Here is a 60,948-nt window from a genome sequence, read left to right as displayed (position 1 = left end):
GTTTTATATTTGAATTCAATGATAAATCATTGCATACGAAAAACGATTTTAAACAAAAACAATTTGTCTGCCTATAATATCACTAAATATATATTAATTTTAGTGGCATACATCCCAGCATACTCGTATAGGTAAATAATACAATTTAAGAGTTAAAAACGAAATTAATAAAAATTGAAAATATCTCATATACCTAGCTGTAGCTAGAGTAAATTTCCAGTGGACTATTTTTTTTTCTTAATATAGGTAGAAAACCTTCATCGGAATTTTCTATAGAAATGTCTAATGTAAAGCTACGAAAAGAAAAACTTTTATGAATTTCTTACAGGGATATATAATTTACAAAATTTGAAAATTATTCATAGCTACAAATAACTTAAAAGAGTCAATATATTTTTTAATTGTTACCATATACGGAAAATTATAATATTAATATTTAGTGAACATTTCATTTGTTTAAAGTTATGAGTCTTAGGGTTTATACCAAAAAAAAATGAAATCCCACAATTGGGTTTTCGTAAAATTATCATTTTTTTAAATTATGTTTTTATTAAGGTTCAAAAATTAATAGGAATTTTGACTTCTTGAAAGTACCAACTAAATTCACTTTTATATCAGAAAATAAAAGATGGTGATGTCAAGAATCAGAGTATTTTTACCATCCCAAATGTTGATGACAAACAGAAAAAAATACACATCATATATTGTAACACTCAAAATCTTAAACATGGTAACAATATTATATTTATTGATTTTTCAAAATGTAAATGTATCTATCGTATCTTTTCGAAAAATATTGAATGAACCTTTTATCTCATATCTTATTAAATCTACATTCTATATAGGTACTTTTTTCAAGTATCTTGTTCTTGCATGTATCATGTTTATTATTGTATTAATAACTATTTACGTATTTATAATTTATTTGTTTTTTTTTTTAAGGCTGAACCCTTTGCAACATTGTTCATTGGGCGTGAGGTGGTACGGTAGGGGTTATTTTTGTATATTATTGTTGGTAGGTTTTTAAGTTTATAGAATTATAACACGCGTTTGTGTTGCAAGAATATGTTACTAAAAATCTGATGAACCCATCCAGGAGCTAGTAACTACGGCCGGTACCTACGCTCAGTACGTTTCCGCAGATTGAGCGTATGACCGAGCCTCACCAAATTACTATTTGTAATTTAAATGTTTATTAAAATTATAGCCTTAAACATGTAGTCACTTAAAATGTTTGTAAAATTATTAATTGTGGTTATATATGGTTTATTTTATAAAATATACTTAATTACATATTTGTTTTGGATTGTATTGTTGAATAATTTTACAGAAGAATGTAATTTGAATTTAGAAGAAAACGTTTTAAAAATTAAATTATTATAAGTATAGGTATATTGTATAGTACACAGCTATTTCTCATTAATTATTATATAAACTAAAATTTGTTTTGTTTTCGCCATGATGTAGTTATTTGTTAACATAAATAACTATGATATTTTTATGCATGTAGCTTTCTCTAAATATGATTACATGTCAAGCTTAAAACAAGCATCACTAACTCAAACAATGAAGTGTTTGAAAATAAAATATTTAAATAAATATAAAAGTTTTTATTGAATTTCTTCTAAACGAAATAATTTTTAAGTTTATTATAATTATTATTTGGTAAATCCGTCTAATCATATTCGTATAAATGATAACTAAAAATCTTAAATCCTTAATAAAACGTTGAATATCAGTCTTAAAGAAAATGTATACTGTAACGGATGTTTAAATTCTGGTCCCCTGTTATAAACCATACTCATGCACACCTATATAATAAGTGGAAGGATTTATGAGTTAATTTAAAACGGGAATAATATTATATTTAAGTCCTGTAGTAATAAACTCATTTGAGATATGGCTGTGTGAGCATTATATTATAATGTCAGCGTTATTTATTTATTTTTTTTTAATGTTGGCTTAACCACATCCGCATTATTATAGAAATTATTCAAATAGGTCATCAGTTTACCCTAAACAAAAAAAAAACAACAACAATAATAATAATCATAAGAACAATAAACATATGTTCATTTAGGATTACTTTTATCGTTTGGTTACCATTTAAAAAAAAAAGATATATCCGTTTCTTTATAACAACCCTTTATACTTTGTAGGCATACCAACCACTGATATATTTACCTAAAACAATATAGACTTAATTTTAAAATGCAATAAACCATTGTTACCACTAGAAATATCAAGGAGGTTATGCTTTATAGTATATTGTATAATTTTAGTTGTTATTCACTCTCGTGTAATCGTGTGTTATGTTTGAAGATTATTGATTTTCAGTAATCTGGGATGTGTGAAAAATTATTTTGACTTTTATTGTTATATTTATATTTGTCCTAATAAGTTTAAATAATAATATATTAATATCGTATCACTATAAACAATATATCTATTATTTAAATATTATATATGTAGCGTATCGTACAAGAGTATAATTGAACACGGTATTTAACAATTATTAACGTCCTGTTCACATTATGTAGGTATTTACGAAATTGAGGAGTAGTATTGTTCACACAGAACCATTGGTTTAAGCAGGAAAAAAAGGTACTTACGAAATAGATATAAAAATAAGTTTTTCATTGTTTGCCTATAGAAAAATTTAAAAGAGTAGTGTTAAACGATTAGAATATACTTGTATATATAGGTAGTATTTTAGATGTTTCGGATCAAAAGAAACGTATAAGTTACTTAGTAATCTATAAGTAATATATAGATATGTGTATAATTGTATAATTAGTATAGTTAATATACTATAATATATATTTAAGTTTTACGCTGATATTTTAATGATTTATCATATTTTTTTTATTTACCTATTTATAACTGTATTTTATATTAGTTAAAAAGTTTACTTCAGTTGGATATTTTTTATTCATAATAATATTATTTATAAATATTCAAATCAAGGATTTTAATCTTGCAGTATACATTTTGATGTTGACGAAAAAAAAACAATATATATTTTAATTTATAATGGTAGATTTTCCCAGCTTCGCCGTTCACACCTGGGACCAGTCATTAAACGAATATTTTTCAAAGAATTATTTTATTGATATGTAATATGTATGTATTTTAATTATTTTAAAAAGATTTTACAAATATAAAAATGAGCAATCACTGCAGTACCTACTCGTAGATATAATGTACTAATAGTTTTCCGCCCGTCATCATTATATCTTTAGAAATTCTTGTTTACTATTTAGACACTAACGAAACTATAAGACCTTGTTCTCATATTTTTCGAGTTTTATGCAACATCATTTTGATATCATTTATTATTTTACCAAATGTTGTTTTAGTAATTTATCAACACAAGCAAGTAGCAACACACACAAAGTAATAATAATATTATATTATTATTAATTGTGTAAATAATAGGATGGCATTGACTTAAATGGTTTCCAAAATTGAAAATATACAGAAACTTTAATGTCCAACTCTCTACTACGCTTTTGTCACTTGTTTTAATCGCATACAATGATGAATAATATAAAATCACGTCTATTAAAAATTTATACGACCACACGTACGAACTATAAAAATTCATTTTCCGTATCTCGTCAATGTACTGACTGTCGTACAATGCCATTTACAACATATTATACGCATTAAACATTTTTGTTTTTTATTTTATATTCAATCCGTAGATTGGTTTACAGTGAAATGATCCCTTCAAAATTCACTTTTGTATATTGTATGCCCTTATTCTCAAGTTGTCTGTTGTACGAGTCCTTTCTAGCACCTCTGATTATTTCACTTATATAACATGATCTTCACCTCATTTTCCACGTGTTTCTTTTCTATCATGGTATCATACCTTTTAGTTAAGAGCTGCTCGTTGCGCCTATGCGTATGGCCTATAGGCTATAATATACAATCACTTTGATATTATATTATATTATTTAGCAAAGTTAATGTTTCTATAAGTAAAACCAATACTTCTTATTGTTTCTCTTAATTTCTGTCATTTTTTCAGTATCAATACAGTTCCAGCATTTATACTTTATAGTTTAAAGTCTCTAGCATATTTTCTCCATTTTTGTTTAATGTTCATGTTTCACTACCATGTCACTATTTTTTTGTTCTGATATTTATTATAATTTTAATTTTCCAAACTTAAATTTTTTTTTTTTGGTTATTATTATTATGATTATTCAATTAACAGTTAACACTGTTAAGTTACACTATATTTATTCTTTATTTCGTGTTTTCCAAAGTAAATTTTACAATATAAAATAATATTATAAGCTTGTTGTCACCAATTAAATTAATTAAAAATTGAACATATCTATGTAAAAAAAAATTACTTGCCTGTTAAAATAATAATAAATAAATATTATATGTCATATTATTAAGTGTATATTCGAATCGATTAATGACCACCCGAGTGACCAAAGAACCGCACACATTATACTACGTATATCCGATTAAATGAGCGCTGATGAATTAATGGTGTACGATGTAATACATATACCTAATCGGTACCTATAATCTATAATATTAAAAATTATAAATTATACTATCATAATATTATTTGATATACGTACTATGATTGTAAACTCTGTCAAACTCAGATAGGTTGGCGACAATAATTATTCTTAATAGAATTATCTCAATTATCGTTAAGTTCACTCATATATTTAAAATTATATTTCTTTATTTTTATTTTTCGTATCCAGTTCATTGGAATCGCACGCTAATTAGATGCGTAGTTTTGTCGAGCCTTCGTATAATGTAAAATGTTGTTACTGGTAGAAATTCTGCTGGCCGTGGTTGTATTAATGACCGTTGGAACGATTACCATAACGCAGGCCAGGTAAATACACGTAATTTCCCACGATCTAAAATTATGTTAATAAAAAAAAAAATAATATCGTTTATAATACTCCCATATGGCGTATACCTTTTATATGATTCTTGAGTTCGTCACCGCAACAATTGCTAACGATTTCCCCAATAGTTCTAGTGGTGTTGTGCTGGGGAGAGGGAACGATTATCATAATATAGCTATCGTGTGATACCTTTGATTATATGATTGAATATTATAATCTAACCTAACAGATAATCTACTGTATGTAGGACTGGTATTAAAATATAACATAATACTGTAAGTATAGATGTACTGGCAGGAACGATTAATTAATAATGTGACAAGTGTTTTCCATTCGGGTTCCACTGTAGTACACAAATGTGCAAAAATATTATACAAACAATACTCGAAAATTATCATTATGTGATAAAAACAAATTTATAACGGATATTAATATCACAGATTATAATAGTAGTTGTATTTGTGATTTTAAATATTTATAAATATTTAAATACAAATTAAAATATAATATTTAAACACCAACTAATTTGCTACTTGCTGTGGTATCGTAAAAAATAATTTCCAACACCATATATATATTCGTCACATACAACGTATGTATCTGGTATACAATATTTACGTAACTGAAAATTTATATTAATTATTAAATGCCCTAGTAAAACTATAAAATTGTTATTTGTTGGTCTGCCTAAAAGCTAGTGCCTCCGAAAAAGACTTAAATGTTTCCTCTGCAATGTTGATTATACGTGACAATATAGGTGATAAACATTATATAATATAAATATTTATAAACATAGAAATACAATAGGTTTTATGTGCAGGTGTTTGCTCGTCTTCGTGGTAGTTTTAGGAGTATGTGTATATCCCATGGCAGTCTGGGTTGCAACTCGTAGACCTTTTCGTTGTGTATTTTCTATTGGCTATACTTCATACGTCATGAGTCACGGAGGGAGCCTTTAAGCTCATCCATAGGAATTTCAGAATTTGTTATGATGGTTTGAAGTTTTAATTTTTGCGTGAGAGGCTAACTAGGCAGGCGTTTAAAGCCACGACGATTAATAATTGGATTAACATATATTTTTCATGCAGGTACATTTTTGACAAGAATTAAAATAATTTATAAATGTATTATACATAAAGGTCTCTACACGATAAATCGTATTAATAAATATAAAAATGCTTTTAATACTTTTAATTTACTGAATACACCTTAAATATAATTAATACATGGTCAATAATTTTATATTGACACATTAAAATTGATCGTAATTTTGGCTTTTTGAAGTTTAAACTCGATCGTTATTTTTTGATTATTTATCCACACTTTTTGTTTATTATTTTATTTTTTCGCTTGTGCGTAAAACCTAACCTAACTGAATACATATATCACCGAAAAAATTGACCTAGGTTATTTATCTTAGTACACAATTCTGAAATACTTACTGCAGAGGCTATATCTATTATTATATTGAGATCACTCTAGTCTCTGAGGCTTATGCGTTATCATCAGAGTCGAGCCAAAGAGGGATGTGGTCAAATGAAGCTAGTAATCTTAGGTAGTAAAAGTTATGACATTTTAAAGGGCGGTAAATGCTTAAATATGTATGATTAATATAGGGACGCCAATGAAAGTTAGCACGGCACTAATAATCATTATTCATTATAGTACCTATGTATTACGTTTATAATAACATGTTTGTATGTTCGTTTAGTTATATTGGTATAGCTGGAAACGCACATGAGATGAGTAAATATCAACAATTAATGTCACATTCCCGATTTAAAAAAAATAATAATCGTACCTAATATAATCGACCGACGCAGTGTTCGTCATTCATGGCAATGAAAGTTACATCGGACTGACACGACGCGCAATATCTGGATATCATTATTATGATAGAAAACTACCATATTAAGGGAATGTATGATAATCTTAATATTGAATTATAAATTCAAATTCAAAATAAAATGAATTTGTGAGACATTTGTTGGATATTAAATTATATCCGGGGGATTTATTTGTTGATGTGATTTATTATCCTTAACTTATAACAGTTATGTTGTTATAGCCTATATAAGTAGTTATAGACTATAACTAAACTATAACTTATAGTAATATTTCGGGTTTCCCGTTGTAGATACCTTACAAGTTACAACTACGATAGGTACCTAAGTACTTTGCCACTTTGGCCAATTCGCCGTAAGAATGTTCGGTCGGATTCAAACCACACCATGCGTCGTATCGTTTTCCTTTGGTAACAAAATATTGGTAACAAGTTTCTTCCAATTTTAATATATACCTACATATTACACTCAACACTACACAGTGTAGGTACCTATTCGGAGTGTAGCGAGAGCCCAGATTTTAAATGGTAAGGTGTTTCGTGTACATATATATAATATATTAAGCCTTAGTATAATACGTATATGGTCGTGGTACACGTGCGCTGTAGATATAGTTAAATAATAATTAATAATACGCGAACGAGTTTCGGGATGTAAAATACATCACACGTCATACGACTCGTCTCGAGTCTTGTTTATGAACGTATATATATTATATATTTACACGTGTGGAAATGTTATTAAATATTGTATCCATCGTGAGCGGCGACGACGCATATAATATAGTATAATCATTGTATGGTGTTATATTGTGTTATCGATTTTAACCAACCTCGTTTGACTCGGTTTTATTTGCATTGAAACACAATATACCTATACAATACTATATACCGTATTGAAATGACCTCACGTCCTCACCGCCCAAGCTAAGACCGTGAATTGTTTTGTTTTTCGCTGCTGCTGAACTGTTTGTGTGTCAGAAATTCTCTCGTGTGTGTGTGTTATTGTAACATAATATAAAATAATAATAATAATGCTATTTTAGTGTTGTGGCCGGCGAAGACAACCATATTATAGTGTGCGACGTTTATTAAAAATACTTTGTATTTCGGACGCAACAAAAAAACAAGCTAACCTGCAGGTTGTGTGTAGTGTAGAGTTGAATATTATGTTCAATTTGTAGGTAAAGTATAATTATTACCTATGCGTTAACCATATGGAACGGTACAAAGTGTTAAGTTTCAATTTTTTAATATTGTTGGTGCCAAAATGTTAGCAGGCCATTTTAAAATAATTACCAAGCCACAATATATACTATCGATATTGACAAATAATTTTATAGTTAATTATGTATACAAGTATAAACTTATAGTTGTAGCTTAAGTAGGCGATAAGATTTAAAATGTTAACTATGTACTACAGAAGAATTTTTCAGGTTTTCTTTTTATATTTTGATGGTAAATTATAATTTTTTGTGTTACCATTTTATCACGATTCAATGCGTTTGTATATAGGATCCTTTAGTTCGTTTCTGTACAGTTTTCGCAGTCAGTAAAAACGAAAATGGGCAATAATTTTTTTTCTCATATCATTATTCTATTTATTCTTTGCAATAAAGTATATCACTTATTATTCACAGATCACTGTTATCAATTTTCTCTTATAGTTATTGGGAAATTGCAGCTGGACCACAGCAAAAATGTATTTAAAAAAATGAATACATAGTATTGACTCAATATCAGATTTAAAACACACGCCTATCGGTGATTATATTTTAGTTTTGGTAGGCTAAAGAAGATGTTATGTCGAAATTCACACCGTCTGCAGTCCCTCAAATGACACGACTGATGAACTGTGAACCAAGCCATAGTAATAACACTAAATAATATCGCCTGGTTAATACCACACCGTGCTACCTATGCTGTGTTCCTTTTAGTATATTTACCTAATACATATTAGGTAATAAAATGTTGGTAACACGTTAGTTAACTACAGGTTGAATATACTCAACTCTATACGACACGTATTACTACGTGTCCTGCCGTCTCATTCGGGCATTCGGCATTCGGAAAATTCGGCGCGTGGTGGCCCCAAGTTCACTGTTATATATTTGTTGCGTGTGATACCATGTCGTACATGCGCGTGCGTTTTGAAAGAGTAAATGCGCACCGTATGAATACCGAGTAACATGTGCCGTGTGATGGTTTTCCTCGATGACGTCCGCACACCGATAATATAATAATATTACGATAATATTCACGCAAACGAATTGTGCGTAATTAAAACGAATAATAATTACGTCGCCATCGACAGTCATTCGGGTATACGTTTATAATTGATATTATGTAAATCGCCTTTATTATAATACAAGAAAAGTAATAATAATTTATAAAAAAAAAAAACAAAGTACAATCGAATGTTGGAACGTTGTATGGACATTATTATACTATAATATCTATAATATAGTTTAATATATATATGATGGATTTAATTAATTTTTCCTTCGTAATGTATATAGTGTATGCGATGTAGGTACTTATTATAAACTCTTTTCATTTTTTTTCTTGACATACATATTAATTATCATAATAGCACGTATCATAACTGTGGTGAATTCGTTTAAATCCCTAGTTTTTTGCACACCATGCACTTCATTGTTTATATTTGCATATCGTATATATTTTGAACTGTGATGATTATTTCGAAATATTAATAATATTAACATAATTATATATTATATATCTGTATAACCTAGCTGTACTCTGATGGTTTCGATTTACTTGAAATTCAATTCCACCAATTGACAAACATCGTATTCAAGGATTTAGTGTGTAGTTAATAGTTATACATTTATAAACGTGTGAAATTATAACCATATTATTTATATTTGATAATATGCATCGTTATAATCAGTCCGCTATTCGAGTATCATTAAGATGCCAATAAAACATTTTTTGAGAACATAATAATGTACTATTATATATATATATATATATATATATATATATATATATATATATATATATATATACAGTGATAGATCTTTCTAGTGACTTTTCTCAAATATAGCTATAGTAAAGTAAATAAAAAAATACAATTTATGGCTGTAGACTTAGGTACGTAAAAAATCGAGATATCCATTACAATATTACAAATAGCAGTATAATTCTAAAATTGTAATAATAATAATAGAAATAGAAATAAACTAGCGCCGTTGTATACATTATAATGATAATAATTAAATAATGTAATTTAGGTCATTTGTAAGTAAACAAAAACATAAATTTAGTTCTTATAATTATCATACCTATAGTTAAATTAGTCATCTTCAAAAAGAAACGTAAAACTTAATTATTATTGCGTAGGTGTATAAACCTCTAATATAAAGCAGTATAAGTATCAAAAGTTTTTATAATAATTATGTTAGTGTCTTTTGTATAAATATTATGTATAGAATTTTCACAAAATTGAATACACCTCTACACATAATTACACGCGTAAAAAACAATTTTTTTTTGTCATAAATAGGTTTTAATTTTTTACCAAATTTTGAATTAAGTTTTAACATTTTCTATACATGGCATACAGTTATTTAACAGTGAATACAGAAAAATTAATTAAATTTAAATTTACATAAATTAAAAAAAAATATCTGGAACTTTATTTTTCTATTTATTCTTAAATTGTTGTCAAAAAAAGTAGTAGTTCTACTATGTTTTATGTGTTATTTATATTATTGTACTAGGTAACGTATATAATATGTTTTTCAAATAAACAAGCCGGTTCTAGGTGGTAGCTTTTGTCTGTGAAATAAAAAAATATATTGGTACACGTGAGTTGGGAATTATGCGTCCAAAGTCATCGTATAATATTAAGGTGATAAACGAATTATTTTATTTTTAAAGTTGAAAATAAATTCCAATGATAATAAAATATACATCTGATTGTCAAACTTTCAAAAATATTATACTCCATCATTTTTGTAATAGGTTTTTCTTATTTTACTCTTAAGATTACTAAAAATTATAAAAACGATATTATGTTTACGACGAGTTTAATACTTTTATCTATGTCGCGCATGGGTCTGAGAGAGAAAACAAATTTCGCACTGATATCCTCTAAGTAAAACGAGAGAATTTTAAGATCCATTTATTTTTATTAATGATTCTTAAATTTTTCAAGCTGAAACTGTTTTAATTTGTCTAGTTAAGACTTTAGTGTATTTTTGTATCTTTATTGCAGACCTATCATTTTGATCACAAACCTAGCAATTTGAATATTATATTCTAACTATTTTTCTGATTTGGGTCGAACTAACTGACATTTTTTTTTTTGGAACATTTAAAACTTAATTTTTTAATTTTTCAACAAAATTATACTTCGATCATTTTTTAGTTTACATACAATCCATTAATATTATCCAGAATCCAGATTATAAATTTATAAATCTATAGGTACCTATACTCTATAGTCTATACAGTGATAAATACATAAATATTTATATTAAAAACAAAACTACAATAATGTCTAATAATAATTATTAAATAAAAATATATATAATATATAAAAATGAAATTTTATTTTTGATAAATTTACGAATATCATCAGTTCACTTTGTTTTTTTTTTTATCATGCTCAAAATCTGCATGGTACAGCAGTGTTTCACCATCTTAAGTTACATAAAGTTTAAACATTGATAAGGATTTAGCTAATGAAATATACATAGAAAAAATATTAAACACATTTTCTGATATAGATGCAGAAAGTTTTGCTTTACAATCCGTATATATACGTATGAATACGTTTGAGAATCTAAAAGGTTAACAGCCTGGGAAACTACAGAACCAATTGACATCAAATTTTGCACATGTGCCTTACCTCATTCCTTAAGACCTGGGGAATATTTATAGTTAAATTTTTCAACCGCGATTGCTATAGGGCAGGGATAGACAACCGCGTACCTTTTTTATCTAGCCCGCGCTACATTTTCAAATTACTTCATATAAAACCTCATCCTCAAGAATCACATTAAATAATAATCGTAAATATAAATAAATAAAGATAAAAAATAAATGTTAGTAAATTTGAAGGACTTTTTTTTTTGCTTTCTCCTATGCACTGCGGCCCGCTAGATTTTAAAGTACTTAAAAGTGGCCCGCTAGTTACTTTGAGTTGTCCATCCCTGCTATAGGGTAACAAAGTTCACTTAAATCGAATAATTATTATTAATAATATATGGGGTTGCCACTGGTTGTAGGACCCATATATTTAAAACTTATTATATATAGACTCAACAACTCAAAAGATCGATTCTTATGAAAATGTTATGTTCTCATAGCGGCATCAGGAAAATCTAAAACATTGCTTAAACCATGCTAAAAAATATACCGAGTGCTATATATACTGCAATCCGACAAGTGGATTGTCTATCTTGGTCGAATTAATTTGCAAAACGACACAGATTTTCACGTAACTGAGGTACATTAAACCCTAGATACATCGATTTAGCGCCGTACAGTGCCGTAACTAGTTTTATGTGCGCCCTTGGCAACCAATTTTATACATTTATAATGAATTTTTGGTATTTAAATGATATAAAAATTGCGCCCCTAGTGCGATCATTTTAAACTGCACCCTTGGCCACCACCCATCTTGCCAATGCCTAGATACGGCACTGGCACCGTATCTATGTCGGTATTTTGTACGATAATTCTACAATTTTTATAAGTGATGAGTTATGACTTATGAGCATTTTTTAATTACGTGATTTAATATACACAAAATTCGCTAAAAAATTGAATTATAGCAAAAAATCGACATACGAACACAGATAATATTCAGAATATTCTTATACTATTAAGTTTCATAATATAGTTTCATAATTTGCTTTAAATCTTGCTTTACTAGTTTACTACCATAGATTGTTTATTTTCTTAATAAAAAATAATACTTAAACTAACGAAGTTAAACGTGTACTAACGTAAATTTGCTACGTTGGCAACCTCCTCTTAAGGAATAAAAATAATTCTTAAATTATTAGGTGCATTATAATAAATATAAATATTTAACAATCTAAAAAGATTGAACTTCTTATAGCTATAAATAGGGTTGGGACTTCTTGCATATAGGTACTTGGTTTTTTTTAGAGCAAAATGTTCGTATAACATCATAATTTTGTCTATATGTAAGCTATCGTTTTGTAAAATTGTGAAAATAAATATAAAATTGATTTTGTATATTTCGTTATATTTTATAACAAATGTATTTGCATTTAAGTATATTTTTTGCATCTCATAATTTCTATAAATATAATATATGTTGTCAGTCAATGAATGTATGAATATGTTTATGATGTATAAATATTTCCCAAATCGAAATAATCGACTTTTTGTTATTTTTAAATTTTAACAGGCAGCAATATGGATGATTAATTGATTAATATTGTTATACTGCCATGTTATTTCAGTCGTTTTTTATTGAATTAACAAATTTTAGGAAAAGTCTATGGATACTCAATGCTTAGCGGTGATAAGTAAAAATGTATAGCAATATGTCTTCTTTTCTTATGATCACCTTTAATGTATAATGAAGTGTATCGTATATTCGTATGCGACTGCAGTATGAACAAATTCGTCATTTCCACGAGTGCCGCACAATCAAAAATTACTGATAATAGGATTAAGATATTGCTAGATTTTTGACTACGAATCCAATTACAATATCGAAACATTGATGTAGTCTAATTTCAATCTCTATTTAGCTCTATTGGTCGTTCAAGCATCTCGTAGTTGGTACGTTATGTTCAGTATTGGCCCTCTAACCTGTCTTTGGCCTCTAGGATTCTTTCGTCCTCCTCCTCCTTGAGGTACAGTTTATCTTGTACAAGAGTCGTCAAGAGAGACTATAGATAATAAGAGAGGGGCCAACTGAGTAAATAGCAGCCACGATTCATCAAAAATGCTCGCATTTTTTAAAATCTGATAATCATAGATAAGTTATTAATATAACATAGGTAATAACCAATTTATAAAATATAAAATATATATACTTATTGTATACTAACAACTACTAAAAGAATGAATTATTCTATACCTAATATTTAATGACATAGGTATGGGTTTAATATCACCTGGTTAGGTAACTTATAGTATTTAACTGTAGATATTTAAGTTATTTATTATTTATATTTAATATATATATATTTTATTTTATTTTATTTATATTTAAGTTATTTATTATTTTATTTTTATTTATTTTTACAGTATTTAACTGTATATTTAACTATATTGACTGTATGAATACGGGGATTATATAATTTTACTACAAAACCATGGAAATAATAAATAATAATCTATAGGTCATAAATTAATTTTAATAGTTACGTTAATTTTCGTGTAAAAACAATTCGCAATTAATGTATTTTATATTGATAAATATTTGATCTTTCATGCAAATATATGATGCAGCATCAGCCAGCTACAGTCAGTGACGTACATGGGTGCATTAACATTTTTTTATGCAATACCTAGACATGGGATTTTTTTTCAAATTACAATGGGTTTTTTGATTTTCAAGTTAGTTAGTTTTGATTTTCTAAGTATTTAGGTAATTTTGATTGCAGGATTTTTATGCAGTAACTCCCGAACTCTATAGCTATATTTATATATATATAAATAAATGAAAACATTTTTCAAAATAGGGCTTGATTATATTTTATATGAGGTAAGAGACTCGAGTCTACTAATCTACATTATAATGTATTAATAAACAACCAATTATAAGCAAATTTGAAGTGAGTTAAAAGCTCCTATGCTGTCATTTTATTTTAATTTATGCTACGTTTTAGTGAAAAAAAAATAAAACAATAAACAGTAAATAAAGCTTGGCTTAGGTTTAGGGCTAGTTTTAGTATACAATTAATTACTCTGACAATATATCTATACTAAAATATTTTATTTATAAAATGTCAAAAACTACTCTGTATCCCTAAGTTTAGATGATTATAGTCAGGAAAACTTTAAATAAATAATAAAAAAAATAAAAAAAAAATAAAAAATTGTAAATAAGGAAGATAATATTATTGTTACGGACGATTCGAATGAACTGTATATGAATTAAGTCAAGTTATTTTTAATTTATGAGAATTTGATAATTTGTAATTTTTGTTCTTAACTTTAATTTTACATTTCAAATTGACGATGTCGGGAAACTAGTTTCCTAATATTTCCCTGGTATTTCTGTATCTACATCTATACCTATTACCTAAGCTATATGGCAATGGAATTATGACAATAGTTATATGCAGTATGTAGCGAATACATAATAGATAATAGTTTTTATATTATTTTAAATAATTTTTATATTTGAAGTTGTTATAGTAATTTATAAATTTGATTGGATTTTTAATTATTATAATAATTATAACTAAAATAATTATAGATGAGAAATTTCTGAGTTATTTTCGTACTATTATTTTTATTTTATAGGTCTTCACATATTTCAAAAAAACCTTTAATTAATTATGTAAGGTTATAATTGAACTTTGTTTTTTATTATTGATTATTAAGACGTATATAAAAGAACTTGAGCAAGATTAATTATAAATATAATTTTAGTTTGATATTTCTTCGTCTTAAAGTAAAAACAATAAACAGGTAGATATATTGGGTTCGTTTTAACTTACCAGTTATATTGGCGACTAACATGAATATATTTTTCTAATTAGGTACACAAAAATTTGCATGGAATTTTGTTATAACCCAAGGTTAATTAATTTTTCGCTGATAGTAAAGATATATTAACTTGTTATTAATTTATAAATATTTAGCCAATTTACAAACATAATTAAATTAACCTTAATTAGATATTTGTTGAGCTAAATTATTTTTAGCTAATCAAGAAAAAAATAAATCATAAATAAAACCACAATCCATACAACTTAAATATTCTTCCTGTTAACAAAATTAACAAGACAATCAATAATAGGTAGGTACATTTTATAAATTATAATCGTGAATTTTACTATGACTAAATTTTTTGGATTTTGTTCGCCGTTTCCAATAATTTGTCTTTTATTAAATTCTAAAAGTACCTACATCATATTCAGTAATTCGTGAAATGTTTAATTGTTGAAGTAGGTACAATTATAATTTCCATAAACCATAATTACATAGGTATTACAATATTACTAGAAACAAAACTATTAGTTCAAAAATCATTAGGTGCCTATATTATTATATTTATTTTGTACTGTAGCTCGTTATTAAATCGCATAATATCCTTATTCCATTTTATTTTACATAATTATTCTATCTTATTACGTCCATAAATCTAAATTATAAAAATGATTTACAGTATTGGCTATATTATATGAACGGTATTAAAGTATTTCTTGATCATTTGCGTTAAATTTAACGCAATATTGAGCATAATATCAAGCATGAAGTGTATTGATCCTTTTTCTTAATCAGGGAGCAATAAATTTCGCAAAATGTTTGGAATTCATTTTCAACCCCTTTAATATTCGAATATTCGTAGCTTGCTTGCTTCATTTTTGTATTGAACATCAGTATAACACAGTGAACATGGAATACGTAGGATCACCCTATTAAATATTTCTTTCTGATGCAATATTATAATGTCATTTTCATAATTTTGTTGTTCATTAATGGAAGTTTAAGAATATCAAGTAATCATTTAAATATTATTACCTGAATAAATTATATAATATTTCTTTGTTAAATTTTAAAATTTAGATAACATATTTTTTAGTCTAGAATAATTTCAAACGATGTACATTTATTAATTATATTTTGAATAAATAAGTGTGCTGATGAAGTTTAATAATTTGTTTTACCAATTTAACAGACATTATTAAATTATTTAGGTTATATAATCGTCAGGAATAAGGAATACAATTTTTTAGTTAATTTTATTGCAAAAATAGTATTCATAAATATATATTTTATTTTAAAATATGATTGAAAAAATGTATGATATTTAATAAGTCCAAGGTTGGGTATCTACATAATACAGCCTTGTTCTTAGTTTTGTTTCAAAACATAAAAAAAAATTTATATGACTTAAATTTGTTCGATGACTAATTATAAATGAATACAATGGAAACATAGAGAATCGTCCAAATGTATTTCTTAAATATTTAAAGTAGGTAAATTTGCGAATAATATAGGTATAATGGGTACAATTTGAAATGGTTGAGTATAAGTCCATAAGTCCATTACTTCAGATGTAAAAAATTTGGTAAAACATACAACATACGTTTCGTTAGGTTTTGAGTGTATCAAAATCTCTACGCTTTAAACGGGTTACCCATATGACTCATATGAGGCGCCGAACTTTTGCTTCGATGCACAGAATAACGAATAATGTAGTAGAACGGATGAAAATAATGGAAAATTAAAAATGTGCTACTTTAGAAAAAAAAAAGTTATTATTTACAGTGATCTCCGAGAAGGAAGTGACCAATCGGCGGAGGTGACGTACCGTTGTCTAAAAAGTCATTCCCTACGTATAAAACCAAAATAATATTTATGACAGTAAAAAAATGATATCGAAACAATATTCGATATCGTTTTTAACGTTATAATTTATGCCTAATGTAGATAACGATAAAATTAATATATTTTTTGAGATTTATTATTGGGAGGTATAACAACGCGTATAATGTTACGTATAAAAATATGGTCTCGAAACCAGATCGGTTTTTTTTTACTTTCCTGTAATATTATTTTATATATTTATTATATTCCACTGCGAAACGTCGAAAACCGTTTTCCCCTTCGCCGCCGATGATTTGTCCTACCCACCAACGACCATCGTTGATGCCGGTGTGTGTGTGCACCGCGACCGCGCGCACGATCGACTTGGGACCGTTCGGTGGCGGTGGCGGTGAACTTGGTGAAATTTCCGGTTGCCCGTCGTCGTCGCCGCTGCCGTATACACGACAGGCACCGCCGCTACCACTACCATTCACCATTCACCATCGCCACCGCCGCAGCCCGCCTCCGACAAGAGAATCCAAACGTTATCGGCCGCCACGAGCTACGATAAAAACGGCGACAAAAAATTACCGACATCGTTTGCCGTTTGAATATCGAGTACGGTTTTGTTTTTAACGACAGCGTTCGAACACTATAGGTACGACGGAGCTTACGGTGACGATTATTTTTCGGATTTTAGCCTTTAGCGTACCGCCGTGAATACCGCGACACAATAATATTTATTGTTATGTAATAACATTATAATCACCTATTGAGATCATCGCATCACATCACAGACCAAAATGATATTTGCGCGTAATATCATCATCCCGCATACGATAATATTATACTTTGCCGTACGGTCGCCGCTGATGGGTGGTAACACTGCTTGACGTATATATGTATATATATATGTGTTGATCATCGTCGCGGCGGCGGCGACTGCGGCATGGTCCGTCCGTTTCCTAACTGAAAACAATGGCGGCAGTCGTATGACGCGTCTCAATCCGGTATACCGTATGTTGCTCCGCCATCCGCTTTGCGTACAAGCGATTTGTTGATATTCATCGCGAATTGTATCGAATACACGTCCTGCGATTTGTATTTATTTGAATTTTTATCGCTTTGCGTAAACCAACTGTGTTGACGACACGATTTTTGCGTAATAATCGTAATATAACAATAATAATGACAGTTTATCGGTGGCGATATCGACGACAACCTGTAAAGAGACCTTAGATCGACTAAATTCGATCTCTGTAATAATAGTTTAGGTGTGAGTGTGTGTTTGGCACTCTGTGATTGTTTTTTGACAAATCATTGCGACCATCGAACCATCCAAGACCGATCAAAATGTACGTTGACCTGACGTGAACACGGACGCAATAATCAACGACCGTCCGCTGGATCACTTAATGTTGTCAAGTGCGTACCACTATTTTGATTATTTTTAACGGTCATTCTAAATATTTTTTCCGGCTATTAACTCCAATAAATTGTTCGTTAGATTATTGCTCAAATTTTGAAATATTTAGACTGGCGTTAGTTGTCCAGCCATTAATGAGTTGATGGTATATTGTTATCAGTTATTGTTTATGGTGGTCATCTTTCTAGATCTCGATAGAGCGTTCTAATAACATTTTTTGTTTCATTACTGTTTATTATTTGGTATAGATACCTGTTGAATAGTCTAAAATCTTCCTCAACTTCTTCAACAAATTATTATTCATAAAAGATAATCACTAGGTATCAATATTTATTTACCAGTTTCTTATCACTATGAGGTATTTAAAATTTCAAAAATGCATCTTAATATTAAATAATTAAGTAATAGAAATGTAGCAAGTGAGTTATGTTTTTCCAAAAGTTTTTTTAAATGAAAAGTTTAAGGTATTACTAAATACAATTCTTCATAATATATTGTAGTTTTATAAAAATTTATGAATTACCTATTGATTAGTTTACTATTTTGGTTTTGTTGGTTGTAGTGCAAATGTAAGTAGCTGATCAAATTCATTCTACTAAACTGGCGAGCTACCATTTGAATTGCGGTCCTGAAGGATTGGACCAAGGTGCATTGTTAGGGGGCGGCTGTGGTGTGTTGCAGCAACAATCCGCCGCCCCCGGCATGGCCGATGTCGTTGTCCATAAGCGACAAGCGGTTATTGATAGACTAAAAAGACGAATGGAAGGGTACAGGAGGCATAACCAAGACTGCGTTCCACGCTATAGCAACGCATTTGCAGAACAGCAAAATGTACAAGAAACATTAATGCTCAAACAAAAGTACATGGAAACAAAGACCAAAAGGAACGTTAAAAAGAATGACAAAAAACCTATGGAAAATGGAAGTACTTTGCCGGTAAGTTTATACATATTCTCTAAAATATTTTTAATTAAGTATAGGTTAACTTCATTATCCTATTTCTTAAATTTAAAAATAATTTAATTTTCATTTTATATATATTTGCTTAGCACAGTACTAATCTTGGTACCGAGGTACATACTTCATTTTGTTCTTGCTTCTTTATAATTATTTTCCATCGAAGTTTTCAAATAAATTGGTAGGTACTTAATAAATAATTATTATTTCCTGGACACAGAAATGTTCATCAGGTTTTTAAATGTTTCATAATCAAATATTTCAAGTTTGAAAATTGTTAGTGATGGTAAATTCTAGGGATTTGATGATTGATGTTGTGCTAAAAGTATTGATAAAATTCTTACCTTAAAAAATGGTGTTTCTATATTTTTTACCATAACATAGAATCAAATAATAATCATTTTATCATTATAGTATCATAATATACATACTATTATTTTAGTATTAAAATCAAATAGTTAACATTTAATTTAAACCTAAAGTGCACCATAGTATCAATTTTTAATAATAATTATTAAGCTATGATAATACATATCTGCATATGAAAAATAACATAAGAATCATGTGGGTTTCTAATACCTTGGAAATTAAAATTTAGATTTATATATAAGTGAAGAATATTTGCCCCAGTATAACTAAATATCGAGCTAAATATTTTTATTTTTGGCTGAAAAATAGTATTAATTTGTATTTTTAATTAGTTGAATTGGTATTTTGAGGTTAATTACCCTAGTACTCAGACAAAAAATAAAAGTGAATTATTGATAGTCAATGAAGAATTAAAAAGAAAAATGTGACCATTAAAATTTTATTTTGAAAAAATTATATGGTGTTTATTCACTTTATTCATGTACCTATGCTTTTTATGCGAAATCAATCATAAGTTTTGTCTTCAAGTGTTGCATTTTATTTGTGTTCTGTATATATTTAATAATAAAATTAATTTTGTGTATGAATATAAATGTAATGTTTATGGTTGGTTATTTCTATTTTCTTTGAGTTTTTTTTTTGGTTTAATGCTTTGTATATAGGTAGATGCATCCAGTGAGAATTGAAGAAAAAAATTGTACATTTAGTGATTTTAATAAGTAGAACAAAACGTATGAAGTATTTGTTGAAGCACTAACATTTTTTTTCGTCAGAAAGAAACTACTTTAATTTTTTATTATGTAATCATCGATGAACTGTATAATTTCATGGCCAGTTTCCTGAATTCCTAATTTGAAATTGCGAAAATTTCATTTTGCAAACACAGTTACGTTACATTCTTAGTTTCTCCGTGATTAAATTGATTTAATATTCATATTACAACCGTTGTAAAAACCAATATTTACTGAAAAAATGAACTCCCTAGGTTTTTTTAGTATACATATATAATTTTTAAATTATATCTTAATGTAGTGTTATACACTTTGGCTACCAATTTAATGTCATTGAACGTTCGTATAGTGTCCTGTAAATGTTAAACAAATTATATTAAAAAAGAAAAACAAGCAGTAAAGTATTTCACGTGGAGATGGCCCAGTTAGGATAACAATGCTCCCGTAACTGAGCCCCGTACAGTTACTTATCGGTGAAAGGAAATTATGAGCTCGGACGAAATCAGTCTTTAGAGTAAAACAAATGGACATGCGCGCGTTGTTGCATCGTGTGTAATATTCGTTCGAATGGAAATTTGTATTTTATTTTTATCATCTAATGCTTTACAATCTCTTTTTTAAATAACATACAATATATACCTATGTATTTGATATTAAATTGCTCGTCAGTACATTTTTCACAATAGCTTATCTGCAAACAAAATAATTATAATTCTCGATGTCGTCGTCGCGCACTGTTTGCGCAATTTGAATATTTTTTTTTAGATAACAATTTACGACAAAAAAAAACCAAGAAATGAATACCAAGATAGGTATGACTTATATTATGTGAATATGTGATACATATTAAATATTTATACCCGAGTACAATATTTTGCTGTAATTGTTTAACGGTACGGAATCGTAGTGGTGACTTATTACGTACACTATAATTTTAATAATAAGTATGTGTAGCATACGTGAATTTCAGCTTATCTATAGTCTTTAGATTTTGCCCTTGAACGGCTAATAGTAAAACATTAACTGTGGTTTTTTTGTTATATTTATGAAAAGTGTTTTGAGAAAATAATAATGGTAATAAATAAACATTAGAAACATTCTAAAACTCCGACGTGAATGTGTTCGTGAATTTGGTGTTGTTGTTTACGCGATGTGAGAGAAAGATTGCGGGCGTCAAATACACTTGCGATTCGGACTTAAACATCCAGATGGCGTATTGTTCGATAATTTCGTGTTTTATTAATAAATTATTCTCTAATCGAGAAACCCCATAAACCCAAAAAACGACACTAACGTCTATCCTTTTATTTTTTGGATTTGAATTTGGTTTATCTGGTCGCTAACGATAATTGTATTAAATGTTTTACATATTTTTGAAAATTATAATGTAATTATTACAATACGGTTAAGACTAAAAAAAAATGTTCGCTCGTTTAGTAAAAATCTTTGCATTTGTAGGTTACGTGCACAGCGACGTCGTTTTGATTAACGGCAGTCCTTCGATTCTGATATTATTTTATAGCGATAAGACCGTCTATCCGCTAGTCTATTGTTATCGACGGAAACACGCAATAATATCATCCTTGCAGGTGGCTCGTAAACACATTTTTGCCAACACATATTTTATAACAATCTATACTTAAATTTAATATCAGATAATTTCGTTATCGGCTGTAATTATTTTGTCACCGTGTGGTCAACGAACAAATTTTTATCGAGGGTTATTTTTGTTTCTGGGAAACGTTTGTGGTGTACATAGTATTATATACAATCATATAATTATTATTATAGTTTCGATCTTCCGATGTAGTGCTAAAAACAAAACCTATGCGTCGGTAGGGCTTGCCAGAGTACAGGAGAATAAAAATTTACGATTCGAGAAAAAAATTGGCCAAGTCAAAAGTCCAAGGCCGGGCGGCGCGCGAAACGTATTTTGTATAGTATAATTGTGCGCGACGATCGCGCGAGGTAACCGGTTAACAGCAGCGGCGAATGGGCGAAATGGCCGAAATGCATTGCGTCTTGCGTGCGAGCGATCCCGTTGCTCGTGATTGACATGTGCCCCCTCCTTCCCACCGCGAACGGCCAACCGTAACCACCGCCGTTACTTCGCCCGCAACCGCAGCACTAGTAATGCGGCGGCGGTGGTGTAATAATCGGTTCGTAATAAAACCGACGGCACACGACGACTATTTCGCACGCACACACTAGTGCACCGCGAGCGATGGGGGAACGCGCTCGACGCTCGTAACTCGCAAGTGGCTGTCAGCAGCGTGCGCGCCCACGCGCCGCAGGTCACTCGCGCGGGCGACTTGACGAAGACGTGTATACACGAATATGTGATGGTACTGGAATGAGAGCAACGTGTTTATCGAGACCCTCTCCACCATTTTTGTACTTGTCTTGAGGATTTTCGGTTTTTTACGATCTCAAGTCATCATTGTGAGGACTTTGTATCGCACTAGAGTTTGGCAACAAGTTGCGACCCCAACGACGCCGCCCCATTTCCCCACCCCCGCGACACTGTTCTGCACGTATTTAATTTTTTTTAATTATCCGCGTTCAGACTGATTCTTTAACTTGCAACTCTCTCAATTTATCATATTTAATCATTTGTCGGCAATTTTATTATTTTAGGAAATAATATCGGTTAAATATTCTTGTTATTATTAGTTAATACTGTTATTTTTGCCCTCCCACTGGTCGATGGTGGTCTATGCCTCTCGATGCGCTGTTATTCGATTTTTATCTTAACATCGTTACATAACGTTAGAGAAAATTGCGTTTTCCGTCGGTTTGCCTACTCAATAATTAAAGGCTGATATTCGATAATTGACTATTATATTGTTATTGTACTTGTGCTCGTTTCTGAAACGCCATTGTATAACTAGTTACCTTGAGAGCTAAGACGGTTGAAGAGTAGAGTTGACGCCATGATATAATCTGTGCGTTTATTTATCGAATGATGTGTTGGTGTTGGCCGTTATATTCCGTGTGAAAGTCTAAATCGGAAGACGAATAACAATTTAAATAACGAAATTGTCAATAATATTACTATTATTCCTTTTAAATTGATACCGTCCTACACGAAATTGAAATCCTTAGAAATAAACTCCTCATCAATCACCTACAAGTTTTTCCTATTTACCGTGTGCTTTCTGTATACACGTGTTCCTCTTAGCACACTTTAATGACCCCCCACGATGCTATTATTGCCATATACATTATTAATTTTCTTTCGCCTTTTATTTGGGTTTTAAATTTTAAATCGTTATTATTTGGCAGTATTTCTTAGATTTCTTACCCGTGCACGCCCATTTGGAAACGCCGAACGTATTTCCGAACGGACTATTTAAGGCGAGTGTATAAGTGTGAAAAATCCTTAATAACTTAGGGTTGGAATAAATATATCTATAACCGTACTGGTTTTGTCCAAACAAAACCCTTAAATATAAAAATAATCGTGTTATGAGAATTTGTATGATATTATTGAGACTTTAACAAACACTGACGCGAAATCGTCGTATGGTAATAGGGTGGCAGGAGGTGAGCCTGCGAATGTTAAAGCGCTGGGTTGATATTGTTTTTGGGGTGTCGAAAAAGCTTAGATAATAATGAATACTTTTTCAATTTTAGAACTATATCATGTGATGCATATGTTAGAATAATGTGGTTATAAGTTATAACCGACTAGGCTACGAATATTTTCCAGCGAGGTCAAAGAGTAAACGTAAAGCAATGGCTATTTTAAAAAATATAATTTTTACGAAATACGTGCATTACATAACGATTATTTAGAACAATTGGTTAAGAGCAATATCGCGTATATCATATTACGGTTCCGGTGTTAATCGATTGTTTAAAAAAATATTATGCCTCTACTAGAAAGTTAAGTGGTCTTCGGGAGACAGCGATACTGCACTTAATCTGGAGCGGATGGTTGCCTATGTGGGCGCCAGTCCTCGGAGCACGATCGCCGTGTTAAATGACTTACATTAAGTATTATGAACAATTATAATTCAACAAAAAAAAAATAACTTTTTGAAAAAATCGCTCTGCCTTGTATTATGTACGTGTGCGTATTTGTCATCCCGGCAGCGTTGGTGGTGGTTATTTGTTTGTTTCAAGGGTGTTTAACCCTCTGGATTATTCGTTCGGCGGCGCGGTGGCGATGGTGGTCTCAGCCAAAGGTGAGGAAGTGGCGGGTCGACGCGGTGGTGAGGGAGGTGATGCCAGCGAATCGATACCGATCTCTCATTCTCTCTCTCCTACACCCGTTCAGCGTCACCCCTACCACCACCGTAGCGTGTTGTTCCGCTCATGTAATATCGGTGGCCGGCGCGCGCGGGTGGCCGCCGCTTCCCCCGTACGGCCATACTCCCCGCCACCACCGTGATTTTGACGTACGTATACGCCACCGTCGCGCGCACGCTGTGTCCGCGATGTCGCCGCCAATACCATGGCGCTCACCCTTCACGCTACTCTATACCGCTCTCCTACGACGCGCCACTGCGGCACTTAAAATGTGTGTGGGTGTTTGTTGTAAGTTATACATAATATAACAACATAATATATAGGTATTTAAATCCCTCTAAAATGAGTAAACCTATAATAGTAATCAATTGGCGGAATAATTCGATAACGTTGTTGCGTCGCATCAGTAACGCAAGACTGCGATAACGGTATCTATATACCGTCCGCCGCGACTCGTAGGCCATCATCGCTGAGGTGCGTAAACCTCGGTTTGATAACGTTTAACCAAACTAAAATATCTTAACCGTAAATCGACGCAGTGCAATGAGAAAAAAATTATAGCTAAAGCAATATAGTTAGTCGCGCCGTGCACAGGTGTTCCGCATTATACGTTTGTAGGTCGATATTATTACGCCTTGCGTAAAATGACGTTATCAGTAGACTGTAAACATTTTTAAATTTCAACTTTGTTTTCTCGACCATTTAATACGCATATATATTTATATATAATATATATATTGTATGGGACTTGTATTTATCGATATTTCGAAATGTACTTAGCGGTCGAGGTTTGGTGTCTACAAAAATCGATAAATAAACTGGTACTTGTCTGCTGCTGAGATTTCGATAACCGTGTGAACCACACGATTACAAAGTTCACAAATACTCAGTCTATACACGTCTTGTACTTTTGGCATTGACGTCGACTTCAGATGGATTTTAACGTGTTGTGTATAAAAATATAATCATCGTAGTGAAAATGTTATTTAAGCAATAAGCTTAGGGACTGTTTCGTTTCTTCCCCCTTTTATTTAATAAATTAATCGATTTTTGTTTTGGTATACTATACAGCCGTAAGTAAGCATGGTGTTGTATTTAGTGTGTGCGGCGCGTTAGCATGTGTGTGTGTGTGCAATGTGCATGTTGGAGGACCGGCGGCCGAGGCAAGGGACAGATGGGATCGCGTTCGGTCACCATCGTTTCTCTTAACAGCCGCCGTCGTCGTCACCGACGTATGTCTCCCCTAAAAAGACTGAAAATGTTTCGTCGATTACGACTACTTTCCACTGGTGTTTCGACAACCTATCGGATCTCGTTGGCGTCGAATGCGTGTGTCATACGCATACAGTGAGGGCGTAGAGACACAATACAGTCTGAAAATTATATTTGGTATTATTTCTTGTCTGAAAACATCTTTGACGAGTATTATCATTATTATATTATTCAGATGGTTTCTAAAACACCTTTTGGCATTGTAATACGTATAATTTTTATATGTATATATTTATATGCATATGTTATATGGCCGTGCTTAAGGGGAACGGTCGATTTCCGGTGCACCGGTTACCTCAGCCACATTATATTCACGTTGACATGAAACTATACGCTTAGGTGTTTACTGTATATCGTACATCATATCGCTTATGTCTGCGTCTCCCTCTCTGTGTGTTTTATGGCAATCCGACGTTGTTACGCACTCATCGGTATACCGTGTCTCCTCGCTTAGTGATGTTTGTAGATTTTTTTTTGTGTGTAGACAAGATAATAAAATGTGTGTGTGCTCAAGACCTTGAACTTGTGTTCACCCCAAAACTGTAGCATGCATAATCAAACAGGTATACTGCAGTGTGTCCGGTTATTTTTATTTTGTTCGTTTGTTTTCTTCTAAATATAATATATTCCACCGGCGATGTGTCGTATATGACTATATTATGTTGAAGTTGATGTCATTTGTCATTCGGAGACGCGTTTTCACCGTTGAGTTTAGACAAGTTGATTTGGAGCTATTCGCTAGTTTTTGAATTCGTCAATTCACTCTACCTCCCTTCATGGTTATTAAAATGTGGAGTATTCAAAAACAAACTTTGATACACTTAGAAAATAATAAAAATATTTCAAAGATTCATAGTTTTTCCAATCTTTGTTATAGAATATTTCAGAATATTAGTATTACTCACTATATAAATAAATAAATCAACGTTGAAAATACTAAATAGTAACTATTCGTCTGCCGTGAAGTCTCCAAGAATAGCGCACGTACGGCGATAAACTGATAAATGAGTAAGCTGTATATAATATTATTATTACATATAAATTTCTGTTATCTTATTGAAGGTCGTTATCGATAATCCGGACAAGGTTAAAAGTCGCACGCGCTACAAAAGAGTGTATACAGTTAAAATGTGTACTGTGTCACTATAAGTGCATATAATACAATATTTATTTACGAAGTGATCTTTGATCCGGACGTGAGGAATAAAAATTGAAAAGAAAAACGACTATGGTTTCGATTTGTGTTGTGCCCGTGTAGTAAGTCTAGAGAAGAGAGATGGATCTGTGGTACATGCGGTGATTGTGTTTGATTAATGATAGTCAATATGAACATTAATTTTAAACAATTCGCCAAAGAAGATAAGGGATTTTCGATAAATCATTGATATGTTTGAAAATACTTAGTAGAAGATCGGCCTACAGCTCAGCTGCGTGACACACGCGTACCTCATATTTTGTTCTCAAATTATTTAACAAAATACATACAATAATACGACATTTACGATAAGGCCGACGTTATCGCCCATTTTTTTTTCGAATCTTGATAGTATAATAAATAAATATTATTTATTTGGCCTTTCGTAATGGCATTTCGTATAATTAATAATCCCTATAATGACACCCACTGATAACACTGGCAGATGTGTTATCCAAAACGACTGGTGGTCGATGATGGTCGAGCTGCGTTATCGTATTGAGTCCATACGTCTTGCTCGGTAACGTCATCAGCAGCTGATTGCAGCAATTTAATATGTTGTAACGTGTAGTGGATGGACTTAGTGTGCGACGACAATACTGTATAATGCACTCGAAAACAAATATTTCATCGTTTTTTTTTTTTCTGAAAATTCTATTGATGCCGGTGGTTTTTACCATGACGTGTTTATGTCGCGACTGTCGAAACATACGTCAATGCTCGTATATGTGTATTATGCGTCTAGATGTTTGTTTTAGCGTAAGGCACGTCACATACCTAAATAATTGTCGTCCTTGGAGTAAATGCATTGCGCACTAGTCGTCAAGACTCACGGACAGCTTATAATAACGAATGCGTTTCAATAATAATAATATTCAATACTGTCATATAAATATGTTTCATAGTTTTGATGTTAAATATGTTTCTAAAGCTCATAATCATTAACTTTAACAATCGTTGATCTAGCGCAGCTATGAAACTTTAAAAACTAGTCATCGTCATTTGCCTCCCTAACACTATTTGTCTTCAACCGTATTCGTCGAGCATCGACATAATATTATTACATGATAAAATATATTTTTACAATAATTCATCAGCTTAATATTTTGTGTCTGCGAAAAAATATGGTTCCAATAAAAACATCAAGTATTTTTAAACATTACTACTCCATCCATTTATTATACACTGGCAACCGTGTGACACACACGCGCGAGCGTATTGTGACCCTGGGTCTCAGATCGCGGGCGATCCTTGGAATTTTACCTTCCAATAATACGTCGTTGTCCGAGAGAAGCGCATTAACACACTTATACACACACACACACACACTCGCATTCCTCTTCATTGCGGGTCGTTTATTATTATTATATTATTTTTTCTTCTTTTATTACTCATTCCTTTAATTGGTCTCATCGTGTGCGTTAGTGCGCACCGGACGTTTGAGCAGCCAGAGCTCTTCTTGAAAAAAAATTCATGCTCTTTACATAATAACATACATCGAATATAATATTATATACCATATACGTAATAATAATGATGATGTGATGTTCCGGTGGTGGTGGGTGTCGTAGTGGTCGCGAACAAAAAAAAAAAATCGTCTCGTACGCACGCACGAAATATCATTGTAATAATACGTACGACGGTAGGCACCGTCGTCGCGTCCGGACCACCTGCGCGCGCGATCGGAGAATATTACCGCACCATATTATGGTAGGATATTGTTATTTGTTATATTATTTTCCATGTAATAATATTGTATGATATAATAATATTATCGTGTTCGCATAACAACCAGCATTGTCGTATACGCCGCCTACACGTGCACAATCATTGGGTTCGCCGCCCGCGGTAACACTGTACGAACAGCGCTCGTGCCTCGCCGCAGTGCAGGCACAGTTTTGTTTTTTGGATCGGTATTATAACCTCCGCGCGCGCGTTCGGCTCGTTCCATCACTCTCCTACCGTCCGTCACTCTGCCGCCGCTATTATACATGGGCACCAGATTACACACACACTACTTCTTTGCGTAACCCCTCCACGGCCGCCGTGTCCGCTTCGGTATAGCGCGCGTACAATTTATTTATTATTATTACTATTACTATTATACATAATATATATAATATGTGGCGTGTGTGTACACGATCACATAATATAATATTGTTCCAGTGGTTCTCAACTGTACGGCGCTATTTATAAACTCCCTCACCGTTCCTATTTATTTACAACCCCGAATTTATAACACCCTCTTTCGATGACGACGACGACCTCCGCCGTCGGAAGTTGTATGCGTGGTGGTCAGGTTTTTGTGATTTCTTGTTATAAGACTGTGGCTGGAGTGGCGTTTCGGAAATAAGTACACAATCATTACACTATCGTCTTGTCTTTGTTGGCCGTACTGCGCGCTCGTGTCGTATTGGTAGTAGGTAGGTAGGTAGAGCGACGCGGTGTATAATATTAATAATATAATATGTGTACTTGGGAGTCGATCGCGCCAGCCGATTGCTCGTGATCGTAATAATATGTGCCACAGGATGTGCGCCGATGTTGTTGCCGCCGCACTCCTCCTGTACACGACACGGCTTGTCCACACACACACATACGCTCTCGACTCTGTAGTATATACCGGTGTGGTATGTCTTTTTCGCTGCATCGGTGGCGGTTCGTAGTGGGGAGGGTCAAATTGTGTACCTTCTCACCTCTCTCACTTGTTGGTGTTCATTGGTCAATGTTTTACGGGTCAAACACCTGCTTTTTTCATCCGTCCGTCTCTCTTATGCTCTCCTCTCTCTGCTGCTATTATACTCCCTCGCCGTCGCTTTGTCGTCGTCGTTGTCCTGTATTCTACTCCGTCTCTTAAGCATCGTCACCGGATGAGAATCTCTCTTCACCGCTGCGGTGAACGCCAAGCGGTGGTGGCAGAGGGAGAAGACTGGCGGGGACGGACCACATATTATACGCGGGCGGCGCGCACACTACAAGGCGTGTAGCTTCAATATTATTGTCTCGTCTGACCCGTGCGAGACTGCTCCTGCGGCAAAGCATCCCGCGAGTTATCTGCCCCTTCTCACCTGCTTTGCTACGTAGTCGAAAATTCCACTGGTAATAATGAGATAAATATACATGGTGAATAAAAAAATTGGTTTCGTTATTTTCGTTCGAATTTTTGCACGTATCTTCGTTAGTTACACAAACTTATATTTAAACACAATATATCATTATGTCGTTGCAGATACGGTTGTACTTATTACGACGGTAGCCAGAACGCGAGCATTATTGTGACATAGGCCCGTCTTTGTTGTTCAATTCGGGACACTATGTCATCATTCTTCGTCGGGCTATGTTAATTCCATCGCGCAATCGTCAGCCTCTTTCAGAAGTTTTTTGGAGGTCTCCGTATCTTCATTAGATTTTTATACTTAATTTCATCGAAGGTGATGATGACGAGATCGAAATAGAAAGAAATTTCTAGCTATTTCTAAGCTCATTTCTAGTTTTTACAGTGTGTGTATTGCCGTCGTAGTTGTGGTGTTATTATTACAACAAAATCTGACACACTCGTTCATACGTCTTGTGTTCTCATAAACACGGATTGTTGCCAGCAACCGGCCCCGATCGATAATAATATTATCGTTGGCGTCATTAGTCTTATCGGTTTTTTTTTTCACCAAAATGTGTAGTGATTTATTTTTATAGTGATCCTTGAAAACGGATTCACAAGTGTAGGATGCCCGATGCTTACTTGCCGTCACTGCTGTTATTCCTCCTCCTCTCGACCCATCGGCGGATACCCTCCGTTCTCGGTGTAGTAATCTAATCAGAAACGTAAACGTGACTTCGACAAAGAAAAATGTTGTCACTGTTGTCTTATCAGCTATATATAATATGTATAATATAATCTATACGGTCTGTGTGTGTGTGTTTGTGGAGATTCATAAATTAAATTGTTGGTTTGTTAAATGAGAATAATGTAGACTGAAGGGGAGATTGATGTGAAAGATGTAGACTGAGGTTGTAGTGGTTATCACGTATATTTATACATATGCATTATATAAGATGTGTTTCGATTCATTTTGACCAAACAAATTTTTAATGACCATTGAGTAAAAGAAAACATCTTTAAAAATAATTTCCAACAAATGAGTTACTTAGTAGGCAGGAATGTGGGGTAAAATTATCTTTTTTACGTATAGAAAAAATATGTTCACTGTTGTTATGTCATTTAATTTATTATTATGCCAATATTTAATTTCCAATCAATGAGTATATGTAATAGACTTTTAAAGTCTATTCAATTCAAAATGTAGTTTTGTATTTTATAAAATCTAAATATTTTTTTTCTTTGACATTGATTTATTGATGTTTTCATTTTTAAATCGAATTGATAAAAATAGATTCTATTTAACAAAAATAATTTAATGCTCTGCTGGTGATCAATTGCGTGAAAAGAATATGTATATTTTATTATATATTTCGACGTTATACCTATACCTACAAGGAATTTGTTTTTAGTATGACAGAATTTCAATAATCCGTATAAATAAAATAAACATTTATAGCCATTTAGATATTTTTATAGATATTATTCAAACAGAAATAATTAAAAAATATAGTTACAAGAAACAAAATTGTTTTTATCCTGTCGTGCGTATTCTAAGAATACTTAACAAATCATTATATGCAGATAGGTGGTTTGTAATGTGGTAATATACGCATTTTAAACTCCACTTTTTATTGCATGCTGCACAGCCTGCAATCGTGGACCATGTCATTTTTTTATTCCAATAAAGTTTGGATTGAATGTCTATTTACTAACGTATGAACATTAAATAGATATTTAAGAAATATTAACTAACACTATAAATATATTATAAAATAAAATAAAATAAATTATATTTCTTTAAAATTTAAAATTGGATGTTTTATTAAATTAAAATAATATTTCGGTTATATATTCAAGATTGAACTTTGTCTCGTTTCCGCATCTTAAATCTTCATTAGAATTTATTTTGATTAAAATGATAAATAATTATTTATTACCACCTAATAAATAATAATTTTAATTTTGGAATATTAATTTTAACTGTGTAATAAACCATTTATATTCTCTTATTATGATATTATTATCATAAACTATTTTTTTTTTCATTAATTAAATATATATAATCGTTTTATAGTTTATTGAATTATTTGAACTCTACGAAAGATTAAAATATAATATGTAAAATGCATCTTATGAGGTACACATGCAATTGGGATAGTAGGTACTCTTTATGCATAGTAGCGTCTAGACGAATACATTTAATGCAGCGGTAGGAACATGCAAGTGGATGATAGAGTTTCATTAAAGTAAAAATTATTTTAAATTGAATTGTTTGGTGAGTCTTCATACTTCATATTTTGTTGGGGATGAACTAATTTTTCGTACGGATTGTTTCTAGAATGGCTATCACTATTATTATTATTAACGGTGTCAGGTGTACTATTAACGAATGTATTGCACTTAAACAACAGTTGTTTTCGGAGAAAGCATAACTGAACAGTTGCCCGGAAAAGAGTATGATTTAAAAAATTAATTTTCACGATTTCGTAGGAATATATATAATATGTACTAGTAATTATAATAATTACATTTAACATAACTTCGTTACTCTTTGGCCTTTGTTTGTCAGATACGTTCGTTCATTTTTGTTATATTTTCAACTAATACCTATCATATTTTACTTTGAAATTTGCGTCAATAGAGGTTAGAATCATTTATAGCGATTATTTGAAATGTTTTTTTTAATTATTATAATATAATATCGTAATAATTGAGGTTTTTTTTTCTAACGTTTATCTGTGCGTTTCTGACGATTTCCACGGGGTCGGTGAATCTCGTGTATAATATTATCATGTACACAAATGTATTGGCGCGGCGATAACGGTGTTTCGCGATGATATCGCCGCCGCGGAGTTGTTTAGCCGAACGACCGTTGTAGTACCGATGACGTCGCGGGCGTCGCTGCCGTCATCGTGTGCGTAAAGCAGGCGATCGCGTTAGAAAATACAATAACTATTGCTACCAATATTCGGCTTGGATCGAATTGAAAACGGTTTTTAATTTTATTTTTTCTACTCAATGCTTGCTAGTGGGTCACGTTTAACGCTTCATACGTTTTATATATATAACGATAATAAATTATAATATTAGGGTACGGGACTTCTATTATTCCCATGTTTGTTTTGCATTATCGATAAATAAGCCAGCTAGTAACAAATTTCTTTGATACAATTAATTCAAATCTAGTATTTTATGTTGCGTATTTTTGCTTCTAAGCATTTTTTGTCATCCGTATCCTTTGCACAGTTGCACCGCCTATAGTTTAGGTGTATCGAAATAAATATATGAACCATAATAAAATATGCATCGAAATCTGTCGATTTTCGTTATAATCAAACCGTCCAAGCCGGGTTGAAATACGTACGAAGGTAGATGACTAAATTATACGATGCCTAAAATTATACTCCATAACCTGCAACTCAAGTAACGGCTGTCGTACGGTTAAACAACAAAATATGACGGAGATGGTCGGTCGGTTTTTTGAAATGTTTTTCTTCTACCATGTCGGTATGAGGTTTTACCTTGTAAAATAAAATAATAGTATAATATTATATTAGGTACCCTCTTCGGACTTTGGTGGTGAAGAGGTTGTACTATATAATATCTGCGCGTGCGCGTGTGTATGTGCATTGTGCATTCCCTCTGTCGTCGTTATAATATATTATGCGTACGCGAGCGCGCGTATGTGTGTGTGTGAGTTATTATTATTATTATATATTATGGCGTGCGTACTGTACCTATAGTAGTCTTGTGTGCGTGCGCGCGCGGCGCTCTCTCCGTATATAAAATACGCCGACGGGAAGGGGACCGTCGCCGACCACGGTATACAGAGCGATCGTGAGCGAGACAACCCGTTTCATCGTCGGCAGCATTCTGTGTGCACACTTATTATCCTCGTTAATAGGTGGGGGTCAAAGGGTGCCAATATTGAATATCCGCAGCTGCAGCTCATTCTCTGCCACACATCCCCTTCAATATAATGCAATAAAGCAGTGTTCATTTTTATTGTTATTCGTCACCACCGTCGTTTTCTGTCTGTCCGTCTGGCTGGGTGTGCAGTGTGCACTGTGCATTCAACAAGCCCCCGTAATAATAATAATATGAAATTTCTAGAAGAAGGAATAATAATAATATATTTATAATAATATTATAATAATTGTTCATTTAGTTAACAAATATTGACAAGACAGGTGCTCCCAGTCGATGATAATTTTTTTGTTTTTCTCGGACGCAATAGACACTATAAAAGATAAATTCCGTTATCCCCAGCCGTAGTGTAGCGTTTCGCCAAATTTCAATTAGAAATAATTTAATAATATCATATTATAGATATTACGGCTTACAATATAATATGTACACAAGTGTGCGCGCATTATATAAATTACTATGGATTTAAAAATGAAACGAAATTACGTTGCGCGCTGCGGCCGAAGTTGCGACACATTCATAATATTATACACGAAACTGTGTGACGATTGTGGCACGCGGGGATGGTGGGGAAGTGTCGCAATTGTGTTCAAACAGTCCGAGGTTAAAAGACAATAACTGAACGGTGTTTGGAAGAGAAAATAACGAATTTTGTAATTTTACATACGATTTTCGTTTAAATATTAACAATATATGTTATATACTACTTAAATGGGTATATGATTCGAAATGTTGACGTTGGTGGTGATGCGTCGACGCAGAATGTTATAAAAAATATTGCGTCTGACTTTTGAACGAAAACAAATATTACATTGTCATACATATGCTTATTTTTAAATTTTTTTCAATTGACCGTGTAAGGTATATGGTAGGTGGTAGCTGTTTTAAGTACCCGTTTGAGAGATACAATTATTGTGTTAACCTTTGTACTTGTCTGTATAATATATTATATAATATATTTTCGAGCGTGCTCTCCCTCCCTGTTGAACGCGAAAAGCCACTCGGTGGTGCGGTGACGGCTCCTCTCAATGATACCTACTTTACTAGTATAGTAGTGCACTTACCATCCCCGTTCTCGTCATCCCCACAAATATAGTATTTTCAAGCGATATCGTTTAATCGTAAATTTCACTCACGCAATGCCACAATAGTTGAGGATTTATTTTCGTACACGAAAACTGTAGATTTCTGTAAAAAGTGTATCTTATGCATGTATTGAGTTTTGACAGTACTCTAGTGTTACTATTTAAGGAACGGATTATCTGTCGTAACTCAATTATTATTAATTATTATATAGTAGGTAGGTACGTATTAGCATAGAAAACAACATGCGCGGGAGTATGAAATAATTATTTTAAAACGTATATAGAAACATTAAGAATGTTTAGAGGATTAAAAGTAGCCTCGATAAATCCCCTTTAGCTCTTAAGATTTAAATTGCGGTCTGATAAGCATGGTTTTCTATAAGTATCAACTTCTTTAATGTAATCGATATTAAATGCAAATTATGTTGGAAACTTTATCGATATATAATGTTCAGTTGTAGTTTTAAATAATAAACTGGCATTAATTCTCATTTTTCCTCAATTGTATAGATAGTAACGAACGAAGCTTTTTTTTATAAACAATTATGCATCATTATATAAACAGCCTACGAAAATATAATCCTGCGAAAATGGCAAAACGCTAATAATAATTGCTGACCAATATGATAGTAAATACCTATTGAATATCTGTATGGCTATATTATATTTCTAATACTAAGTTTCCTATCGTGTTTATTAATTATTTTAATATTATTATTTGGAGTTAAATCTTATAAGGTTTTCCATAGCTGTAGTTGTAGGTAGTCAATAATTATTACTTAGTATTAAATATTATTAATTTGTATCATCCTTGATTCTTGAATGATATGGTAGGATGTAAATAATGTACTTCATTACGGTATTATTCGTTTAATCGTATTAGATTTTAACGACCAGAAACAAGTTAACGGTATAATATTATGTATGTACCTACTAAGAAATTTATATCGCCTCGTACGCGCATTGAGCATATTGCGCAGATACCTTTCTCCTGTATGTTATCTTAATCCTATTTCTATTTATCGCTGATGTTTGCTGCTGCTGCCTCCGTTACCGTTGTAGGTTAATTTTTTTCAGTTTAAACTACCTAGTTGAATATTATCATCCATTTCCTAGGAGTCCTAGTTACTTGATTCTAATATATTGTATATTTTTTTTTTTAATCACATTTTATCAAATATTTCAATTAAATAATAATTTAAAGGTTTATATTTTTGATTTTAAAAATACATTTTTCAAATATTTATTAAATAAAACTTAGGTACCTAAATTATTGGCCAATTAAAATTGTTTCATTTTGGAGACTTTTTAATGTCTTTCCTTATAGTATAAATTATCTTAGTAACAATATTATATATTGAGAAAAAAAATGTAATAACAACTACTTTTAGTAAGTTATATTATAAATAAAAAAGTCAAAACTAATCAACAATTTCGTTATTACATTGTTCTATTGATTTCTGTATACCCACCAATTCAATTAGCATTTGACAGACATCTATTTTTTTATTTCATATTTGGTTTTGGTATTTGTAAAGTACACATGTTTCTAATTGCACACAACTGGTTAATACTCATTGAAAAGCAAAATATATACCGAGAACAGAGGTGATCAAATAAAATGGTCGCTTTTACTAAAATTTCTTTATTATTGTTTATTAATAATTATGTAGTATTGTGTGAATATCGAAATTTTTTGATGAATATCAGAATATTTCAATATTCCCTGCGTGTTAATGTTTCGATCTATATTAGATATTATAGTAGGTAATATTTTCGTGTGGTGTACTGGTGTACGTAGTTCAAAGAAACTTGAATAAGCATTTATTCGATGAACGACGTTCTATGGCAAAACTAATTTTTCCACCGAAACCATTTTCTTCAGATTCTTTTCTTTTTACCCTTTTTTCAATTTGTTCATTACATTTTATTTAAGTTTTTTTTATATTGTAATAATGGTCAATTAATTTCAAATACTGTCAGGAACAGCACTTGCCAAGACCTAACTTATATTACTTGAATAGAAAGAAAGAAGTTTCATCGTATATGCAATTAAAAAAATATGACAATTCTAAAGAATATCCATTTATAACCAAATGGCTCATTATATAACATCATCATACTATGCGTTGAGTGAATATATTTTTTATTAACGTTCACTTATGGAATAGACTTTAGTTATGGTGTTTTAAAATGATATATAGTCTGCGGGTAACATTATATTAACTATAACTAGTCGCTCACCATGCATGAATATGTATGTTAATTGATTTGTTACATTTTGTCAATAGATTAAATGTTATATTTGTATTGATCTATATATATATGCATTTACTACTTACGTAATCAATTTTTTTCTTCCTTTGATAGAAGTTTAGTTTAATACTTTGATAATTTAATAGATATTTTGATCTTTATAGAGCTTTTTTCTTACAATTAGTAATTTATTTTTATATATTTTTTTGTTTAAAATATTTCAATTACTTCTACTTATCGCATCATTTGGATGACGTACATGTGTGATTTGTAATCTCAACTCTTCTGGTGTAGGTGGGTGCTATAAACATAATTCCATAAATTAATGTACATTGTGTGTGAAGCTGCTATGTATATTGAATAAGATATAGTCCATCAAGTATTGGAATCGAAAAATTGGCCAACGGTGATAATATTTACAATTATGAACGACAGAAAAATATCCTGCTGCAGGTGCGCGTAGTATAAAAACTGACAAAATCGTTAAGAACCTGTTTTCCAACTAAAAACGTCAAATTTCTCTGATATTTGTTTTTCGTCATTCGTTTTTTCCCTACTCCCTCTTAGCGTCGATTGATTTCGACTAATTATCGCATTTTTTTTTAACGTTTCACGGTCGCGCGAAAGTAAACCGATGGCTAGTGCGCCAGCGTGTCCTCTCCCTGACGCAATCTCTCTTGCCCTTAGCCCTTCGCCGCCGTTGAATAAGTGGCGGCAGCGTCAATATGCGTAATTGGACGGCGCGCCGTGTAGGCAACAGTTATGGTTGGTCCGGCGGCGGGGTGGTTGTCTCGGCAGCGATATGTGGCGTCGCGTGTTGGTAGGGGGGTAGTGGCGGTGGTTATAGGAGACGTCGACACACGGCCAATGCGCACAAGACGCTTGCGCTGTCCCGCGAGAAACGACGACGACGCCGGACGGACCACATGACGCCACACGTGTGGTGCCGCGTGTATAAACTGCAAAGCTCTAGTCGTTTTTTTATTAAGTTTTAATAGATTTTCTGCGAAAACATGTTTGGAAAATAGTATAGGGAAATTCATGAGTACACCAACAAAAAGGCGTCACCGTCGTGTAATGGTGTGTTGTATAATATGATAATATATTTTTGGTATACGATGCGATATTGATCCCTCGAGACCGGACAAAATATTAATAAATCGTGTGATACATCAATCGTTTTTTGGCCTGATTATCTATGTAAGATCTTTTCAATAGCTAACGGAGTAGGAATATATGGTGGAGACTCAATTATTACGTTTACAGCAGACGAAAAATAATATTCGTTGTAGCAAAATATTATATACGTGAACAGGATTTCGTCCTGTCAGGCCTATGTATATATATATATATATATATATATATGCACACGCGCGGTCGCTCGCAGGGTGAGTGGGGTTGGACGAACAGACGGACGACGGCGACGACGCCACCGCCGCCGTATATACATAAAGACGGAAAACTCCGCCGCCTCCGTCGACCGGTATTGATTAACCCTCTGCCCGGCGTTACTATATATATAGTACATGATATAGTGAATGTGTGTATATACAATATACGTATAATATATATTTATATATTATATATTATATTATATACACTATAAAATATATGGTTGTGTGTGTGTGTGGCGCGCGTCATTCGCGACGATTATTACACATGCTTAAAACGTGTATTTATAATAACATCGTCTTATGAAATATCCACGCTAAAAATAAAAAAACGAACCTTCCAGCGGGGTAACGGTCATACTTGGCGTGTATGTGTGTCCGAGTAAATATGCCAATTCTTACCGTATATGACCTACTTTGTTTTCGATAAAATATATATTATATATTACATGCAATTGTGTGTGAGAGAAAAATACTTAATCTGAATTATCGGGTATACTTTTAACCATTGATTATCTACATTAGTATTCATATAGACAATGCTATAATTGACATGACTGGCGGTACCGCGGTTCGTTTGGCGCTGAAAAATGTTTGCGTGCAAAAAAGTTCTCACCAAAATTATGATCGATATATTAAGTCACACTCCGTTTAATCCACAATAGAAAATTATAGTATAATAATACATATACGTTATTTAAATATTAAAATACGCTTAAATTATTTTTTATCCCAAAATGTTAGTAATTTCTATATCAAATAAAAGCAAAATTAAAGATTTTCTTCGTTTTATCAGGATTTTTCGTGGTTTGTTATTTTCGTTCAGAGATAATATGAAGGCAACTATAAGCAATTGGCACTAGAAAAAAAATAGTGTGTAAGCGGCCACCGCCACCACCACTGCTGCCTCACTGTTCTCGGTGCAGGTTGATGACCGTTTAACAGCTCTGGTGCTACCGGTATGCTATTAGTATAATTATAAGACAATCGTCCTCCGGTGTGTTTGCCTAGTAACTCAATATTGTCTATCTAAACATAGTTTATGAGTGGTTAAACGAGTGATGCGGGAAAAAATGTAACATTTAATCAAGAATAATATTTGTCTTAAAACATAAGCCAAATGTTATGTCTGCTGGTATACCTAACTGTTGTCTACGATAGTGGCCATTTGCCACACCGGCGCGGCGTTTCGACATTCAATTGAAATACATCTTGTATACGATTGCGCGGGAACGGTGTATTAGGCTAGTGACAAAAAGTAGGCCAACATTCTTTGACGTTTTGCATAATTCCTCAATCCTCAATCATGAATTAAATCTCACTCTTCGTCCACAATATAAATATATAAATTTACATATACAAATCTTGACGACAAAAACATTGATGAATTTAATTACGGGGTTAAGGTTTTGTATATTATACGCATATGCATATGTAATTACAACATTCGTATAGAAAACGATACGTCGTCGTCTTCACTCCCCCGATGACGACCACTGCGCTCGACACGGTGAAAGTAGTGTATTGCGCTATACCTAATATTATAATAGAATAATAGTAGTATATGTCCTTTGTGTCACGTTCCGGAACTGCCAAATAGCAAGAAAAAACTTTCGAACTTTTATCATCGTACAGTATTTTTCCTGAACAATACGTGCACGCGTACACACACACACACAAATTATATGTGTTAGGTATATGAGCTATAATCGGTTTTTAAATTAATTATTTTTTCTATTTTGCAGAAATTTGGCACGAAGAGACCGTCCAGTGAAGATATGGATGGGTCCGACGGTGTATACCATGATGGTATGCCAGCGCCTCCGAAGTGCGTACCCATTCCGCCATGTGGTAACAATGGAGTGGGTGGCGGTCCTCAGCAGCAACAACAACAACAGCAGCAGCAACAATCTCCCCATGCCAAAAATGACGCGAGTAACAATGCTAAGTTCAGCGTGAAAATCGTGCAGGAACTTGAGTTTAGCACCAGCGAACACCAGCATAATGCTCAGATCTCCACCAATTTGACACTGACGTCGGTCAACACATCAGTGCAGAGCGACGTTACAACGAAACAATCGGCAGGTGGGGGCCCCAGTGCGGGTGGAAATACAGTGCCAACCGCGTCCGGTGGCGGGGGGATTCCACCTGGTAGTGCAGCGGGGGCGGCTGGCCCACCGAATGACCACACGATGCACGAGTGCAAGCAAGAGCAACCGGACCTGATGGACTTCCCTGGCGACGGTGACCTAAACGACCTGTCGTTCATCAATAATGACACCAATGAACCCATATTGGCCGTCGATACGGATACGCTGACTGAGATCATATCAGATCTTAACAGCGAGGGCATCACACCGGCCGACTTCAACCAGGTGGACCTGTGCGACAAACGGCCTATAAAGACAGAACCCGATGCCAGGTGTACGCCACCGGTTAAGTCGCCGTATGACCAACACCACCAGCAGCAGCAACAGGTACACCAACAGCAACAACACCAACAACACCAGCAGCAGCAACAGCGAGGTGGGGGCGGTGGCAACAATAATTATTCAAATTGCGTAGCCGCCGAGACGCTAAAACAGTTGGCTGAACAGCACAATAACCAGCAGCAGAGGCCAGATAAGTGCGGTTATGATTTCCCTTACCAATCACCCGGTTCCGTGCCTGACTTTATACATTCGCCTAGCACTCCTGTGGGCACTCCTAACCCGAATGGTTACAGCATGATGTCACCCGTTAATTCCATGTATCATCAGCAGCAACAACAGCAGGAAAAGCAACAGCAGGAGAACAACAATTATTATCATCCCCAAGAACCACCTAAGCCGAGGATGAAGCAACAACAGCAGCAACAACCGCAACAGCAGCAGCAACAACAACAACAGCAACAGCAACAGCAACAACCGACGGCTGTGACGCAGCGGCAACAGAAACAACAGTTGCCACCGCCGCCCACGTCCCAACAGCAGCAACAGCAACCCCTCCAATCGCCACAGTCCCGGTACAACCAGTATAATGGTCACGGAAGTCCTCAGTATCCTGTGTCGGTGGCACGCAGGATAACGCCGTCCCCGGGCGCAGCTTCGGCAGGCGTCCTGTCGCCGCAGCAACCTAACGCCGCCAGCCCTGACGTGGTAACCAGCTCGTTCCAAATGGCCCAGTCTCAACAAGTTCACATCAGTCAACAAGGCCAACAACAGGTAACAAAACGGTCTTCTGAATGATGTATAATTAATTCACTCATGTGATGTGTCCTTTCTGTCTTACTAATAAACAACATGCAATATTTGTATTCTGAAATTTCAATTTCGCTTTATAGGGTTTAATAACGGAGCGATTAACAAAATTGTAATGTAAGAACATTATCCGTATTTTCTCGTGAAATTTTCACGAATTTTTAATTTTTATATGAATTATGAGAATTTTTAAATTGTAATAAATATCCATGACTCACTTAAACATTAAAACATAAAAATCGATGAGAAAGTGTTAAGAACACTCAAATCATTTAAATTTGATAATAAGTTAATTTTTCTATGCTAAAAATGTTTACACAATATTTAATCTTGTTGATGATTGATCACAACACTTGTGTGCGTCCTCTTAACCATTTTCAACGATATTTCCTTAATATATATATATTATACTATTCGTCGAAGTTATTATATTTCGATTGCTAACTCATCAGCCTTTGGACCATGTCTATCAATTTTTCGTAAATAAAATCCTACGACCGTCTGTAAATACTCTTTAACGCCGTCTAGATTTAGTACAGTATAACAAGTGGTGTAGACTATGGTAATATTATATTTCTGTCCACTACGAAAACGATTAGATCATATTTTGTCGTTGTCGTATAATTCTATTAGGTAAACTTTTCGTTCGAGATGTGGTCCATGTGTACATTATATAATAATATTATTGTTTTGTTCGTGTACGGTGTGTTGTGCTGTGTTATCCACTCGAAAGTCATTATTATCGATATAACATCGCGGAGGTTTGAGTGGGCGAAACGCTGTGTGTATCCGTCGTATACCTTTTTAATCCACACGCGTTTCTCTCGTTTTGCCTCTCTCCCACATCCTCTACCACCGTACACTGTACACTCATCTCACTCCTCAGCTGACCATATATTCCATAATATCCAAAGTTTATTGGCGTACGCGTGTGTTGTGTATGCCGGGCATACGAGGTAATGTTGAGTACGACGGATCATACGATGTTATTTGTGTGTACGCTATGTGGTGTATTATTTTTTCTTCTAGTCCACTTCCTGTGTTGGCTTTCTCCTCTCAGATGAAGTAACAGCAGTTATCCAACGTGCGAGAGAGAAAAAATAGTTCACGTTTCAGCCGTGCTAATGTCTAATATCGCTTCGCTGTCGCCGTCATCGTGACTTCGACACCATTGACAGTAGGAGAACGTAATTCGACGGGAGGGGGTACTCGGCTATACGGTATTTCGTTTTCTCTCTCTCCCGTCGTACCTCGCATTGTATAGTCCTATAGTTCGATGAGGATTATTATTATTAGCTTAATTATTTTGGCCTAAATAGTTTGGACGTTAAAAAAATGAATATTACTGTAGAAAAAACCTCTGGCCCAACGGCCGCCGTGTCGCCTACGCGTGTGTGCATTTGCCATTTTAAGCCTATCAAAACCCAGTATAACACGCGTATTTACTACGTACAGGACAAGACTAGCGCGGGGGTCATGCCTGTGTTCATAATGGTTTTTTAATTAAATCCAAGTGTCATCCGAGTGGTGGCGGATGGTGTGTGTTGGCAACAGTGTAATATTTGTAACGCGCGCGGTGTATACACGCGCGGGTACCGTCACCACCACCACCACCACCACTACCACCACCTCTACCTCCACAACCGTCTATGGCTTATTATGCAAGACAATGTCGACTTCCTGCATTTATTTATTATAATAACGCGGCTACCATTTGCTATTGCGTTCAGGAAAAAAATTATACACGCGATTAAAAAAATAATTTTATAAAACTGTCGGTCGAAAATCGTCGTTCTACCTAACACCAACACCACTCATTCGTTGACATAAATTAATAGCGACATTCAAGGATAATTATCCGGCGGAGTATCAAAACCTATACCGATGCTTATTTTTTTTCCATCTTTTATTTATTCCCACAGGTGTGCAATACAAAAAAATAATTTTCTATTCTTGTCCTTGATGTGGTGTGGCGATCGGTGCCATTAAAAAAACGCGCGCGTGTTTTGGATCGAAAACGCATTTTATTGAGGAACCTGATAGTGGCGTTCGTCGTCGTTCGCTCTCATTTCCCGCCTCGCCGTTATTCCATTATTGTTACTATTACCCGCGTTTACGTTAAAACAAACCGGAAACATTTTTTTTGAGTTTTTATCCTTATAAAACATACAATATTATATTGTATCTCGCCCTAAGGATAAAAACTCAAAAAAAATGTTTCCGGTTTGTTTTAACGTAAACGCGGGTAATAGTAACAATAATGGAATAACGGCGATTATTGCAATTTGCAGTATTCGGTCGTTGTGTATCATAATAGTAATAATTTTATAATATATTATTATTATGTTTTATTATGTTTTATTGTATTTTCTTTTTTCGAACTTCTAGGTTAACATTACGCATATTATATTATATTGTTTTTATCGAGTAATAAATAATAATCACTGAAACAAATAACAATATTGTTTCAGTAATATCGCTTACGTACTTGGTACGTGGCGTAATTTAGAACGTTGTTATTATTATTCTTCCTTTTATATTTTTTAATAACGCACCACATAGCATACGATTAGTTTAAAATGAAAACTAATTATAAGAGGACCATTAAACCTCGCCCCATTCAATTATTTACGGATGATTGGTAAACTTCTATTAGGTAAATCGAAACGTTTGACACTGTTTTCCTTGTGTGTTTCAACAGGACATTGTTGCAGTTCAAAACTATTAATTCATAAAATTTGAATTAATGTTGACTTTTGACATATTGTAGATTTTTTTAAGCTGTTCAATGAAATTGTGATAGTGTGGCTATTGCTTGTATCTTGGTTTTCGTTTAAAAGTTATCATTTTTGATAATATGTTCAATATGTTCGTCAAGACGCATTAAAACAACATTCTGTGATGTATGTTTAAATTTAATTTTAATTTTACATTCCAAATGTCCGTGTATAATAAAAATTGCATTAATGATTTTAGTTATTAATTTATTATTATAACATATGATTTAACTGTGCCATGATATCATTTTTGAGACACTAATCATGTTATTTTTGTAGACTTTTGGTCAAGGACAGGCCATCCAAGACAGACTTATGACCAGTGCTTCAGTCGCTTCGACAACAGCACCAAATTGTGGTGCATCCATGCAGCAATATTATAATTCCAATTGCGGAGACAATGGGCAACAGTCCTATATGCATATGACCCAGTCGCAAAGTATGACATTCTCACAACAGCGTGCTAGACTGCTCAGTGCAGGAGCCAGTCCAACCAATATTCGACCACCAACTAATGTACAGCAGCCCAATATAAATAATGAGCATCACAGTATGTTACCTCAGCACATGAATAGGACACCTGTATGTATACATTGATTATTTTTATAAATTACTATTGTTCAAACATTACTTGTATTTAATTTACATTCTTGTATGCATTTAGAACCAGATGAATATGATGGGTCCTGGTGGATGTCGACCACCTCCTCCTGAATACAAACTAAATGTTGCCCAAAATATGGGTATGTGCCAAACCCAGTTTCCTGCACAAGGATACATGCCATCAGCTCGGCAGTCTTTACCACAAGGTGCCCAATCTAGGCGACCTATACAACAACAACCTATTCCACCTTCGGGTAAGAAAACACTTTGTTTTTTAAAAATTATTTGAATATAAATTAATATTCATTTTCATTTTAGGGCCTATGCTACGATCACAAATGGCTAATACTGGTGGTGGTAGTCAAATGGCTGGTGGCTATGATCGTAATATGTCATCAGTTCAAAGAAATATGATGTATCCAGGCTCAGGGAATCTTCAACGACCACCAAATGTCACGCCGAGTTCAGAAGCATTTAACAGTGATTGGCAACAACTGTTAGCTGCAAGACAACAACAACAACATCAACAACAGCAGCAACACCAACATCAACAACAGCAGCACCAACAACAACCACATCAACAACAACCACAACCTCACCAGCACCAACAACATCAATTTAGACCCACAGTTTCCCAAGCTTCAAGTAATTACTAATATATTATTTTTGTCGTTACTTGTCTATAATACTATTTTTATTATTTGTCTTTTCTAATACTCATATTTTTTTGTAGTTGGCAATTTAAATCAAGCTGGAAACACTCCAGTAAACAATATTGGTGCAGGTTATGGTGGTGCTAATCCGAATATTAACACTTGCCAAACAGGACAAAACAATATTCACTTGATGGCTGGGCAAATGCAGCACATGTCTGCTAGAATGGGTAATGGGCAGCAAACTATGGCCCAGCAACAACATGCCAATATTAGTATGCAGTCACAAAATAATCAAGTAATTAATGTTAAAATATATCTATCCACTCCTAAAAAAAAAAAAAAAACAATTATAATAAATAAATAAAACTTTATCTTTATGTATAAAAACATTAAAACCGGTAACAAAATTCAAAACTTTTACCCATAAAGATAACAATATAATCTTGATTAAAATGAATGATAATTTTAACCATATTTTCAGATGTCAGTAAATCTTCAGATGTCCCAAGCAATGAATGTTAAAATGGGTGGAGGAGGCCAGAGTCGTATGACTACTAATGCACAGATGGTTCCTCAGCAACCACAACAACAACAACAACAACAACAACAACCACCTCAGCATCCATCACATCCACAACACCCACAACATTCTCAACATCCACAACATCATCATCAACAACAACAACAACCTCAACCTCAGCAGCACCCGTCCATGATGCGAGCACAGCAACAACAGTCATTCACCCTACAGCAACAACAGCAAGCAACAATGAATACTGGAAATCCATATCAGCGTAACATGGGTTCTGGTTATGGAGCAAACCCACATCAGCAGCAGTACCAGCAGACAAGCACAACAATGCAACCTGCACCTGTTGCAAATCCAACAACTATGCTAAATACCAACAATGGATTATCGTCCCGTAACTCATTTAGTCCAAGTGATTTCAATTTTGATTTCCTCGATCAGCCACTCGCTAATGATAGTAAGAATGGTTTTAATAACAAGCAACAGACATTTGGTGATTTTAACTTTGATTTCCTTGATGCTCATTAAGCATTCTATAGTACTGCATTAAACATTGACGCCTTGACCTAGATCGATATTTAATGCCTGTGATATTTACTATAAACTTGATCACATTGTTATGAAAGTTGCTCTATGGCCAGTGTAGCTTAAATCAAAATTGTCCGTCTTAAAAATGTTTTAAGTTTATTGTTAATAAGTAAAATTTAATTCTTAAATATAATTTTTTTAAAGTATCAATAATAATTTTATTTATGGTTGAACAGTCATATATTTGATAACTAATACAAAATATGTAGTCCCAGTACTGAGGCAAAGCTACAGAGGCTGTATGAAATAACTACTATTAACCTAATTTGAAAGATATATTATTTAAATTGTACTTTATAACTATTTAGAAAGGTAAATGTCAAATATGGCATTTTGTTCCTACTTCTCTTTTTCTTTCCCACTCTGTTTCTACTGTACAACTTGCATACAATAAACTATTGTTACCACTCAATGAGTTAAAGTATTGATTGATAGGATGTCAACAATACATTAATAATTGTCGTCTGTATTTTCCTTTACCTGGTACAATATTGTAATAAAAGTAATTGTAAAGTGTGTTTTGAAAGAGGTACCGAGTAGTAATTATTCAATTACCTTACACATTAAACAGGTTGTCATCTTATTTGTGAACATGTCACCAAAATAATTAACCCAAGTTACCAAGTGATGGTCAGCAAATGAAAATACTTAACTATGTGAAATGATATTGAAAATTTAAAAAAAAGAAAACAAATACCCATGGGGGAACAACCTCGTTTGATCTCAACTAGTTATTCTTGCATACGTTTCCAAAGCGAGTGGCTCCCTGATGATTTTCTTCTTATTTGTTATATTGTTTTATTTTTGTTTTTGTTGCCATAACAGCAATTTTACCATACAAGCTACAAGTTTGTTTAAGGTTTCAGTAAGGAACCACCTGTGATGGTTTTCTAATGATTATGTATTAATAAAAAAAGCAAATATAATAATTACTTAAGGTTTTTTTTTTTTTTTAATGTGCCCAAAAAAATTAAATAATTTATTTATTGTAAATAATAATATGCTTTTGAACAAATAATAATAATCATTATTATATATAAATATATTATATACATTTAGAATTGTTTAAATTATAACCAGTTTGGTCTGTAAAATTATTATTACTATTATTATTATTATTATTATTATTATTATTATTATTATTGTGTTGTTGACATAAAAAAAAAAAAATAAAAAAAAAATATATAATTTATGTATGTATGCACGTATAATATATTATTCAAACTATTTTCTGTTGTATTATTAGTAATTTGTAGTTGCCGATGATATTCTAAAATACCAAGACTGAATGTTAAACCCAGTGGCTAAACACACTAAAAACATTTTTCATTCTTAATTTCATAATAAATAATAATCATAAAAATTATTACAATATAAGTAAAAAAAAATTTTTTTCTGTGTGCTTTGCCACTAGTATTCAGCCTGATCATGATTTTTTTCTTGTAAAAATTTTCAAAACAATTTTTAATACCAATCCAAATGCAATAATGATTATGTCCGTGTGTGTTTGACAGGTAGTTTCATAATATTGTTTTCAATTATTATTCGGTGCCCAATTTTTTATTTTTATACAACAAAATGAAGAATATTTTTTAAATGTGTGTAATACCTACCAAGCAAAAAAAAATATTTACCATAAATTTGTTATGTAAAGTGTTTTTTTGGTTTTAAATGAAACCTAAGAGAATAATAATTTTTTTTATATATAAATATATAATATTGTTGAGTCAATTAGTCTGTAGTACCGTGACAATTATGAACACCAATTTGTTTTTTTATTTTTTACATTGTATGACTTATATTAATTTTAATTATAATTATTAATTTGTTTTCGTCTTGTGTCGCTTACCACAGTTTATTTTTATTGTATGAACATAAAACTAAAATCTTGTTCTAGATGTATAAAAAAAAAAAATAATAATACCACTGACAATCATTATTATTTTTTCTTTTTATATTATAATTAAAAAATGTATTACTTTCAACATTTTTCACTCTTTAATTTTTGTTCAATTTTCTTTTATGTTATTTTTTTTCTGGTGCGCTTTTCTTGATAATTATAAACTAAATAAAAAAATATTGATATTATATAGTAAATTAAATATAAATAATTACATACATTATATACATATACATATATATATATATGTGTGTGTGTGTGTGTGTGTAGCCTATCAATTATGCTGTTATATAGAGAGTTAAGGTTTAATAATATTTATATATCACTATTATTATACATTTATACCCGACTTAAATTATAAGTTTAAATTATATTTAAAAAACAAGATTTCAATTGTGCTAAATACACAGGAAATCAATTATGATTATATTATTACTTTGTACAAAAATTAAGAAAAAACAAAACAAAGATTATTGGTTTTATGATTAAAGATGAATGAACCGAGTTAGTTACAATTGTAGAACAAAATATAATATATGAACATTTTATATTAACTGAATTTTATTTTATTGTAGTAATTTAATACTCTCAACTTATCCAAATCCTAAGCCTCTGTTTTAATTATATTGTGTAACTATTAAATTACTGAACATCTGTTCTAGGTAGAGCCAATAAGAAGCCAATATTTATGAGATCAGGCCATGCATAAATTACATTCTATTCCTCCACAAAATAAATTAACTATGTGAGCAAATCACTATTTTTTGTCTCGATAAAGAAATTGCGTATGTTATTTCTGTTTGAAATTTTTATTTTGGACAAAATAAAACAATGAACACAGTATTTACTACAGTCTTATAAAAAAATCATTTTAATTCTTTGGTATTATTACTACTAGTTATAAACACAAATATGTCATACTGTCATAGTGTCATAGGTAGTACAATTAAATAAAATACGCATGAGGAAGTACATGACTTATTATAATTAATGCCTATGCTTGGTCTGGCCAGTGGTAGGATATTGGCTCTATATTTTCCAAGTGTGAACTTATGCAATCCACACCTTTAAACCTTTGGTTCAGCATTTTAGTTATCAATTAAATTACTTTTTTCTATTAATAATATCTATGCACAATAATAGTATCAGCTAATTGACAAAAGGAAATTGAAAATGTTGAATGAAGAAGCCACCCATCGATGACACTTTCATCTTTTAATTATTTTACTTTGTACAATTATTGTTTTTTTTTTTTGTTATTTGGATTAAGAGTTTAGTAGATCTGTGAAACATTTTCGCTTAAGAGGACGCTACACCCGCAACCCACATGTGTTGTCTCCGTCTTACAAGTGCGTAACATTGCAAAAACTGTTTCGCGAGGAAAAGAACCGAGAAAGATACAGTTATAACTAAGAAACAAAATTTTCACCACATAAAAAGGAGAATTTTGTCTGTGCAATATCGTTTTTATTTTTACGATATCACAAAAAAAATTCTTATTGTTTTAAATAACATTAATTTTGTGTTTTTTAAGCATGAATAACTTTTGTTGTAGTTCTGGTATCGAAAAAATTAAAACGATATTGCACAGACAAAATTCTCCTTTTTATGTGGTGAAAATTTCGTTTCTTAGTTATAATTGTCGCTTACTCGGTTCTTTCCCGCGCGAAACAGTTTTTGCAATGTTACGCACTTGTACGACGGAGACAACATATGCGGGTGTAGCGTCCTCTTAAGACGACGAGGAAGATTACCAGGAATGTTTAATGCAGGTAGATTTTTTGTAAGTACGTTTGGATAAGAGTTAAGGCGTATGTGGAATCGTTTATAATAATTGTTTGCCTTTTCCTGAATTGTTTTCATGTGTAGGTCTTTATGCAGGGTGTGATTTGATAGGTATGGTGGAGAATTGGTAATCATAGGCGAATCTAGGAATTCATAGCAGGGTGTGCCTTCACCTCAAAAAGACCCTCTGAAGTTCAAAATACCTCTCAGTTATCACACGTTTAGAATATGTTTCCCATTTGAAATAACATTAGGTATCTAATAATATTAAATAATATTATTAAGATTAATTTTTATTACCTAGTTTATATGCTATTTTTCATGCTGTAAAATACACATGTAATGTTTCAATTTAATAAACCATCACTATTGCAAAGTTCAATATATGTTACTCAATTATTATTTTTGGACATACAACTAACAATCAAATTGTTAATCAATTATGTTTAAAATTCTTGGGAGTTTAATATAACATCTTATTTTTATTATTATTAATAACAAAGAATTGTATGAAATATATAATATAACTGGTATCTAGTAATAGGTGACATGATATTATACTTAATACTTCTATGTTAAATGTTAATACGAAATACGAAATAAAGTATTTTTCATTTTGTCAAATGTCAATAACTATAAAAATGATAATTACTGGTAAAATTAAATTACATAAAACAACTATGATTATGGCAATAAATTACGACTATAGCCGTGCTATAAATAAACAGGCATGTTTTTTTCTTTTCTTGAAAATATTGCTGATCATTTATCAACTATTTTTATCACTATAATATTTATTGGCAATATTTGTACCCATAAAAATGTATTAAAATTAAAAACAAATTGTTTAATGTTTAGACTTATTACTCAATACCATTGTAACTGAAATGAGTATAATGGGCTCTTCACAGGTTTTTAAGAGTCGCAGGGTGTGCACTGGCACACCAGGCACACCCTGTAGATTCGCCTATGATAGTATTGCATATTGACTCGGTGAAACTTATTATTATACTCGTTTTCTGTTATTGTAAAATACTCCGATACCCACTACGACAAACAAAATTATTTTTGATTATTAAAAACAATAGCATTGTAAATAAATTTAATTCGAAATTATTATTTTTAAAGTTTCTTATCACCGTGAGGTCGTCTATCGAGAATATTCGTGCCAATAATGGTATAATCTAATAAAATATTGACAAATTGAAATAATTCCAAACATTGACAGCATTAAGATTTTGAGTGTACCAGTGTGGAATATTATACTACCAATCATTTTCATGCCTTAAACGCGTAAAAATCTATTTAAGTTCCAACTAAACTGATGACAATAGTTGAATAATTTAGCAACGTTCTTAATAAAGAATGAAACGTTAAGTCTTAAGTGAATTGAATTGCGAAGATTTAATTGTCAAATTTGCAACAACAAAATGTCAACGTAAATCGATCGTCTAATACTCTAATAAATAAATAATTAATTATATGTATAAGAAATTTTGAATTTATACCAACATTTTGCTATTCCTTATTTTTTTCAACTATAATAATAATTATTATGTTTTGTATTTAAAATTCAAATAACATTTTGTTTGCATACCCACCTAATTAAATTTTATTTTATCGTTACTAAGGGTGGTCATTCCCCAAAAGCCTACAAGCGGTAAATATATAAATACGCCTCTGGGTACAGCCATAATAAATCGAAGGTAATAAACTGCAGAATAATAAAATAAATCCTTTTAGATTCTGAACGGAGTGATGAATGTATTGATTTTACAATAATGTGTGTTTTTTTGTTTTTGTGTCTGTGTCAATTTTACTGAAAAATTTTTTTTTGAAGTTTCGATAAAATTTTTTTGGCCCAATCAAAATACTTGAAAATTTAATACAAAGTTTCTCATAAGTTATTCTTATAGTGATTAAAAAATTATAAGAATACATAGGCACAATTTTTTTTTATAAGCGTTTATAATTCAAATATTGACAAAAATTCGTCAAAACCATGAATATTTGCAAACTATTTTTTAGTTCAAAATTCATAAAATTGTCTTTATATCTAAGGTTAAAAAATTCAACACTAAGTTTTCCATAAAATTTGAAGCGTCATTATAGGAAAAATGTTTTGAGCGTTTGAGTTTTAAATTTTTATGAAATCAGGTATATGTATATCTATGATAATATAAGGTATTATGAATTATGATAAACTACATGTAATGTTTTTGGAAAAATTGATTAACCATGCCTTATGCAAAATGCGTCCTAATTGAAAAATAAAATATTTGTTTCAAAATAGAATATATGATAATATTTAAATATAATATATCCTAGACTGACAAATCATATCCGTTCAGAATCGTTTTTCGTATACAATTCGTATTCAAATCTAACCTACCCTAGTCAGAGGTCCACCCCACCACTTAATGTACAGCAGAGCGACATCCACTTACCCACTTTTTTTTAATTTAAATTTATAATTTCTTTCTTCAAATACTTATGAGTTTGATATTCTTCTATTTCACACAATTTTACGTCAACAATCATCAATCTTCGTGCTGAGACGATCCACCTGAAAATGTTATCACTTGTCTATAAACACAGAATATATATATATATTATTTTACCTAGTCCAAATGTTACGTCAACCATAGTGGGTTTAAACCTGGGTATGACTAATTCTTACCATCGCTTTTTTTTTAAATTAAAATTTCATTAAGTATTAGATACTCCCTTGACATTTTTATATCCACTACTTATAACGAAAGTAGTTATTTATGATCTTTTTCGCGTCTCATATGACTGTAGAACATATCTCAATATTCCCTCTGTAACTTCTCAAATTCTTAAATACCTAATACTGAATTTTAGATTCATCATACAGCTTACTGACGCGCAATTGAACATGATAGGTATATTGCCATTTTAATTAGGTATACGTAGTTCTGGGAATTCGTAATACTGTCGACGACCGAATGTCCGTGGCACGCGATAATGGATTACACACACTAATGTTCATTTACTACTCACACATAGACATAGCCCAAATGTTCATGTTATGTGAATTGCCTAAATATTACTCCTTAAAACATGATACGCTGGAGCCCCCTTAAAATTAAAATATGATAAAAACCATCTGAGGTTGTCCAGTTAATAACCTTACCTTTAAATTTTATTAGAGGTCAATTCATTCTAAATTGTAAACTAACAGAGCTACACGTGTGTTTTGCTGAGCGTAAAATTTGATATGTTACGCACTTGTAAGATGCAGACAACACATGCGGTATCACGTCCTCATAATATTTAAATATGATTAATTTGATAATTGAGAATTGATTGAAATGATTTCAAATAACTTTCATAAGGTCACGTATCTACTCAATAAGTCTTACCTGTTTCAACTTTTGAATACAATGTATTTATAAAACAATATAGATTAAATTGAATAATTTAATATGAATTACATCTTTGTTTTAAATTTTTAATAGCTTCAACCTATAATTGTTATGAATAAATTACATCTTAAAAATTTAACTGGCAAATCGTGCAATATTTACTTCATTACACGATTTTTAACATACAAATAAGTTAAAGAAAATAATATGTATTTATTTATAGTGAATAGAGATTGTTTAGTTCCTATGTGAGAAATGTGTAATATAAATTGTAATTGTAATTATTTAGGTTATATTAACTAATTAACGCTTTTATATTTCAAAAACTATGAACTCATAGGCGAATACACGAACATGCTTAGTGGAACGTATTATTAATACATATTATACAAATAAAATCAGTAAAAATGTTTAAGAAAAATGTATCATGCATTCATGCCACGTGAAAACATACAACACGTTATTTCTCTGATTGAATTTTGTTGTAAATAATTGGAGGAGTATCTATCATAAACATTTTTTTTTTTAGAATTTTTCAATTTTCCAATGAAATAAATTCTACTAATCGGCTATTTTTTTTTTAAAAATTAAATAAAACAAACTGATTTTCACCATTCAAAATATTTATGTTGACAATAATGCATTTTTTGAAAAAAAAAAAAAATAGAATTGTGTTGATCCAATATTGGTGCTTGTTCGTAAGAAGTAGGAATTCGCAGATGTAAAAAAGGTTTGGAAAAAGTTGTTTTCCCAGGTGGGCGGGGCGGAAGAAACGTTTCACCAGCCCCGCACATAGAAAATTGAATTTTCCGGGTAAACTGATACCGTACGAATTCCAGAAAATGTCGTATAAATTCGTGCAAATGACGTGCTAAATATAGGCGTAGAAAAATTTAGAAAATTTGATATGGGGGGGGGGGGCTGGGGAAATGTACGTCATTTGTACACACAATAAGCTATTTAAAATTATTAATATATGACGTAAAATACCTTACAAATATTATATTATTTTCTTTAATAATAATATTTGTTTAAATAACAAAAATGTTTGCAATTCACATTAATATTTAATAAAATTGAACTTTTTCTAACACGAACTTTCAACTTTAATTTCAAGTTGACCAGAGCTTAATATTTAGTATTTAATAGCACTAAAGTAGTACTACTATTTAGTATTTTGTTTTTAGTATTAAGTATTTAATAAGTATGTATGTTGAAAAAGTATATTTATTACATTTATTTTATTTTGTATTTTTTATTGAAGTAAATCTACAATCTATACATATTCTTTGTACAATTAGTAAATTTGATAAGTGACAAATAAATGTAAATAACACGAGGGATTAGGGAGGATACCCTGCAGTGATAACACCCTATAATATTGACAGTAATAACAAAGATAATTTTCAAATTTTCAAGATTCAAATTGTTATACCTGGTAGCAATATCCAGCACTTATTCAGTTCGCTTACTGGAGAATACATCTCTACACCATTACCTTTTAAGTCTACGACGTGGATTATCACTTATCAGGGAGTGTGTTCGTTGATAGAATTTATTATTTATAATGTTATATGCAAGTTAAAACAAAAATCAATGTTCATTTTTATGCACTGTGAAGAAATACAAAATAATTAAACCCATTCACTAGATAATAGATATACCTATTTATTATGGAGTTAAATTTGAATTTGATTGCAAAATCTCATAACTGTGAATTATAAATCGTTGATAAAAATTAATACTAAAAACCGCTTTAATTATTTGAGTAGGGAGTAAGTAGATTATGGTTTGATACATTAATGCAGTTTCATTCTGTTGAATTAGGTAATAATGGTAATATATATTTATGGTGGTAAGAACACGAATTACTTGATTGAGTACGGTTCATATTTGTTAACAACCAGTTTGAACATTGTAAAACGAATGAAACGTTGTCAATTTTTCGATCTGTTTACAACCTGCAGCCACTACCACATATTAAGCTTCTTATGAAATAGGTACTCGTAAGTAAATTACGTAGGTAACATATCAACGTTTGTGTGATAATTATTTTGTTATCTACACATTCATTTATTTTTGTGATCTTTTAGATAAACTACTTTAGAACAACAAACGTGATTGAAAGTTTTTATAGAACTTATAATTCATAATTCCACAAGTCACACCTTCATATCAATTGTACAATTGGTAATAATAATTATTTTTCAAAAAATTCAGGTTGAAACAATGATGAAATCGCGGTTAAGAGAAACTTACAGTCATTCAAATATGAGTTTTATTGAGTGATGGAAAATGTTTTTAAACTTTTTTTTTTTTTTTTTTTTTTAAACGTTTTTTTTCTATATCGTATCCAAAAAAATTTTTATATTTAAATTTTTTCTAATAAAAATGAGCAAAATGTATTAGGTAGGTAATTAAAAGTGCATTAGTAAAGTAAAGCACTAGTTCCACAGTAAAAAATAAAAATAATCCTTAACTCAAAATTTGACATAGACAATTATAAAAAATACTTCTAAAATTCAAAAAGTTGAATTTACGCATTGACCTTTCAGGAGTACAATTTTTCGAAAAAAGAATTATTATTATGATTTTTTATACTGGTGTAATCTTCGTTTTATATATTTTTTTGGTTTTTGGTATCCATTTTTTGTTGTTTTACAGTTATTTTTCTTTTTAACATTTTTTTGTTAAATTACGTTTTTCATTACGGATTTTATTGAAAAGCAAAAATAAATGCAAGCTTATAACGAATATTTAAAAATATAATTGTTCTTCATGGCTTATATAGCTACAACGTATACATTTTTGCATTTTATATAATACTTAGAAAATTAGTATTTTATTTTCACTGCCTTTGAAAGATGAAATATTGTTAGGGACTTAGTAAAATTGTGTAGAGGTGACAGATGTTTAATTGTAAGTTCTGAAGCCTGAAATAGTAGATACCATTTATGTTTTAACATGCTACCAAATACCAATTAACATCAATGAGAATGTTTAATCTGGCATTGTAATGTATTATGATGCCAACTAGAGTGTGCAAGATTAAAAATAATTTTACCCGTGTCATATAGTATATTGTGTTCTTAAATAACTAAATTATAGGTGTAAAATGTTATATTATACTATAATATTATGTAAGCGTAGTCACTCAACATTGTATAACAATCCTGGAGTGCTAGAGCCTTAATTCCTGAAATTTTATTTCATTCTGGAACAAAAATAATTTATTTTATAAAGTGTTTCAATGCCTTTGCCGATAATGGACACGCTGTTGACTATGTGTTGACTATGGAATAGTTACGAACTAAGAAAGTTTTGTTAAATTAAATAAGGTTTTTTTTATTTAAATTAGATTTATAAGGTCGTTATTTAAGTTTTGTTTCTTTATATTATCATTTACTACGTAGAAAAGACTATTCTGAATAGTCTATATCCTGTGACCTAGTATATAATCGTGTGACGTGATTATTAATTACATATCAATCATAAATACAGAAATAAATGAATTATTGGTTTTAGAAAATATTTTTGGTTAAATATATAATTACCTATCTTATAAATAAGTATATTATAATTTTATTGACAATAAATTCATTAAATTCATTCAATTATTGTATACATCTTTAATAACGCACGCGCAATATTATAAGTTATTTAATATTTAACACGCCTTATTATACAGTATCTATCAGTTTTATCGACGCGTTTACCACATAATTAATGTAAATTAGGATATATTTAATTCAATTTGGACATTTTTTACTGTTTTTATTATTTTATTTTAAGCTCGTAAATTATATTAAACGTCAGCAATTCATAGATTGTTAATAATACTTATTTTATTAATTACATATTTTATTTATCAACATACTTTTATGGTGTTTAAACTTTGAAGTATTGATTTGAACTTGCAATGTTTTATTAATGTATTTTTGAGAGTAAAATGTTCTATCTTTCTGAATACAGCTGTATTACACAACATAATTTATGTATATTAAGTACATTATTATAGGTCAACAAATGTGTGGTAGATCAAATGATATTTTAATGTTTTCTGTTTATTGATAAATAAACATATACACATCGTGTAATGGATTATTATAGTAGTGTTATTATGACATTAGTTAAAGAAGGTATACAATAAATTAAGTTAAGTGATATTGATCGTTTTTAAAATTTAAAATAATCTGATAACTAAATTCGGATATAAATAATATTGAGTGTAGGTGGGAAAAAAGGTAAATAATAAATTTGACCGTGACACTAAGGCCAGTTTAAATGTTCCTGAACCTTATATAACTACTAAATTACCTACTTGAATCAAGTAGCCATTGCAGGAACGGTAAAACCTTGGTCATTATATTATATTATATGTAAATCAAACGCGTCTCTTCTTTAGAAAATATTATGTAATATAGGTACCAATCTACTTGCTGTTATTAGTATACATTTTATTGTAAAAAAATGAACACCAAGAAATTTCCAATTGATACAATTTTTCGGGAAGCACTTTAAAGTGTTTTAAAAATTAAATAATAGCTTAAAAAAATAACAAAAATATATTTAGATTCAACATTAATTCATTACGATAAGCAACAGACAACGAAAATATTGTCAAACTCAAAACCTTGGAGGTGTTTTGATGTTACACTTAAATAAAAACCAGACACTTCCTTTTTTTATAACATCATATACAAGGAGAAGACATCTTGACATTGTTACATTAAGATAAAAACCAGACATAGGTATCCGTTTGTATAATATTTCTTTATTATTGACAATCGGATTTCTCTGATTGTTGCACCAAACGGCTCAATTTTTTTTCTTTGTAATGTACAATCAAACATTAATTTTGACCGAAATGTTGAGATGTCTTGTTGTTACTCTAAGATCTTCAAATGATATTTGCAAACAAGTTTGTGATTTTTCGATTATATTGATAAAATGTGTTCATTTTTAACTTTTTAAGTTTAAAAACTTCAAAATTGTAAACATCGTTATTAGTTATTTTTAAAGAACTTCAATAATATCGAAAATGCATGGCCACTATTTTTATATGCTTTGGAATTTTTGATACCTATTCAAATTAAAAAAAAATGTAGGTAATTCACATAATATAAATCTTAAAAACTTTTCTTCATTACGTTATGCATTTTTTAAATATTTAGATATATTTTTAGTTATTTATACCACAAACCTTTTCGAATCATATATCTACAATAGTTACGTCGGTATTGGTTTAGAATCTTATAAAGTAATACATAACATTGATGTATGGATGTATGATAAGTATAATATAATTATATAATATAATAATCATGCAATTTAAGCAAATATTAGTTCAACACTTCAGCCTATAGTGTTATAACTGATAAAACAATAAATTTCTATTAATTTTATAAATAAATACTGTTAAATATCCTTAAAATTATATGTTGCACCGTCTCAACTAAATATCGTTTTTTGTATTCACAAATATACAGTTATAAATGGATGGTTTAATATTGAAATAATAAATTCAAATTCAACACAACCAACACAGCGAATCAAATTATTCTGAAAAAACTACATCCAAGTCCCTGACTTTTTTTGTTAATTTTTGAAACAATAATGAAAACTTTGAAAAACGTGTTATCAATTAGGTAAATTATTGACGTAAATTTAAATTTTGTACTTTTTTTTTCGATACCATAATTCGTTGACCTTGACACAAGCACACAATCGTTTCTATACTTACTAGGTATCATAATTTCACAGTTAATATTCTGGTCGAATACTGTGCTACTTTTTTTTTAAATTAAATCTTGTTTAGATCATTAATTATATCATGTTTGTTATAGTTGTATACAATTTTTTTTTAACAAATTAAAATTGCCTTACAAGTTTTAGTATTGCATATTGTGCATAAAAAAAATATATATTGGTATACCTATTATTTAATATTACCTATTTAAATTATATACATTCAAATCTAACTTATTTCTGTAACATACCAATTATTGTAGTTTCTGGTTAATCAGCTAGAAAAACTTGTTCTTAATAACTGTTTAAAAATGCATTTTAATTCAAATTATATGATTATGAAAAGGTTTGATAAAAAAAAAAAGTATATCATTGCAGACTAAAAATAATAAGGCTCTATTAATTTGAATAGTTTTAAAAATAACTAAACTAAATGGCTTGTACAAAAATATGTGATGAAAATTTGCTAATTATTATTTCGAGTAGATGCATGTAATATTAGCGATAGTTGCGTGTTTAGTAAGTTGCTACAAATC

At 31.4% G+C, this 60,948-nt stretch overlaps 1 protein-coding gene and 1 long non-coding RNA gene across 2 annotated transcripts; one reads left to right on the top strand and one right to left on the bottom strand.

Moving 5' to 3' along the window:
• Positions 1-4,332: 4,332 nt before the first annotated feature.
• Positions 4,333-5,120, bottom strand: LOC149055978 (uncharacterized). Its single transcript, XR_016191806.1, has 3 exons — positions 4,964-5,120; positions 4,608-4,901; positions 4,333-4,552 (listed from the first exon to the last, which is right to left on the bottom strand). It is a non-coding gene; the product is annotated as an uncharacterized LOC149055978 (long non-coding RNA).
• Positions 5,121-18,201: 13,081 nt separating this feature from the next.
• Positions 18,202-50,044, top strand: LOC107168537 (uncharacterized). The gene is made up of 8 exons (XM_015517980.2): positions 18,202-18,660; positions 19,224-19,597; positions 40,944-42,401; positions 45,494-45,796; positions 45,879-46,071; positions 46,136-46,462; positions 46,551-46,768; positions 46,955-50,044. The coding sequence occupies exons 2-8, from the start codon at positions 19,364-19,366 to the stop codon at positions 47,528-47,530; spliced, it is 3,309 nt and encodes a 1,102-aa protein (XP_015373466.2). The 5' UTR covers positions 18,202-18,660; positions 19,224-19,363; the 3' UTR covers positions 47,531-50,044.
• Positions 50,045-60,948: the final 10,904 nt, after the last annotated feature.

This window comes from Diuraphis noxia, unplaced genomic scaffold (genome assembly GCF_037042655.1).
Source record: "Diuraphis noxia isolate RWA-SAM2 unplaced genomic scaffold, SU_Dnox_SAM2 contig0004, whole genome shotgun sequence".
NCBI lineage: Eukaryota > Metazoa > Arthropoda > Insecta > Hemiptera > Aphididae > Diuraphis > Diuraphis noxia.
Note: the sequence above shows the minus strand (reverse complement) of the source record. Positions and strands in the feature narration are given on the sequence as shown.

Coding starts and splice junctions, on each gene's coding strand:
- LOC107168537 (XM_015517980.2), top strand. CDS start 19,364: ATGGCCGATGTCGTTGTCCATAAGCGACAAGCGGTTATTGATAGACTA. Junction 46,463..46,550: donor CACAGTTTCCCAAGCTTCAA/GTAATTACTAAT, acceptor ATTTTTTTGTAG/TTGGCAATTTAAATCAAGCT. Junction 46,769..46,954: donor TGCAGTCACAAAATAATCAA/GTAATTAATGTT, acceptor CCATATTTTCAG/ATGTCAGTAAATCTTCAGAT.